This window comes from Pezoporus wallicus, unplaced genomic scaffold (genome assembly GCF_028554395.1).
Source record: "Pezoporus wallicus isolate ANWC-B61680 ecotype Strahan unplaced genomic scaffold, APGP_CSIRO_Pwel_v1 scaffold_6446, whole genome shotgun sequence".
Lineage (NCBI taxonomy): Eukaryota > Metazoa > Chordata > Aves > Psittaciformes > Psittacidae > Pezoporus > Pezoporus wallicus.
Window position 1 is genome coordinate 2052914 of NW_026636264.1, and position 72089 is coordinate 2125002.

The following is a 72089-nucleotide window of genomic DNA, read 5'->3' on the forward strand; positions in this document are numbered from 1 at the left end:
GCCAGAACCAAATACCTATGTGATTTATTTTCCTGGAATTTGGGTTGATATTTTCTATTTACCTAAGAATTTCTGATAGAAAAGTTCTAATGATGCTTAAATTTCATTTTAAATTTAATGGTTTAGTTCATTGTTTGTAGTTGCATTATGCCACAACCAAAACATTCTGTTTAGAATGATCACTACCTTGAGATTAAAGCAATCATGTTTCTTATTCCCAGTAATCTAGTATACATGCTTTTAACTCAGTTGTGTCAGATTGACACAGATGACTGCTAAATTCTGTCAGACTGATGCCAAATGAAACAAAGTGCAAGTTCAAAAGATGTTAAAAAAGATATTTTTGAGATAGATCACCTGCAAATCTCCTGATTCAACTGTCTTATTTCAGCAAGTCACCTCTTTGTTTACTGCATAAGAATAATCACTCTAATGTACAAATTTATCTCTAATTTGGGAACTGATGAAGACATTAAAATTAAAACATCAAGAAAGATATGCAGTGCTATCCTACATATAAATGAATTCAGGAAACCTTGCAGATTCAGAACATACAGAATTCACCTTTCCAATAAGGTTGGAGACAAACTTGCAGTAAAGGCCAAACGATGATTGTTCTGTGTTATCCAACTGTGCTTCAAATGGGCTTCCTTGTCCTCTGACTGCCTTACAACTCAGCTTCCAGAATGCCACCATAACCAAATTCCTATATGAGGAAATCAAGACCAGTACCACATACCAGTAAGAATGTGACCACAAATTTGCCTCCATAAACAAAAACACTTCTATTGATGCATTTCAAAATCTTCCAGAAAAAAAGGAAAAGAAATCCTACACTGTGGTGGGATACAGCACAGAAAGACTTGAATGGATTTTTACACTCTGTCAGAAGCTCATCAGTCTACTGAATATTAGCTTTAATCTATTAGGTGTAGCTATTGTGGTGTAGGCTATATCACAGTCACTTCTCTTCTGCCAAAGCGTGTATGCTCATTTACTGTACCCCACATTTTCTTCCAGCATTGAACATGAATTTAGCAACAATTGAATGCACCAAGCTTACGTCTCTGGTAAATTGCTAGTAAAGCTAGAACTATCCCTGAAAGGATGGTTTATAACCTCAGCCTTCTGCTCCCAAGAGGTTCTGAGCTGGGGATTTCTTTCAATAGGATGGTAGGCTTTGAGTAGTTGTCATTCCTGTTTCAAAATGTTTGAATATGAAGCACTGAAGCAGTAGACAGGCAGGCAAGGCTCTCCTCTACAGTATTCTCTGTGCGTGTGTGTGTATGTGTGATGGTGAAGGTCAGAGGGGACTATCCTCAGGAGAGAAACAAGACTTTCGGCTGCAATTTCTGAAGAGGTGGATAGTGAGTCATGACACCTTCAAAGTCCTGCAGAAACCTGCATCCTTCAGAGCCCATTGACTTCAATAGCAGTATTGCCCAAACATCTCATACTGAATATTTGATGACATGGTGCAACAAGGCAACAACAGTCTCTCCGCTGTGCTTGCTTCATCTCCTCTTTTCCCTAACCACCTCTCTTACATTTTGTATAAGATGCATTTCTTCCCTTACACTTTTTTTCCCTCAAGGCTTATTTATTTTCCTCTCTGTCACCTTACTTCCCTTTGAAACTTTTTCTGATGTCCAGAAGCATTTATTGTTCTTCTATTCCCTTCTCTAATTATTCCTCTCTCCAATTAACTACCAGGAACTTGCGATTATTTCCATTGCATATTTTAAGCTTCTTCCAAATGTAGTGCTATGATGGGATTCCTTACCTCCTGAAAGAGCTCCTCCCAGGTAGCAGCTTGATGACCTGCTATGTTTTTCTTTATACTTTTCCTTCACTAATACGTACATTTTCTTCTTTTTAAATATGGTGTGCCTCACTGAACTTTCTCATGTCTGAACCTGGTTTTCATTATTACAAACACCATTTATTATGGTGTGTTTTTAAATTGTAGGCACGAGGAGTGCAGAACCGGGTCAGCTTCAACTCAACAACCTGGCTCCATTCTGGAGGGAGAGAGGGAAAGCTGTTCTGGTCAGAGTGACTATGCATCTCAAACAGAATAGCTCAAGATGGAAGACACAGCTCTCTCAGCCCTGGTTTGCTGTGTTGAAATAAAGATCCAGACATGAATAAGAAGAAGAATAAAGAAGTTTATTGTATTTGTGTTTTGCCTATGTAAAAAATAACTTACTTTCTGAGGCTCAGGACTCAAGATGTTTATTTTATTTCCAAAATGATCACATGACTGGTTTGGGGAAAAAAAAAACAAACAAAACACCCTTAAATGAAAAATTGCCCTTTGTTGCAAAGTTGTGCAGTGCTGTGGAGATCTTAACAACTGTAGAAATCCTTCATTCCTCATCACACCATCCCAGCAGTGTAAGGGAGCAAGACTCTTTCTCCCAGCTGGCTCCCTCTTTTGTCTCTGTGCTGCCAATTTTGACTGGTGTTACAGCTACATGGACTCAAACCAAGAAACAGTCTCCCCAGCCTTTTATCTCTTAGGCTGGGTTTTGCTGTAATATTCAGGCATAGATCTTACCATTTTGTAATCGTATTTCATGGAACTTCAGCTATTGTTGCCAACCTCTAAATTAATCTTCTTTCACACAAAGAAAGAACAATTTGTGCTGATGATAGTGGTACCAGTGCAAGTCTCAGCACAGCCATGCTTCTCCCCTGTGGACTCTGTCCTTGTGGAAATGATAAGAGGACCCCTTTATTGCTAGTCTGATAGCATGGCATGGCTGCTCCAGTAGTAGGTCCTGAGCAGACCAGCCCTCTCTTCCTCTGGTCCAGCAGCACCTACTGATCCGTATGGACCCCAAACAGCACAGAAGAAGTTCAGCACATGGCCCACAGAGCTGTCTCCTGAAGTAAAGGGTGGTGACCAAGAACTCTTTTATAAATTGAACATAGAAAACATCTGTGCCTCTTTTCTGTCCAGATTTATTTTTCTAATGTTTTACATACCACAAATAGTTCAGTATGACTCCTCCATCAGAGCAGAAGAAAAATAAAAACATGCAATATGTAATTTAAAATAATATTCTTATTGACATGACAAATTTGATCAGTCTTTATTCCCCCCACCTCTCATTCCTTTTCTCTACCTCATCTTTCTGTTTCCCTCTCTTTTTAAACAGCACTTCACTGTCCTGTTGGGCTGCTCAGCCTGTCAGGCTTTTGCTGCTTCTGGGATGTTTGGCTGCCCTCAGAGCATCGTATGACTTCAGTTAGCTTGGGGGGCTCCAGCTGTGCTCTGAAGTGTCATGGACAGAGGTAACAAAAGGGGAGAGGGTTACAAGAATCAAATACATTGTTAGACATTTATTTTAAATCCTCGTGCAGAAGATGTAAATCACATGCTTGGCAGCAGATTTGGGTATGTCACATGGGAGTTTGTTTGGTTTTTCGTTGATTATATCCCCAAACATTTGCTATTTCTTACAGGTTTTTTTTTCCTTTGTTTGTCTTACTCATTCCTCATTTATTTCTATTTAAGTCCAAGGGGTCAGAACCGAGGACAAAATTTTGACAGTTTCTGCAGCTGATACAAGAGCTTTCTCAACCAAGCTATTTGGGAACCTATTTGAGATTGCTTATCATTGAGGTATATCCTGGCCCTTTTCTCTGTTGGCCCATAAAGTACGGTTCCTTGCTCCTGATTGACAGAAACCTCCATTCAGGGCAAATTGCCAGCCTGCAAAGCACCACGGCATGCAATTATGTCAAAATACATTCAGATATCTAACAGAATTTGGAGACAGAATGCCTAAATTAACCTGAACTCAATTTCATTACATTATGGGCAAAGAAATTAAGGCACCATCTCTTGATCATGTTCCTCACTGGTTTGTCTGAGATGGGGGTCCACCACCTAGTAAGTTGAAGAGTACTTACAAACTACTTTTTACATATCTTCCTCAGGTCTTTTTGCTCCCGCAGAGTTGCCTCTGATGGGTTGAAAATTCTCCCAATTTTCAGAAGACGTTAGAAGAAGCTCCTGAGATATAGGGAAGTGAGAAGGACTGGTCAGCAAGTAAATTTTACCAAGATTAAACACCCAAAGAAAAAATAAAAGGTCTTGTACACCTCCTCCCACGGCTTCTCTGGACCTGACACTGCCATCTGGAAAGAAATTACAAACATGTGACCCTTTTCTTGTACAAGTCCCCCATCCCAATCAAAACCCAAGTTAAAAAAGGGCATTTTCTGCACATCTTTCTCCCAAGCTGGAAGAGATGCTGTAGGTGCTGTGTAGGGAGCACTTTACAGGGCTGTAGAGACATCAGCTGTCAAACTCTCATGTTCCCTTGACCTGAGTGCTCTTCACTGTCCACAGGCACTGTGGTCATCTCAGCAGGGAGGATGAGATGACCTTTAGGTCATCTGTTCATCTAGGACTAGATGATCTCCAGAGATCCATTCCAGCCTCAGCCATTCTGTGACCACTGGCCATGGGTCTGAAGTCTCTTCCCTTGCCTGGGACCCTGCATGCTGACAGCCACCATGGCTCTAGGGGTTTGCTATGTTGATGTCTTGCAGATGTCCCAGACCTCCTATGATGTTTCATGGAAGTCATTGATTTTCCTACACTAGACACCCTTGAGGAAAAAAAAAACAAACAACACAACCAACCTCCCCCCCAAAAAAACCCACCACCAACACCACCAAAAAGCGCAAACAACTTTGGTGAACAAAAGTTGATACTTTTTCAGGAAAAGTTCACTTTCTTTTTGAAATTGTGAAGTTCTTGAAGAATGAAAAGCTAAGATAAAGCCAAAGGGAAAAAAATTCGCGAGGATTTACTTTGACAAGTTTGCCATAAAAAGATTTGGCATTTGCCATATGGCTCCAATTATGCTTCAATCAGCCTGTGCTGTAATGGCAAAGACAGGTCTGGGGAAAACTGCATAAGTATCTTTTTGCAAGTTCATGGACAGATGAAAAAACATCTGTGTTTTAATCGAGAAATTAATACAGAGCAGTGCTAATGAAAAATTTCACATCATCTGTGTGTGTGACTGCTGAAATTTTTGGCTAATAATTTTTTATTCTTTAAATACAAATAATTTTCAGCAGTCCATGCTGTAGCTTGTTTGGGAGTACATCATAGCACATTCAGCAGCAGTCAGTAGCTATGGGTGTTTTATCTCAGCTTCTAAGACTAGTTTCCTGGGTGACTGATAGACTCTGCTGCTTCTTTGGTCCTTTCTGGACATGATTTTGCTATAGTAACTGTGTGAAGTGGACCTTCGGATTTGACTTAAGAACGTTCTTATATTTAATTTCATACCTGTGGGCATGTAAGTGTGGTTTGGAGGGTGAGAGTGGACAGGTAGAAGATTATGAATGCACATTCACTATCCTGGAATCATCTGACTGATATTTATTTGAAAATAAACAATCAGGTTCCAATCTCACTGCAGCCATAGAGATGTTTACCATTGACTCCAAAAGAGTAGAATAGGAAATTCCACATGCAGCCATTCCCAAATCACTGCAGCCATTTTCCTGGCATTTCCGGCCTCAAGGGCACTACTGAAAAATTTTCTAATTTTTGAAAGCAGTTTCTCCATTTTTCAGCAAAGTTGCAGAAAGCGATTCCACACCACAAAAAGGAACATGTTAGCTGTCAGTATTGTATTTTCTTTATTCATAAGTGTTGTTTGGTATATATGTAATGAAATTAGAAAGACAGCACATGTGTTCACCACCTGAGCAGATGAAAACATCATTGTGAAAGAGTAGGATGTTGAAGTATGTTCTGCCGCAGTTCCAAGGTGCAGTCCTGCATCTGTTAAATATTTACTTTTATAAAAGTAACTTAGGAGACATTTGAGTGTCTGAGACCAGGAGAGGATCTCTGTAAACAGAAGACTGAAAAACAGATTAGTTTTTCTAAGAAAATAAAATGTTAAATCTTGGGAAACCTCTCTCTTTTTAGCAATTGTTTTTAAAATTGATCTGATTTCATCAGAATAAGGCAGCTTTGTTAAAGTGCATAAAGAGAAACTCGAAAAATGAATGAGAACTTAAATTCAGTGTCTGAAATATTTAATGCCATGTTGCATGTGTCACTGTCTCTCTCCCTGCATTTCTGTGTCTCTTTCCACACCACTTATAAGATGAACCAGAGAGGAGAGAGCAACAAAACATAGAAACAGAAGTACATGAACTTATTTGTTTCCTTCTCATGTGACCTCAAAAGGAATTTGCTTTCCCCTATATCTGAAACATCAGAGAGGCATCAGCTTTCCCCCCTTTCTGTGCTGCTGAGAGCCCTGGCTCATCTCGCACACACACTACCATGTTAAAAAGAAGTATAACTTCATTCTCCCATCTCCACTGATTGCAGCAGTCTGCTGTCTCTGGACAATTTCTGGAAAAGTAGTGTAAGTCTTTGTTGAACAGGGAGCAATCAGAATTCTGACATTTGCAAGAAGCTGCATGTTGTGAAAATAGGGACCAGTGAGTGTTGTGTTCTTCTTTGTGAGCACAAGCCTTTGATGGATCCAGAGCACAGAAACAGTACCTTTTAAACATGCATCCATGTTCTGTGGTGTGGTAAGAAACAGGCAGGTAGATAGGACCAACCTTAAAGATACTGGAGTCCGAGGGGTAGAGGAGGAGCGTCATGCACATTTTAAAGATCAGATGGCCTTGACTATTTCCTATCAGCAGGAACACTTTCCCAGTCAGTCCCTGAGATATAGGACATCACTGTCCTTAGTCAGATGTGATAAGTGCCATCCGTATACTGTGCCTCTCTGCAGCCATCAAGAACAGCTTTGTGAAATGCCACCAGCCCTTCACTCCCCCCACCCCAAGCTCTGTCTGTCAAACTTTCTTTAGACTGGGGAAAACAAAAAATCACCCTTCTGAACTGAGTGGAGGTGAGGTGGGCATCAGACTCTTAACACAGAAACCAGCAGAGCTAGGGAGTTAAACAGGACAAAGAGGCAGACACATAAAATTCTAAGATTCCTAAGACTTTAAGGGGCTGAAGCAAGTCAGGATATCAGTGTCACCTACAAGAGAGGACAACACTGGAATGTATATTCTGCAAATCCCACTATGTCTTTTGCATTGAACTAGACTTCCAAAGCTTCCTGGCAGTATCCTGCCTATCAGAAGAAAGAGATGCCTGTAGGACTGCACATGAGTTTTTAAGACTATCTGCACTGAGTATAGACATCTCCAGAGATGGTGTGTTACAGATTTAGTTCTCATTCCATCCATTTTGTGGAGTTTATGAAGACACAGAAATATCCTCACTTTTCCCCAATCATATTATCAATTATCATAGAATTTGCTCAATGAATGCTAAAAAAGCTGGATTAAGACAATATCACTAATAAATTCAACAGACTTTTTGTAAATACATTCCAAGTAACATAACAAAGGCATTTAATTTTGAAAACTAAATTATTTAATATTAGTTTTAAATTATTTTAACTTGCTGTGCCAAGTAACAGCACTTCAGATGGGAAGACAAGAGCTCTGCAGCCCTTGGGGGGCAATTGAATTTGCTATTTAAAACATAGTTTAAGTTTCTGCTGAAGAAAATTGTCAGCAGGCAAAGGTCACTTGGGTTGTCCAGAATCATATTCAATATTTTATTAACTTGAGAATAAGCACACTTGTTGCTTCTTCAGTGAGCCTCTTCCTGTCTATTTTGTCTTTAGAAGATCTGTTAATAGATTATTTTCTAGGGAAAAGCTACATTTTCAGAAGTACATATCTCTGTGTTCTGTGTCTCACTTTCCCCAGGCTTTGTTTATGATAGTATGCTTGTTTGAATGAATAACTGATGAAAATCAGTTAAGAGTTTATGAACTTCACCTTAATACTCTCATGCAAATTTTCTCCTCCCTTATCCATGACTAGATTTGAGTCCCCTTATGACTCTTTTCTGCTATTGCAGCCACATCTCATCTGGTATTTCCTACATACCAGAGATCTCAGCTGTGCTACACCATCCTAAATCCATGACCTAAAAGCAGCACGTTCCTCCAGCAGGGAACCCTGGGTCATTCCTTAGCCTCAGGGAGACTAAATTCTTCCTCAATTACCATAGATTGCAGCAGAAGTGCACCTACCACTCTTCCAAATTATAACATTATACTGGTCTGTGGGTAAGAGCTTTGACTGTGGCTGTTCTCTGACCCTAGGAACGTGCACCTATAAGATGTATGTATAACGGAAAGATCAGCAGCAATTTCTCCAAGAAGACAGCAGTAGAGGAGAAGTTCACAGTTTAGTAGTTGACAAATCATTCATCAAGATGCATTGGATGGCCCATTTTTATGCATATATAATAACAACACATCATTCCAAGAGAAATTCTGCCTGGCACACAGGGGAATCAGAGCATCCCTGTGATAATGGGCCACCCAGATCCATCTAGCACATGTAGAGCTCTCACACAGAAATGCTCCATTCATTCTGGGCTAACCTGGATTAATTCTATAGGGAAAAGACATCTCCCTCATAATAGGTGATGCTTCATCAAGCAAAGGAAGATATAATAAATTCCTTGAAAGTTCACTGAATCTCAAAAAAATTCAAGAAGAGTACATATAGTGAGTGTAAAAGATGTGCTCAAATTGAGGCAAAGACATTTCCTCACACCACAAACCCACACAGGACATAACTGTCAGGCTTCATAAACAAAGTGAGATGCAAAGGGCTCAAAGCAATATGATGCACTGTCATCCAAGCTGTAAAGGGAAAATGGCCCTTCATTCAGCAGTTTCTCACTCTAACAATTGTAGAAGAAATCAGTCCTGCAGTGTGTCCCTGACGTCTCTGCTCCTCAGATAGTCTTTTCTAAGGGCAGCCTTGTCTTTTTATACCAGGAGCTGCCAGTAGTCTACAGCCAGGTTCCTTCTATCAGGCACTCCTGGAAGTGGTCCCCACTGCCTTGTCCATAGACTCACACCCTACTGATATGAAGACCAGGAGGAGTCATTAAATCATATACTGTGGTATTTCAGGGGCACTTGCAGGAAGTCCAAGAGCTACCAGGGAGGAGCTATCAGTTCAAACCTATCAGTTTGAAAACACCAGTAGATGGAAAATTCACTATTCTCCTTGATAATGTGAACCTGCATTTCATCTTCTTATGCTTTAAAAAAAAATGTGTCTCACTTCTGGTTTAACTAAACTAACTTCAGTATGCCATCTGCCTTTGTTATCCTCTCCGCAATGCATGAAGAGCCCTGCAACACTCTGCATTCACTTCCCATGAAAAAAAACACACTACTGGGCTATCATTTCTTTTGCCCAGTAAAGTTCTACTAGGGTGACACTGGAGTCAGCTAGCAAAGTCTGTCCATCTAACCAGATTATCTGTATGTCTGTCAGCATCAAAATTTAAACCTTTAAATCATATTTTCTATGCTTCTTTAAGTCTTTTGAGGTTTTTTTGGTGGTTGTTTTGTGGTTGTTTTGTTTGGTTTTTTTGTTGTTTTTTTTTTGGCTGGTTGGCTTTTTGTGGGTGTTTTGTGTTTTTGTTTGTTTGTTTTAGTTTGTTTTTTTAATCTCTGACACTATCGTTCAGCTCTTCAGCTGGTCTGAAAACAGAGAAGGTCAGTGGGTGTAAGTAATTTTATACCAGGTGAGGAACTGGGTCACTGATTCTCACTCTCCTCATTTCTCATGCTGTAGTACCTGTGTTCACAAGCTACTAAATGCACCTAAGAGGCCATCAAGCATTACCTTGTATAAATCAGCTGATTAAAAATATTGTCCTTTATACCATTTAACTCTTAAACATTGTCCAACATCCCTTCTTTAGAGGTGCTCTGAACAGTGACAGCATGAAAACAAACAACACATGTTCTTGCTCTGTTGACCTAAATGGAAGTTGATTTATGGCTCAAATGTACAGCTGAGGCACCTCAAAACAATCCTGATGGCTGCAGTGTACTAAAGTCTTGGTCTGACTTGAGTTGCTCATACTCAGCTGGAGGGTTAGGCTGCTTATTCAGATCCTCATGCTGGACTCCCTCCAAACACAGTCAACCTCTCTTTTTAGGGCTGGGTTGCAGCTGCAAACAGAATGTGTATCTGCAGAGCCCTCTCTGAAAATAGTCATCTTTGTTGTGACTAAGATATTTAGATCTTTTTTCAGTAGCACCCTTATTTGATTGACTGATGTGCCTGCAATTTATTTCTGAATCTGGGTTATTTCTATTTCTGATGTAAGATTCTAGATGCTATGGTATTGCTAAGCCCACTTTCTTATTTGATAATACTTTTAAATCTAAAACTGGGAGCAAACTGTTTTGTTGTGTAAAGTCTGTATTTGTGTCAGAAATACTGATGGTCACAACCAGACTAAGGGTGTCTTCCTCATGTATTAAATTACATTGCTTAGAAGTATAAAAAGTCAACATCAGGCCCTCCTTCACTTAGAGATCTTTTTTAAGTCCCTTCCTTTCCTGTTAGAAAAACACAGGGCTGTTTATTAACTCTTTCCATCTCAGGCTCACAAAAGGAAAAAGAGATGATATGAATTTGCCTGTGCTCTTTCACATCGATCGCTTATCAGCTCTGCTAAATTTAGTCAGATGTTTTGCATTCTGATTAGAAATGACATTCAGGAGATTCAAGAGTGAAATTTAAAATTAACTGCAAAGACATGTAAAAATCATTGTGTGTCAGTAAATATGAGAAATTTCAACAGTAATTCACAGAGGTTCCAGAGGAAACCTTGATAATTAAGCGTAAATAATATGGGAAGATAAGTGATACTGTTGGAGAGCTCCTGAAACCATTAAGGACTGTGTGTGGACCTGCATGCATGTGCATGTGTTCACCCATTCATGAAACTTCAAAATGGTTATAAAGCCAGTTTAAACAGCCTTCTTTAATTGGAAAAGAAAAGCTGGAAAGATCAGTCTAAAAAATTACCCTCAACCACATGAGCTGACTAATGAAAATAATGTGCTGCATGAGACTGAAAGTTGAAAAAAGATAAAATAAACCTCTAGGTTTATATACAATTCTTTTCGTCACTCAAAACATAAGTTTGAGAAGCTACCTTTCACTCAAACACAGGTGCTGTGTTAATAATTACTATGCCTTCAAACAGATTATTTGGAACCAAGAGTAACTCAACTTCTAAGGAGTAATTTGTGCTCTCTATATTGAAGCTTTATAGTATATAGTGTTTTTTATATTCCACCTTCTCTATATTCTTGCAAGGATTAGCAAGCATCCTTCTAAAGTAAACATTTTATTTTCTGTATACTTGTTTTACATTCGAATTGTGCTTTCAGCTGTTGCTATAGAAACTGATGCTAAGATGTGTCAAATTTGTAATGCTTTGAAAAATCGGTTTTCCTTCATGAACATCCAGTGAGGAGTTAAGAGTTGAGTATCTAAAGTCTCCAAAGCTCTCATCCGTGCTAGGCACACTCAAGCCACATGGATTGACTGAGGCTCTTGCTGTAACTGTTCATCATGCTCCCTGTGGCCTTTGTGGCACCCCATGCTTGCCCCAAGACCCCAAAGCCAAGGGCAAGGACAGGGCCTGGAAAAGGGGCAATTCCATAAGCTATATTAAGTAGAACCATCAGCATAAGTATTTTTCACATTAAATAGATCATTATCTTTCCTGATTTTTTTTTTAAATAAGTTTTAAGTGTTTAACATTGGAAGATGTATTAAAGTCAGTTTTGACCTCAGTAGTTCTTTTTCTTTTAATTAATGACACAGGATGAACATTCATTCTTTGCTCCCACAAGGAGCAGTGTCTTTGTGAGATATACTGGTTTAATTAATCATAATTTCCTGCAATGTAACAAGATAAAAAAGGAGCAGAATATGGAAAGCCATTAGCATAACAAGAGGCAAATATAAAGTTAGTGCTTTTTCTTACACTCACAGGAAAAAAACACAAGAAAAAAGACAAGACCTAAATACATAGAAATTTCATTTTATGTTGTAAACAAACAGAAAGCTCTAGGCAAAGTTAAAGGTGGTACTACAGCTTTTCTTCATTGTGTCTGCTTCTCAAAACATAAAAGTATACCCGCTGTATCCAGCAACGTCCTCCGACTATTATGGTTGACTCAGTTCTTTTGGGCAAGGCAATGGGATCTGAAGCATTCAGTAAATGACTATACAAGGTTTCTTTCATGAAACAGCAACAAACGCTTTAAGCCTGAGGTACTTCTCCTCGGTTAAGGAAAGCTAGACTTCTTAATACAAACTACATCACAAGCTCCAATATAGCACATAACAGATCAACATGGCACACAGTAATTAGAACCTTGTCTAAATGATGACAAGACATTATAAGATCTATTTCAGTCTCCAGTCCCATAGAGGAAATCATTATAAGATATACTTTTACTGTTACTTTTCCGAAGGCAGTTTTTCCCTAGCAATATCAGATGTTAAAGTTACTTTTTTTTTTTTTTTTTTTTTTGTGGTCTTACTTCACCAATTTTCATACCATTTAATGATCAAACAGAAAACTTGCTTTTATAAACTTATAAATTTAAACATATCCCACATAAAATGCAGACAAGCAACACCAACATAGTAATTATCTAGGGGAAAAAAAAAAAGAAAGAAAAAGAAATAGGACTTTTTAACATTCCTTGCACCCTGCTAGGAACAAAAATAGCTTTCATACAAATCTGTTAGTTAAGTAATAAAATCTGATGGGATGGGGGTGGGGAGCTTGTTCTGCAGCAAGACAGACTCTACTGAATTGGAACATGGTGAAAAACATACTCATCAAGAGCAAAGGAGATTAGAAGCATCTTTCACATTGACCAAGCCTCCCTACATCCAGCCATAATAAATGTTTCAGGAGCAAAGGCTGACCATAATAAGTATTTTTGCAGGCTTAATGCCAAACCTGAAACAGGATTCTGTAGGACTTTGTCCAATTTCTTAATTTAAAAATGCAGTATTCATTTAAAAACATATTTTTAGCTGTACCAGTACAGCTTTGTTGCACTGAACTGTTTTTCTTAACTTTCTTAAATGCTTGATAAACTTCCAGGTTTATTAAAACAACTTTACAGAAGCATGAAGTGACTGTAAATCTCCCTCCAGCTCCTTGCTAGAGGTTGCTTTAGTGTAGGTCTTCTACTTTGTGATGTTCTATTTCAAGAAGTTTGCTGGTTAAAAATGTAAGGTCTGACCATGCCATTAACCTTTCAGCAGAGCTCCCTCTCTTCTGCTTCAGAGCGCAACACAGAGAGAACCTGACAGCACAGTGGCTCCACTTGTGGGAGAACTATTGCCTTCCTTCTCCCCCTCTTTGCTTCCATTCTGAGCTCCTTAAGGAGGGGCTGGAGGAGCTGAGCTTGTTCAGCTTGGAGAAGAGGTGGCTTCAGGGGACATAACAGCAGTCCCCGGTGCCCATAGGGCATGTCCATCAGGGTGATGGAGACAGGTTCTTCACAGCAGTGCCCAGTGGGAAGAAGAGATGCAATGGACATGAGTTGAAACATGAGAGTTTCAGTTGTGACATAAGGAGGAACTTTTCCCTATGAGGATAGTCAGGCACAGGCACAGATCTCCCAGAGTGCTGGTGTAGTCTCCATCCTTGAAGGTCTTCAAGGCCAGGCTAAATGAAGCCCTGAGCAGCCTGGTCTGACCTCAGAGCTGACCTGCTGTGATGAGGTGGTTGTAGCAGGGACCTCTTGAGCTCCTTCCCAGCCTAAGCTGTTCCATGAGCCTGTGAAAATCTCAGTGTAGTCTTGTAGAGAGAACAGTTCCCCTTCCTGGGGACTTTCCATCTTCTGTGTTCTCTGAAAGGGCCTCCACAGATTTTGACAGTCTTATGGATTCATAGCTTCTATGTGAACACTTAGAAGTTATCTACCCTTACATAACGGCTTATTAAACTGAGTGCTATGCAAAAGATTTCATATCCTTCTGTACAAGATGATTCAGCATAAAAGGACATCAAGACTATGGCTTCTCATGAAAGCTATCTTAGAAAAATAAATAAATGCATGACAATAAATAATGCTTAACAGTGAATGAATAACTAGAATTATAAAGTGGAATTTCTGGGTTTCCCATTACAGGTGAATGTGCACGCAATACCGAGCTGCAGAGGCTGGCTCATTGCCACCTCTTCCCCATCCTATCTATAGCTAGTGAAGCACCAGGCACAGGTCCAAAAGTTTTTCTTAAGTCATGGTGCAACAAAAAGTGAAGAGTAGGCCCATGGCATGCAAAGTACTTTGGACTTCTCTGGATCATCACTCTGACTTAATGGGAAGTACCTGTTTTCTGTTAAAACAAAGAACACCTTATGAATATCTGCATTATATTCACTTTTTCTCTTGGTTATTATCTCAGGCTATACTTTGTACCACAGTACCTGAGCATCCTCACAAGCAGGAGGTATTTCATGACTAAATTCCAGCAATGACTTTATGGTATTTCCAAGTACTCACTTGCACTCTATTCTGCTCAGAAAACTTAAAGAAACCATGTTTTGGTTTGGTTTTGTTTGGATTTTAATGTTGATAATCTGGGAGTAGCTGAGATACTGTATTTTCAGATAGGCATTAGCTTTACTGTAAGTTTTTCTGAAGAGGTTTTCTCAACAAGTAAAAGGACACTTACTAGTAAAACGTGTTTTACAATAAGTACATTATTGTCAACCTTTTAAAGTAGTAATATTTTATTTTAAAATGGAAATATACATCCTTCATAACTCTGAGAATACATTTTGTCCAATAATAACTAAAATGGGAGTGGATATTATTGACACATACTGTGGAAGAGTCTTCCGGAAATATTGAAAAATTTCTGTAGAGAAGGGCTCTGTGAATTCTACTTGCAGAGCTGTTGCCTGAAGTAACTGCCTCTGGCATCAAGCATACTCCTTTGTCTATACAGATAATTTAGACTTCTAATGAGTCTAAATTATCTGTAAATTATCCCCTGATGACTTTCATCGGGGATGTAAAATTTCAGGACTAGGTAAGCCATGAAAATCCCTTTGGCACAATGCCATTTCTACAGTGTTTATTGTGATATCATTATGTACTTTAGAGGGTCTAGTTGCCTTGCATCGCTCTGCTAATGCATGATAGGCTGAAGACAAGGACATGATTGAGCTCCCTCAGCCAAATCTGGTCAGGAACTGCTAGGCAGTATGCCACTAAGAAGTGGGCTGGGCCACATCACTGGAGATGCGATCATGTTAGAGGGAGCAGTCTCCAACATCTGAAGGCCCCAGCAATACTGGCTAAAAGAATTTTAAGCTACTATGCAACCACCATTGAGTACCATGTGCCTTAGGTACTTGATTCCCTCATCCAGGTCATCAATAAAGATACTGAACTACACTGGCCTTAATACCAAGCCCTGGGGGACACCACTAGTGACCAGTCACCAACTGAACATGACACAGTTCATCACCACTCTTTGGGTTCTGCCATCCACTCAGTTATTTACCCAGCAAAGAATACCGGGTTTATTCCCCTGGTTTTCCCACATGTGCTGGGTGATCGCACTCAGGACGGTCTGCTCTGTGAGATTCCCCAGCACTGAGGTCAGGCTGACAGGCCTGTAGTTTCCAGGGTCTTCCTTCCTGCCCTTTCTATAGAGAGGCATTGTGTTGGCCAGTCTCCAGTCATAGAATCATAGAATCATAGAATAGTTAGGGTTGGAAAGGACCTTAAGATCATCTAGTTCCAACCCCCCTGCCGTGGGCAGGGACACCTTACGCTAAATCATATCACCCAAGGCCTCGTCCAACCTGGTCTTGAACACTGCCAGGGATGGAGCATTCACAACCCCCCTGGGCAACCCATTCCAGTGCCTCACCACCCTAACAGGAAAGAATTTCCTTCTTATATCCAACCTAAACTTCCCCTGTTTAAGTTTTAACCCATTACCCCTTGTCCTGTCACTACAGTCCCTAATGAAGAGTCCCTCCACAGCATCCCTATAGGCCCCCTTCAGATACTGGAAGGCTGCTATGAGGTCTCCACGCAGCCTTCTCTTCTCCAGGCTGAACAGCCCCAACTTCCTCAGCCTGTCTTCACACAGGAGGTGCTCCAGTCCCCTGATCATCCTCGTGGCCCTTCTCTGGACTTTCCAACAGTTCCATGTCCTTTTTATGTTGAGGATGCCAGAACTGCACACAATACTCCAGGTGAGGTCCCACAAGAGCAGAGTAGAGGGGCAAGAGCAGAGTAGAGGCCCAAGACTGATGATACATAATGAAGAGTGGCTTGGTGAGCTCCTCTGTCAGCTCCTTCAGAACCCTTGGGTAGAACCCATCCAGCCCCATAGACTTGTGTGCTTCTAAATGGAGTCACTAACGCTGGGTTTTCCAACTGGATTATGGAAACTTCAGTCAACTCCAATCTCTATCATCCAGCTCAGGGAACTGAGTACCCTGAGGATGGATGATCTGTCTGTTAAAAACTAAGGCAAAGGACTTGACAAGAACAACGGTTATGTAACACTGTAACATGAGTGTTGTTGTTTCTCCGTGTGGATAGGAACGACTGCATGCATGCCTTTCAGAGGATAAAAAGTACCCCAGTGCTCGCTTTTCCAAGACACTGAACCTATTTATAAGAAACCTGGTAGATTTGGGGTAAGAAAACCAAGACAGGGCATGGTTGTTAGCCAAGTAATGATGTATAAATAACTTCCCGGGGGCTTAATGTAAGCTTTGTTTGTAAGTCTGCATGGCAGTCAGTAAGTGGCAGGAACAGATGAATGCTTAAGAAACACAGATCCTGCTCTCATCCTGATGTCCCTAATAATGAATGCCCAAAGGAAAACAAAAATACATACATGCTGCTAAGGACTTAGACCATGATGATTTTTGGAAACTAAGAAGTTGGGGTATCTTCTTCAGATTTTATTTTAATAAAATATGACCTGTTACATAATACTGCAATAACAGCTAAAACTAAATTTTTCCTTTATCTTAATGCTTGCAAGTCCTTACCTTTATAAGAAGATAAAATATTATTTTAACCTAGTGAAAAAGTAGTAAAAAGGAACCATTCTCATGGGATCAGGAAAATCGATCCATTTGTGTTATCCAGGCACACTAGTGTCATTTAATAGTACTGTTACATTTACATGTCTTCTGTGCCTATGATCTCTAAATAAGGACCTTCCTTTATAGCTTTCACTTGTGAAGGACCTGCCTTTGTCCATAGTTTCAGTTCCTTGTGAGTGAACTGAAATGTCTCAAGAGATGTTTGCCAGAATTTCACCTGGTATAACTGGAGGTAGGCCAGAAACAGCCAGGAAAACAGCTGACCAACCCCTGTAGTCAACAGACCTTATGTACTTCATTAGAATGGAGTCTGAAGAATGTCACCCATAATTCCCAAGAACTGTGTTATCATTCATCTCTCAGTCAAGTGTCAGAGCTGCTGTCATAATAATCTTTTGTAGTACTGGACTCTCTTTTGAGACCAACATAGCCATCTGCTGCGCTAGAGTTCCCGTCCTGTGTATCTCTGTGAAAGCACTACTTATGGTGAGTGGACATTAACACCAACACAGACGCTTGGGTTCTGGGCTAGTCCTATCCATGCAAAGAAATACACAGACCCCTGAAAACCTACAGATGCAAAATCTGTTTGCAGAATAAACTGCTTAAACACAGGTTCATCAGGTAACAAAAGGTCAGATGCTAATGAAACATTACTTGGTCTAAAACACATCTTAGGTTTCCTACTTGGTAATCCAGAAATGTATTTGGTTTTCATACCCTCAAATTCTATGCTTTCAGTCAGAAGAACCCAACAATCAGTGTGGAATGGCTTTTTTGACCTTCGTAACTGAGTTTGTGGGTTTATTAACTTTTTCAGAGTCATCAGGAAAATATTTTCAATGCAAATGTTATATCATGGCTTGAGAAAATAAAATTACAACAATATGACAATTAAAACTAACCATATATTTTGACAAGACAAAAATTACCCTGCATTATATCTGCCGTTTAACATCTCAATATGTTTTCTTCATAAATGTTTTTAAGGTCTCCTAAGTGTTGAAATAGCACTTAATGTATTAGCATGGAACTGCTTAAGCATGCTTATTTTACGATGCACACTAATTTTATATTACCTTAAAAAAGATTGAAAGATGCTGCATGCAGCCACTGAACGAACCACTCTGTGCTTTGTCTGCAAAATGAACATAAGCAAATTTGCCTTTCCTGAAGGTCTGTGAGAAAAAGATGCAGAATACAAGATGTTATTTGCTGATACTATCAGTTATTATTTCTGCTGGCATACTCAGGCTTTTCTCTGTGGTGGAGCAATGCTGAAATGCTGCTGACTGAAGACACAGACACAGCCCAATCCTTAAAGCATTGGTTCTGTAATTTGGCTTTCTCTTTACAAATCCCTTTCCATTAATAGGTCTTGTTGCAATGCAAGGGTGCAGATGTCCCCGTTCCCTTCAGTGACACTCAGTATGCAGCTCCCCAGGGTATGGCTATTCATAGCTCTCCATGCTGTTTGCTGCAGAATCCTGATGATGATGCATTGATTGCTGTGAGGAAAACTGACAATTTAAAGCAAAACCACAGACAGACACAGACACATAGACACATGTGGGTGGCAGTGACATGGACAGAAACAAACTTCTCAGGATTCAAAGTTGGTGACAGACTTCTAAGGCGCAGTCTCTCACTGAATCATCAATAACTCTGCACGCACTAAAGCCTTTATTTAGCTGTTTTGGTGAAAAAAATAGCTCTTGCTTGATAACCATCTAAGATGCTAAACCTGTTCTGCAGTATTTTTGTATTCTAAATAAATTTAAGTGTGTGCGTTTAAATGTATTTCTCTCCAGAATATCTCTTTGGCTGCTGAAAGGTGTCTGCTGGCTCTTAACAGGTTTTGGAAGTGCTGTTAGTCACAGTCCTGAGATGGCAGCACTAATGAATTGTTCCCCTCAAGAGACTATTCCCCAAAGATGAATTCCTCAGGGATGTTCCCAGACACCACAGGAAGTACATATATATCTACGTCATGCTGGGGGACCTATTGTAACTGCCCATGGCCCCAGCCATCTCCGGCAGCAGTACACAGGGAGGAGCTAGGTGCATTTCATGCCATTTGCAGTGCTTTGGAGTGACTCAAAGAGCGAAGACATGCCTTGCTGCAGCTTTCAGGGCCTGTCGCTTGGTATGCACACACATTCTGCAAATGACAGCAGTCCTGCCAAGAATACAGAATTTTGAAAGATTTAATTTGTGGCACTGCCCCTTCCCGTGCAAGAATTCTTTTTCTATCTGTGAAACCTTAATGATTTAGAGATTTCTTTATTTGCATGCTTCCTTTGAGAGGTTTTATATCTTTCTGTCATTGACTAATTAAGTTAAATGCCACGTTGCTATTGTGGAAACCGCTCTCTTCTTTCTAAAAACATCATCCCAGTTTTTACGATTTCCAAAAATTGCAACCTCCACCACAGCATCACTTGACTCTTTTATGCTCTTGAATTGAGATGAGTTTTCTTTTGAACCTGAAATAAGAAAAAAACAAAAGATACTGTTTAGGACTTTCTTATAATATGCTTATACTGTGGTTTCTGGTTTATGGCCTGTGCCAGGGTGCAGGGCTAAATTGTGACCCATGACACATGGGTGTGAAGAACAGCAGGTGTCCTCTGTCTGGCTTCTCTCAGCCTTAGGGTCAGATAAGCAGCACCTAGATAGTGTGTCCTAACGTGTAGGATCACGATGTGACCAGCTGCAGTGAATGGAAGCAACATTGCTGCTACTCACTGTACTGACCCGAAGCATTTACTAGTGGAGTAGGTTGGCAGCAATTTAATTTCCCTCCTTGCCTTGAGAATAGGTAAAAAAAAGTGATTAATTGTTTCTTAGAAATGTGTCATCACATGAATACAGAAAAAATCTGCTCAGTTATTCAGGGAAAGTTCAGTAAAAGTGTTTTGAACATGATTGCCTCCAATCGGCATCTCCTCATACCTGGAATACTTTCCACTCAGCTTTCAAATTCCTGAGAAATAGTGATATGGAAATTAAAATTAAAAACAAATTATAGCAATGAAATGTAATGAATTTCCTTTCGCAACTTTAATTTTACATAACCAAATCTTAAAGTGCTAGAGTTTACATGAACTAGGATTAAGAAGCAAAATTGTGATCTGTCAAACAGATCCAAGGCAATTATCCCTCTCTCTGAGTCGCTCATGGTTCCATGTATACATCAAATCTGTAACAGAGGACAGAATCATAAACCATGGTCATATGGTGGCTTAAAAAACTGAAATGTGAAAGCAGAATTTTGAGACATTGTGAATTTCAGTACAAATGGGTCCAAGTTTTCCTAAAGCAAATTTTCATCTACAGATATGTAATGTGTTCTGAGTGTAAGCGATCTGTTAGATTTTCTTACTGCTCAGAGCAATCAGTCTTGTTAAAGCTGAATTTAGAGTAGATAATTCAGAGGAAATGAGATAAATAATCTTGAGGGAACACCTAAAAATGAACAATAATCAAGTATCTGAATTCTACAGCTCTAGATGTATCGTATCTTCTTTATTAATTAAGAGAAGTCAGAATTACAATGCATTGCTTTTTGCCAAAGTTTTTATCTGCCCAGGGGTTAATGTCTGAAAAGAAAATATTCTGTGAGCATGCAAAAATTCTTGTTTGAGCAATTTCATACCATTCTCATATGTCTTTTCCCTAATGCTGCTGAAGAGCTTGGCTACAAGGGAAGAGCACAGACCCATTTTGTGTTATGGTGGTTTCCCCATTACTTCTTTTTGCCCTTCAGAAGTTTCAGGGCAGAACCGCAATTCCCAGAGTGGCTGAGTAGGTCGTCCCATCTAATTCCTTCCTACCTGACTTCTCTCTAGCTACTGTGGTTTAACATTCCTCTTCACAGGTAAAGGTCGATTAAATGCATTTTATGACCTCCATTTGTCATTTTCAACATTTGGGGTTTTTTTTCTTCTTTTATTTTTTATTCTAAAAAATTCTTAATTTTTTTTTATTCCATTTTGTCTTTGTGTCTAATCTCATCCACCTTGCTAACTCTGATGACATCAGCTGTCTGTGCAAGCTCTTGCTTTGCCAAGGGGGTCTCAGTTACCCACTCTTAGGTGCCTTATTTACTACTCCTTCTTTGTTTACGAAGAAAATATGTGGCTTCCCCTGTGTGTGGCTGTTCTACTCAGCCCGGCTTCAATGCTCTTCATGCTCTGCTTCTTGGTGTTATCTTTGACTTGTCGCTTTTCTTCACAAACACTTATGGATATCTCCAATTTTTCCCCAGTTCTGCTACAATTCTTGTCCATGACTACCCTCTAACCTGTCCTCTGTTTCTTCCAGAAACACTGTATCTTCTGGATCACTGCCTTCCCTCTTGCTATAGCTGTCAGGGCTTCCTTCCTATTCTGCCTTCAGGAACTGCATTTTCTACCTCAGTAATGCTGTACTTCAACCTATCATCTTTCATGTTAACACATATTTATCCTGGATGGATTCTCTGATGTCCAATAACTATAGAGAAAAAAATGGACAGATATTCATGTCATTTTTGTCAAAGCAGCAAGTGTTTTCTGTAACTTGATGCAAAAGCAGTCCAAGGCTCTCACAAAAGTTTATGCCATTACTTCCTTCTCTCAACAGTTCTTAGGAACAGTTTCCCAGGTTGAAGCAGAAAATTTGCAAAGTATGTGCTATATATGCACCTAAGTATACCTAATACACAGGCCTCTGGGAAAGGCAGTTCAAAACCAACTCAGACTACCTCTACAGCCTTCTCCTAGAACTATTGCACAGTGAAATATTTAGAACTATGGCAGATTTTTATTAAGTACAATATCAAAGACTATAAACAAGAGATGGAAACTGGAGATAAAAAGCTCAGCTCAGATAACTTGTGCAATCAAATTTATAAAAAAATAAATGGAGATATTATTTACTTCAGTGCACAAAGTATGAGGAAGAACAAGATAGGCACTTCCTCAAATTATCAGAAATGTTGAAAGACATTTCATCAGCTAAAGAAGAGAAAAATAGAGCTTAGCATTTTGAGAGACCACACAGATAGCTCTGTAGAGTAACCTACTTTTTTCTCAGAAACAACCAGGAATGCCAGAGAAACGTAATGGCTGTATGCTGAAAATGTTGAATAAATATGCTGAAAATGTTGAATAAAACCCCTATGTCATTGAAAGTAATTGGAAATTTTGTCTGTGGGTCTGTTGACAAAATATGTAGTGACACGTAGTCACATACTGAAGTAATTCTGAATTTTCTGACTATGTACCGTTTTAGCCCTTTTTTGCTCTCTGGCCAGAATATGTTATGCTAATGAAGTGTGGTAGAAGTTCATGTTTCATGGCGGGAAATGGAAGTAAGGCTTGGTCATATAGACAACCAACCCTTGAAGAAATTTTACAACATTTTCCTGGTACTGCAAGAAGCACTGGTTAAGCTAGGTTTAAGTTTTTTGAATGAGTTAAAATTCAGACAGTAAACATTTTACCCTAAATGATACTTTCATTCTTACACTACTTCTAAGACAAGTGCAGTCCACTGTATCAAACAATAATGCCATAAGTTGCAAAGTAGTGTCGTGGTTTAAACCCTAGGCAGACAGCTTGTTCACTCACTCCCAGTGCGTGGTGCCAGGCTGGAAGCAGTCGAGGCCTGCGCCCCTCCCCCCTTCCCTGCTGCCGTTGAGGGATGGGGAGGAGAATCGAAAGGGTGCAACACCCACGGGTTGAGACAAGAACAGTCCAGCAACCAATGTACAACACAAATCACCACCGCTACCACTAATGACAACAATGGTAAGGGAAAATAACAAGGGAAGAGAATACAATACCACTCGCCAAGAAACGAGTCCGACCACAAAGCCCCATGTCCTTCCGGGTAACTCCCAGTTATCCCCCACCCCGGGCATGACGTGCTGGGGTATGGAATACCTCTTTGGCTAGCCTGGGTCAGGTGTCTCATCTCTGCTTCCTCCCAGCTTCCCCTCCTCCCTGGCAGAGCATGAGCCTCACAAAGTCCTTGGTCAGGGTAAACATCACTTAGCAACAACCGAAAACATCGGTATCACCAGCACTGTTCCCAGGCTGAAAGTCAAAAACACAGCACTGCACCGGCTACCAAGAAGGAGAAAAATTGACTGCTACTGCTAAACCCAGGACAGTAGCCATGTTTATTACCCTCTTCTCCATGTCCCCATGTACCTCTGATATGACCAGTGTGACCAGTGTCTTCCAGCTTCCTGGTTGCCACTAGAAAGACATTTTGTCTTCTGACAGTTCTATGTAAGGTCCACTATTTGCTGAAGGTGCTTGTTACATGTGTCCACTGTGTCAGGTAAAACCAAGTTATTGCTTTGACAACTTTACTGTTAGTCAGAAAGACAATGCTGTTGAAGAAATACTTTCAAGACATTCACAGAGGGAGGGAAAAAAATAGTCTCAGATTGCCATAAATAACAGCATTTTGGATAGAAGGGAAAGAGATGTGAATATTTCAGTAGCAAGGTAGGACTAATTCAATCCACATTACTAAAGTCTTGGAAGGGTTCATGTTTAAGTTACTTATAGCTAAGGAGGTGAAACAAAAGGTCAGATATCTCTTTTGTATTGACCTGGGACAGCTGGTTTGTATGTGCCCATGGCTGGGAAGGAGGAGAAGACAAGAAGCTTGAGTTCAAGAAGAATAGCAAGAGATCAAGGGGTAAATGATATAGCCATGCACTTAGCCAACATTGTTAGAGACCACCGAGACCCAGTGTATTGGGATTGACTGTTTCAGGTTGGTGAGTATTTAGCAAGAAAGAGTTCCACCAGATATGTGATGGCATGGCTTTAAATTTCAGTCAACATAACTCAAGCATGTGTTTAACTACTTTACCAAATGGGGTTTAAAAAATAATTTTTAAAATAAATGTAGAATTTACTAAATGCACCCACTCTTCTGAAAAATACACTCTATGTTTCAATATTTTATTTTGACAACAGAAATAACTGAGGGGTTTCAAGAAAAGATGGATCAACATCTGTGTATGTTCACTTTGTGTATTACTAAGAATCAGTCAGATCAATGTTGCACTGCTGTACTAATGTCTGGAATTCACATTAAAGTGGTGTCAGGAAGCCTGGAGTTGGAGCAGTATTGATGGTAAATGGATATAGGTCATTTGGACCAGAAGTCTCAAATTTGCTACACTCGTAAAACTAATGGAAATCAATAAGGGAGCAATTACAAAAACTAAAACTAAAAAAAAAAAAAAAAAAAGAAAGAGAAGAGATGTGTAAACTGAAGTATGGATACTAAAAGGAAGTTCCATTTTTCTTACCACCACTTCCAATAACTTGGATGGATTTTTTTAAGGTTTCACAAAAAGGAAAGTATTTACAAACATCAGTTTTGATCTCAGTCTAGCATTGACTACAGCGGATGTCAGCCTTGTTTGAAAACAACCCACAGAATAAGATTCCCATTTTGTCTCAGAACCAATCACTTTCATCCTCCTGATCATTTAATTCTTTTGGAAATGCCTTCCAATCTGAACATTACTTTTTGATAAAATGTGCTCATAGAGGACGCAGCAGCGCAGAAGGCCTTGTAGAGGGACACAGTGTCTACCTAGATGATATGATAGCTCTGTACTGATTTTAAAAAAGCAGGTACTGGGGAGGTGGTGTTCTGGTTTAATTTCACCCAAAACAGTTCAGGACTGCTCAGCAAAACATGGTGAAAGGGAACAAACGAAACAGTAATGGGGTTTGTCAGAAGGGTGAATTCAACAGCTCACTTTTAGTCTGAATTGAACCAACAACATAGATGTACCATTATGCACAGTAACACATTAATACAAAGGAATTAGTTCAGTGTGAGAACTCTCCTCTTGCTGGGCAGGTCTTTGAGCTGCAAGCCACGGGGCTGTCCGTGAGGGACAGAGCCAGAGGCTGCTCAAACAAAGCAATCAAGAGAGTGGAAGTTGTACCTGTGGCTAATGCAAAATTCATTAGTTTTATGTGCATCTTACTCTGACTTCAGTTCTCTGGCTTTATTGTACAATTTACATTAACTTATTGTGTGTATGTTATAATCAAAACGCCGAAAGATTTTGGTCAAAACAAAGACTGCTATATACTGTCTCTACAGCTCTACCAGTGTTGTTGAGTATAAGAATAAAGGCACCATCTGGTTGTCCTGGGACAAGGGAAGAGACAGGTATCTGTAAATTAGTAAATAATAACAATTTAACTGTGTGAAGGGGTGCTTACTTCTAATATTTCAACTATTCTTATAGGCTTTAAGGTAGACGTGAAAGAGGGATGTGATAGTATAGAAAGATCTTAAATGTTGTTAACATAAACACAAGCTCTATCCTACAAAACAAAGATCTATCAGAATTGTCAAGGTTACTTGAGTAGCTGCATATGCTCCAATGAAAAACAAAGGGCTTAAATGATTCATGGGAGGGCCAAAATAGATCAAGACTGAAGGGGTGTCTTAGTTTACACATAGAAATTATTTTCCATCCAGCACACAGACACATCTGGGCAGCCTTTTGTAGCCATCTTAGTAAAAGATATTTTATGAAACAGCACATGCCAAAAGCTAAGTTTGTCCACTTATCTGCATGTACCAGCTGATTCAAAGACAAGTGGACAAACTCTTTGCTATGCAAAAGGCAAGTTATCACTGGTATTACTGAAGAAAACATCTGCTAAACATTAACCAGGACTTTCAGAAACAGGCTGTATTTAACATCTCACAAGCTAATATGGATCGTATAGAGGCCAATATATCATCAAAGATTCTAATCCAAATAGATGTACACCTTACCTAAGAAGACTTTTTCTGATTTTATTATCACAACAGAACCAATGATTCAAGAGCAGAGAAAAATAACTAATTCACGTTGTGTTCTGCATACTGTCTTAACCTGCCACTGCATGAACTTCCTTGAGAATGATGCTATTGTTGATATTTAGAACTAATATTATTAAGTGTCTTGGCAGAGGCTTACACAATTTGCTTTTATTTCAGTCACTCAATAGAGGCTTGTAAGAAAGTTGCAAGAGGAAGTAATTAAGCTATTCATTTTATTTAACATATTAAAATTGAAAGGGCCAGCTTAATGTATTTTGACATTTTTCAGACAGAAAAGTCTGGTAGAGCAGCAGAGAGCACCAATCTGAACACAGTGAAATCAGGGACACATCTCCCAGTCACAGCCTTTCTGAAGGCCACACCCATTATCACTAATAAATTTTGCTGACCGGTGTTTAAAAAAAAGGGCATTTTTAGTAGCAAGGTGTGCCTTCCACTTGCTTGGTTCATCTCTCTCCTAAGGAGTAAGCAAAGTTGCTGATTATTTCCTAGAGGACACTGAGATTCAGGTAACAGTGAGATATAGGCGAGCAAAAGCAGATATGAACTAGCATTTTTCTGCAGGTAAATCCATGATACCCATGCTCAGCTGCCGACCTACCGCAGCCCTCTGGGTGACTATGGAGAAATCACTTAGTATGGTATTCATCTTATCCAAATTTAGACTCCTGCAGTATAAACATCTACATAGGAGCAAGTTACCCAGTGCTCCCTTTGTAGTCAACAGAGAGAAAAAGATACTTCTGAGCTGCAATTAATCTCATCTTAAAGAAGACATCTTCCAGATGATTTATGCCTTAACAGTACCTGTTTTTCCCTGACTATAAAGGGAGTCTGAGGTGATTTTTGCCATATGGACACCTCAGACATGGACAAATAATACATCTAGCAGAGCCATAAAGCCATTGATATTCCACACAGCCTGCAGTTAGTATAAATGTTTGGTCAATAATAACTCAAGCTGAACTCAGACGGGTGACCTAGAGGTGAATGGCTCTGTATTCCATTACTAAGCCTCTGAATCATCCAGTGTCTCTTTTCTTTTTAAGTAAAGTCTCTCCCTGGGTTTTAGATGTCACTTAATGGAATGTGGATATTAAATGTATGTAAATCCATAACATTTTTGGATAGAGCTGCATTCCACTGTGTCCCATTATAAACACTATCCCATCCTCCTCTTTGGAGCTGTCAATCTGTCAGGCAAAGGAGCCTGTGGACTTCCAAAACAAATCCTTGTACTTTCAAGGGGACTTCTGCTGCCAAAAAAAAAAAGGTTCCCAATGAAAATAGTTCTTGTGTGGAGACTGTCAGAGAGACCCTCTTAAGCCATGTTTTTTATATCCTGAGATGATAGGAATTCCTTTACCAAAGTAATGCAGCTTGTTATTTTCCCAGGATGTTCTTTTCCATTTTATTCGTATTTCTGTCCTCAGATCAATCATTCCTTTTCAGGGAAGTATCTTCTACCATCTTCACTTTTGCTTCTCATTATTTTTCTGCACATTTTTTGTACAATTTTTATTGGAATTTCCACTTCAGTTATAAAGTATGTTCAGTTGTTTGCAAAACAATTCTTGTTGCACTTTTGCCTTCAGCCTAGCAGTAAACTGTCAGGAGAGAATATCATTATTATTTATTTCTTTTTAAAGAGATTAATGCAGCTATATGTTCACTCAAACTCCAAACAGGCACTATGTTACTTCACAGGTGTCATTTAATGTAATGTGGGTAATAAACGCTTGCAAATCCACACCACCTGAGTGCTTTGCACTTTAAATGTCATCCCACTGTAATACACAGCCCCTGTTTGTGTGACATGAGCTAGATAATCATAATCAATGCCTGACAAACAGATACAGAATTCCATCTTCCTAGATGGCTGGTTCTGTGGTCCACTTCAGATGAAGTATTTTGCCACATCCAAGACACCTTGTCTCAAGCACAGTTGTGGTTTTTTAAGGATGCGCATGACACACTGCCTTTTTTGAGGTCATTTCTACAGTCCTACAGAGAAGGTCATGTAGACTAGACTGTGCCTTGAACATGAAGACCAAGTGTTTTGGAAAGATTACCCAAATAAATGTTTATGTATTTAGTCTTCTCTTCATACTGTGAATTCCTGTATAGATCTTTAGCAGACTAAATGTTGTCAGTGACAGCCATTCTTCAAATGCCCCCAAACCCCACCTCCAAGGTCTTCAGTGATTATGTGAATTAAACAGAAACCAGCATCTCAAGGAGGTGATTCCTGGAAACCTGAGATAAGAGTACAATGGAGAGAGGAAAAATTGTGCTCTCTGAAGGGTAGTGTGCCTAGAAAGTAATTTCAGATTAGACAATCATCTTCTACAAACCTCAAGTCATGTGAGAACTGTCACTTTACTGCTAAAATGCATCTTTTGATCTTAACAAATACAGACTAATTCTTGGTTTCTCTCCACTTGTTTCCATGGGAGATTCATTCAGGCCTACATCAAGTTTGAAATTCATTCTCCATCTTTTCAATGCAGAACTGACATTCATGCAATGCAAAGCTTGGAGACTGGAACAACAGTTTTTTTTTTCTCTTGCATTTGTATTTTAAGCATATTACCGTTGCTGAGTGGATCAGCTACACATCCTGTTCAGTGAAGTTTAAGATCTTGACTTTGACCATAAGTCTCCAAATGCAGACCCTATCCATCAAACTTGTTTTTCTACCCCTCTGACATAGACACCTAAAGCATTTTTACATAGGCGGCCAATTCCAGTCAAATTTGAGAGATAATTCAAAACTATTAAATCCTTACACACTCCCCACAAATAGAGGTTCCAATTAGAGGAGAGAGACTATCTTATTGCCTTTACAGGATGAAAAGCAGTAGAAAAAACACACCTTATTAAACTTCTAAAGGTCTTTAGACCAGATCCACTTGCTGGACCACATTGGCATAAGCTGGGGTCCTGTTAACTTGCCCATCCAGTTGAGGGAATTAATGGAGTAAAACCCTCACTCAGACCTCACATTCTGGCTCCCTTTCTGGGGAAAGCTGTGGAGCAACTGGCTGGTCCATGCTCTTGTCATCAGGATGTGGAAGTCAGAGTGCCACCATGCTGTGCAGCTCAGCCCAGAAACACAACAGCCTTTGCACATCCAGTAGGATGGCTGCTGTCTCTGACAGAAAACCATCTGTCAGAAATCAAGTTGTCTTGGTTCTCTGCTCACAGAACTGCTTCTTTTTTTTTTCATATTATGGACATACACAGTTTCTGTACTTATATTCAAACACGTAAATACAGGCCAATGATTCAAACTATTGCATTCATCATACTAGCCACAAAAATGCAAGTAAAATGCATATCAAAATCTTTATGAGACATAAATGACATTTTTGAGAATGGATAAGTGTTTGACATTGATCTCAGATACAAATGCAAGAATGAGCCAATTCCTTTCTTCTGTCACACATGCCCGATTCATGACATGCCTGCTTATATGCTCCAACATAATTTATTTTATGAGCATGTACTATAAATCCTAAAGACTGATAGCTAATGTGGGCTAGATCCTCACTAACTTTAGCTGAGCTATGCTGGTTTACCTCAATGAAGGACGCTTGAAAATACTAAACTTCCATCAACCTTTCAAGCCAGTGCTTTCTTCTGGAATCATTGTCACACTTCTATTTGATCTGAGTATAACTCATTTCCTATTTGCCTCTGAGCATTTCTGGAATGCTATAACATGACAGTTGACTATATTATCACCTTTTATTTTCCTCCATTTTTTCAATCTCTTGATGCTGCTCAGAAGAAGAATCAGAAACTGTAGAGGTGAAGCTTTGCAATGGAACAGCTCAAACCCATTTTATCCTCTTTTTCCCCTCCGTTCTTCCCTCTAGCTTTGCTCCGTGCCTTCCTTCCTTCTAGATACTCATCCAGGAAGAGAAATCTTTTATAATAGATCTGCTACTGTACTTTGAAAATATAGTAAAGTGAACACTACTTAAGTTGTCTGATCTATTATAACAGGCAGGGTGCCAGTTAAGTCTATAGAGAGTGGAAAAGCTGAACATAAAAATAAATTTTGGTCTTAGTTATGTTTATTCTCTGTTACTCATGAGTGAGTGAAAGGCAATGAGTTTCTAGGAAAAACCAATAAGTCTAGGGTTTTTAATCTGAAAACCATGAGGGAAGAAAATAATATATATATAGCATTCATAACTGAAACCAGAATTGATAGAAACGACTGTGCAACAAAGCTAGATGCAAACAAAGACTGCTCCAGAAAAACTTGAAAAACTATGGGGAAACTAAATTTATCTATGCTTTTCAGTGGGTGTCGTGTATATGTCTTGCTTATCTGCCTTCTAAGACATGCACAGAAGTCAAGCTCTTAGTGCTCTGTTAGATCTCATGCCTTATCTTCATGCATATCTTGTGGAGGATTCTTCCTTGGAGATATTAAAAAGTTGTCGTAGCATTGTCCAGGCAAGCGACTCTAGGTGGCCCTGCTTGAGCAAGGAAGTTGGAACAGATGACCTCCACAGCTGTCTCAATAACTCTGTGATAAATATGTGGAAGCGATTTTTTTCTAGGAATACTATGTATATAGCAGAAAACAACCCAGAGAGCTGGGCGTCAGGATAAACACTGGTTTCAGCATTTGTGACTATTATTACAGGCTAAACCAGCCTTTTATATAGGTATAAAAGTAAATATACGTGCATACATGGGGAAGGATACATGTATATGTTTATAAATCAACTGTTCATGTCTAGGAATCACTAAGGAAATTTTTGCATTTGGCTTTTATAAATAGTTAAGGTTAATTTTGCTGTTCTCAATGGCTTGATTTGCTTTTATAAATAGTTAAGGTTAATTTTGCTGTTCTCAATGGCTTGATTTTTTTTCAGCTCCAGTAGAGACACTTACCTGAATCAATGTAATTCAACATATACGTCAGCTATTACTAGGGAATGTTTGCAGAAAACAATACAAGATTCTTCAATACAGTGAAATATCCCTCATTGCCAAAAATCTTATCTCTAGATTTCATGACACAAAAAAGAAAAAAAAAAGAAACAGAAAAATATAAAGTGGACTTTGAACATTTTTTGTTTGTCTTGTTGGGGTTTTTTGGTTTGTTTTTTTTTTATGTGAAAGCTCTGCACACTCAATAGCTGCTTCTCACAGCAGATTCTATACTGATCTTGAATTGCCACATTAGGGGGCAGACATGTCTCCCACTCCTTTTCCTTGTCAGACATGTCCAGAAAGAGATCGTGGCCTAGGAAAAGTATAACATTCATTCACTCTGGAGTGAATTCACTTCTATTCAGGTTTTCAGTTTTGGCCTTCTTTTCTCAGAGCAGTTTGCAATAGGTGAAGTGTCTATATATCCACTCAGAAGGACTGATGTCTATCTTCATGCTGACAGTGGAAGATGAAGATTGAATGGACAGAAATTTACAGGCTAAGATTGCAGTTCCCTTAAGCAACTTTTTATAGCTCTATTTTTATTTTTTTTTTAGATCCTGAATAAGACATAAGAAATTAAAATATGTTATCCAGCTGATAAATTAACCTCAGCAATCTCTTACCATGGGCAAGAGAAATGACATTGGTTTAAGTGTTCATTGACAGTTTTATTGGACATTTGAATGTCTAGAACACAGCCTCTGGCTTGCACTGCATATTAGCTGGGGCATTATGTTATATCCTGTGACATGCAGCTACTGATTTTTTAAAGGCTCCAGAAATTTGTTTTTCTATCTTGGTGTTTCTGTATGTGTACACTTTCAAAGAAAGACTTTGATAAATCAGTTCAAAATACAATAAAAATTCCAAGAAAGATCAGAAAGCAAATTAGGTGCTTTTGAAATTTAGCAGTTCTCATTACCAATCACTTAAGGGAAAAAATAAATTAAACCCATCCAAATCTCACAGATCCAGAACATCTGAAATGTACCTAAATAACATTGGTGTTTCTGACATTTTGTTTAGCGACTTCAAATTATTAATGTTTCACATTTCATTGTGATTAAATTATAGACACTATGTCATAGTTACATCTCGTTTTACTGAATACCAGTTGACATCATTGCCAGACAGCAAAGCAGGAAAGCAATGAATTTGTGAATGGAAAATCCTCCAATGTGGAGAAAGGTCTAGTTTTGCTCAGCAGTTTGGACATGGCTTCTTCCTCAATGGATTCAAAGTAAAAGCAAAAAAGAGACCAATGAATTCTGAATGTCCCCAATCCTATTTACTAATGTCACATATTTTTCCCTCACATCCAGTGAAATTTGGTGACTGGAAAAGGGAAACTTGCATATGCACTATTTTTAACCAAGCAGAGTGCAGCCAGTTCAACTCAAAATTCATGAGATAAAGAACTGAAACACTAGTTTTCACTGGAGCTTAAGCATTGATATAACAGCCAGAAGCTTTCTGTGAAATTAAGACATGTCATAAAGGACCTATTCTGTTATATTACACTGAGTGGACTTGACCATATGATTGGCAAAATAGAAGAAACAGCAGCATATTTGTCATGAATTTGGGAAAACAGTGTTTCTTTCTGGATTTTTTTGTTTTGGTTGTTTGGTGGGTTTTTTGGAAGGGTAGTGGTACCAAACTACTGCATTTTTTCCTCTTGAAGGCAATATTCGTTTTCACAGGTGAGGGTTTCACAGGATGCTGGATGCTAAAAGAATGACAGAAAAGTCATTCTCATCCTTGTTGATCTCTTCCAGATTCTCTTCAATTAGTCCAAGTCATTCCCAAAATGTAATTACTTCACTGTACTGGGACAGATCCCAAGCATCCACCAGAGCCTCACTGAACAGAGTAGCTGCCTCTTGCATCTTCTTCACAGCAGCCCAATAATGTTTTCCAGAACAAGATTTGCTGTTTCTGCTTCATCTTCACGTTGCTGACTTACGCCATATGACATGCATTCTCCTTTTCTCCTTTTTGGTTGTATTGCTGCCCCATAGCCTTTATATTTCCCCTTCAGAACACTAATTGTAATATTCAGGTCTTAACTGCATTGGTCATCCCACTGATTTTGGGTCATATACCTAATTTATTAACGTCACTTTAAATTCTTATCATGTCCTTCAAATGTCTTAATTTGCAGATGTAGACTTGCAAATGCCTTCAACAAATGTATCAGTTCCTTCTTTGTACTGTAACCTAAGATATTAGCAAAAATACTCTCCGCTTTCCCATTCCTATAAGACTACACTTGCAACCACTTCTAACCAGCAAGCTACTGATGCCTTTGAAAGCCTCTGAAGTTTTTGAAAGCAGCATTTCAAACAGCTGCTCCATTAGTTTAGGCTGACAATTCTAAGCTTATTTCCTCAGCTTTGCAGGAGAACTGTGTGGGATAAGTGTCTAGAGTAGAGACATATCCCATATACTACTTTCCTCTGATTCAGTAAATCATATTCTCTCAAAGAAGGAATTGAAGTTGATTTGACACAGCATATTCTTGGTATACTTATGTTGGCTATTTTAACTCCTTAGGATCCTCTTGCAACTTACCTTTTATGTATTAAATAAATACATCCATCATTTATTTAATAAATAAGTTCATAAACTCTCCAGGCGTTGATAGAAGTAATTGATTATAACTTCCTGATTTTTTCAGGAGAAGAACCATATTGCATCATTTCATGTTACTGCAGAGAATCACCAACAGTTCAGAGATTATACAGGAATATTTATGAGGCACTGCCAGTTTGAATACATCTGTCTTCTATCTAATGCATTATGTTCCTATACTTGTCCTGACTCGCATCTCCTCACTGAAGTTAAGCAGAATAAAACACCAAGTATTTCTGACTTCTTTACGCCGTGTCTGTCTTGTTCTCCTTTCCTGTTACACAAGATTTGTACTGGTCTTTTTCCTCTAGGTTATTTCTAGAAACTCTTCTTCCTGCTTTTTCTTCCCATGTGCTAGCTGAAATTCATCTTGGCATGTTAGACTTCTTGCTTTTAAATCCACCTACCTGTGCTTTTCCTTATATTTATTCTAAATTATGTGCCTCCTTTTTTGCCCACAGAAGTATAAGCATGGAAAGGTCACATTTCTTCTGACTCTTGAGTGGGTAATAACGAATTTTACTGATTGGGATATGCACATTATTGACTGTGATATGCCCCTAAAATCTTTCCAGCAGTTAATTCTGGACTGCCCAAGTGAGTCATTTTGTGTGATAAACACTTCTCTACGATTTTGTTATTGCTACTCACCTTGTAAGCATAAAGTGTGACTTTATATAACAGCATGATAGAAAAGAACACTGTATGTCCAGGGCACTGTGTAACAGCAGAGTGCCCCAGAACAGGATCTGGTCACATTTGGAGGTTCTAACTGGTGCTTGCTCAAAGGCTCCTCCTTCCTGGAACTCTTGAGGCCACTGCTCTGTCATCAGAGATGGGACTTTTCAGAGTTCCTATCTCAGCAGCTACTTAAACAGCAACTGCCCTTTTCGGTAATTTAAATGCATGTTAAGACTTTGTTCATGACTTTTTCTTTATATAAGGTAAAAGAAGAAGGGCAGCCTCAACTACCATTCCTTGTTTCCCTCATGAAGTTACCAAACTGAGCCCATCCCTGGCTGCCCTGCCTTTTCTTACATCTGACGTATGGTGTCACTCTGGATAAGAAATTCTTCTTGGCTAGTCATAAGGAAGAGGAACAATTTAGTCCAGTCACGAAAAAAATGGCAGTGCAAAAAAAGACCTGACAACATAAAAACATCTTACACTGGGACTTTTTGCAGCCCTTTAGCATTCATTATCTGAAATAAAACAGACCACCCAGAAAACATTACTCCAAACAAAAGAATAAGAAGATTTACAAGTGTCAACGGAAGTTTATCTCACCTGATTATCCTGTAAATACTCAAGAGAAATCTTTAGCAAACAGCTTTACCCATGCTGCAGCTGGTACCAGTGATGCGGAGAAGTAGAAGAACATGGCCTTCAGCTGAGGCAATATATGACTTGTGAGGACTTTTCAAACAGAGGTCTCAGTTTCTGATCCTGCCAGCAAAATGAGTGATTCTCTGTGGGATCAAGGAAGAGCAGCTCAGCATTTGATGACACTCATTAGCTGATGCTTCTGAACAATTTCTCCAAGGATGGCAGAGTTTTGAAGAACACCAAAAAGGGATTTTTTTGCTTTTGTTTATTGCAAGAGATAAGGGGATACACAGATGTGCTGAGGAGGACAACAGATATTTAACAGGGACTTTAAAACACTTTCAATTAATAGGAACTTTTACCTGTTATAATTACTTTTTTTTTTTTTTTTTACACTCCATTCATCTTTTTGTTTCCTCTTATACTTCACAAGCCTAATCAAATCATCAAAGGAAGGGGAAGTGCCTCAGTCACTCTACACCAGGAAAGAGGCTACATCCACCATGCCAAAGGAGCCTGCAGGTCCCCACAGTGCTGTGCCCATGCCAGCACAGAGCTGCTCCCCAGGTGCAGGGATGCCCTGCTGTATCCTGCTCTTCCTTCAGCTGGCATGCATCTCTGCACACATACATCCTTGCATAAACAGCATCTTCTCCCAGGGTTTACTCTGCCCACCTCCTCTGCATCTACCGAAGACCCTTCATCGTTCCCGCTAGCAAGCCTTGCCAAGCACTGCACGGACAAGGATATTTCTCCCCCACACAAAGACCAGACATAATGCTCAGGGCTGGCACATGGCATCCCCACAGGACCATACCCTTCTAGTGACCAGCTTTGGCAAGGCCCATAGCCAGTTGCAGGAAGGTGCATTGCTTTTCTTCAGAGGAGAAATAAAGTGCTTCTGGCAGCAGATCCTCCATGGCGACCAGTCCTGTTACCCTAGTGTTTGGCAGGCAGATGGTGGCCATGCAGGCATCCAGCCAGCACTACTCGGCCCCCATGATCCCAGCCCCATATGCCCACTCAGCTGCTGGCATCACTTGTAGAACTAGGAATAATTTTTCAAGTACAACTAACACGGTTGAAGCAAATACATCAAAGGGCAAAATGTTTTCTTCAGCATTAGTGGCTACCAGACCCAGAAGCTCCTGAAGTCTAGAAGGTGGATGAGTTTGACTTGCTGCCTGGTGAAAACACTGGTAGAAATAAGCAGCAACAGTGTCAGTGGCATGGCTTACTTCAAAGCTAAAATGGTCCAACAGAGCTGTGCTGGGAGAAACAGAAAAAAGGTTTAGAGTTTTCTTTTAGAGTTTTCTTTGAGTGCATGTCACCTTAATGACAAGTTTTCCTACAAACCTGCAAAATTCAAACACACCAAACTGTAACTTTATACTAAAATGTGAGAAGAAGCTGCTCTGCCAGCTTGACACCTGCACCCTTTCTACCGCTGCTGCTGAAGCCTAGAGTTACACAGTGCTGAGGTCTGGCATGGGAAAAGGACACTTTGACAGTTACTATGGTGATTTATGCATAAGGAGGTACTCAAACAAGGCAAAGTGGGACAGTAAGTCTTTACCCGCTGTGCTTACAATCTAAAGCCAAAATAAAGATGGTCAGGCAAAGACCACCTTGAGGTCTATAACATCCCCACAGCAACTCCATTACAAGGCTGGAGCCCCGGGGAAAAGGTTGGCAGCCCCAGCAAACAGCTTGCCTCTTTTCTCTCCATGCTTGTAAGAAAACAGGCACTATGCTGTTTTGCAAGAAAACAGGCACCACAAGGCTATAGCTTCATCTTCCAGGACCGACCACAAGCAACTTCTCAGGCAGCAGAGGCTCTGCTGGGGAAGGATCTTTGGCTCGCACATGGCATACCTGCTAAGACTGAGCAAAGCCATTGCCACTGCATGGGCATGGGGGAACAGAGCTCACTATTTCAAAGTCTGAATGTGAGCTGGAGCAAGTCAGAGGTGAGCAGAGACTAGGGCAGGACAAGACTGGCTGCTGTGGATCATTTAGGCTACAGGGTGCAAGGGCACATGCAGAGATTGGAATTACAATTGTGCTAGAGTTGCTTAGAAAAGGTGCATTTTGGGTCTTCTGGAAATTAAGAAAAAAGTGTTGAAGAACATTTATTCCAGCGCATATTATCTCTTATGCTTGTAGACAACTATTCTGGATAGGAAAAAAGTGCTCAGAGTTTACAGGAGTCACCCCACCAGTTCTGCCAGCCATTCTACCTACAGCAAGGTAGCCAGAATGGAGAGGCAAGATGTTTTCCTGGGAGACTTTCATTGGCTCAGATGCACTTTTCCCAGTGTTTTGAGCAAAGGCTGCTGTAATATTATTCAGGCATAAACTTCCCTCTTACCCTGAGGGCTCTTTGCCAAAATGAGGCCGCATTGGTCCACAGCATTAAGGATTGCGTAAAATAATGCCAGAGAAGGGAGCTGTGACTTTTTTCACATGTTCATTTCACCATTTTTAGCATTAGGAATTTTAAAATATAGCTACAAAAATCACTATTTATGTTTTAGTCAGTTACCCAGCTTTTGTGTCCCAGTGATTGGGAGAGCTTGTCCATATAAGTTTTGTTTTGACCTGAAGTTGTCCTAGCTACATCTAATACAATTTTAGCACAGTTAGAATAACGATAATGTAAATTCTCTTGAAAAAGGGCTCATTTTTAAGTTCCAGGAAAATATCAGCATGCTAAATTAAAAAGCATATCAAATTGCACTGTGACTTTCTCTCACACATTTTCTTTCAAGGCTGTAATATAAAGAAAATGTACAATTAGTTATTTGTAATCTTAGGTTTAGAAGTCACTTTTGAAGACTTCAAGAGACATGTAAATCAGTGAGCTTTCATTTCTAACTGTGAAAAATGGTTTTCACAGATCATTTGTTTTACAGTAAAGGTTTAAACTGCAAGGCAGATGAACAGGATGTTTGACCTACCACATTCACCTCTAAATTTGGCTGGAGTCTGCCATTATTTGTGATGTTAGGGCACTGCGTATATGCTGATGCTGCCTGTTAGTCACTGTGATATCATTCTCGGAAGCGCCTTTGCTTGGCATGTCAAACAAGCTGATTGGTTATGTATTTCTTTGTCTTATTAGAGGTGGTTTTCCAGTCAAAGTAGAAGAAAGCTGTATATTTTTGAAACCAAGATAATGGGTTGTATACCATTTACTGTAGAACTTGGTAATATCAGCACATGTATACTAAAAAATATATAGATCATTACTTCCTGTACTTAATATATCTCTGGAAACATTCTGAAGCTTCTTGGCTGATAAGTAGGACCTGCATTTTCTGCTGAGGAAAATAAGATACCTTTTCCTTACATGTGCATTCATTTAATAGTCAGATAGAAAAACCTAGTCACAGTTCAAAACTTCCTATGCTCTCTTACATAGCTACAGAGTCTCTTCTGAACTGTTTTTTCCATGTTTGTCTATGGCAAAACCAAAATTGAAGTTATTTTGGACTGACCCTCTTCGATGGAAATAGATGGTTTAGATCTGGCAAAATATAGCAGCTACAAAAACAGATCTGGGGCTCCTGAACAAAATCTGGCTTTATTGGTATGTGCAAACTCATTCATGCCAGCAATCTTGGAGATTATGGATTTTATTTCTTAATATCCTTGGGATGCAAAGGCCAGGGATGGAAAGGCACTGTACTAAATTATTTTCAAGCTTAACAACATCAGGAAGACTCACAAAAGCCATTTAAACTTTTTTTTTTTTTTAACCTCTAAATGCTCATTGAGCAATTTTCATGACCAGCACACACAGAAGGAACAAAAAGATTATTCCTGCTCATAAAGCTTGAAGTGTGCAATCAGGAAACAGAAATACTATACCATTAAGCTGACCAACCATGTGTCACAAGCTGTTATCAACACAGAGTGAATAGTCGGAGAAGCCATTGTTTCAATAGCCCACCGGCCAAAAAAAACACTACTGCAGTATCTAGAGATTTGGAAAAGTCAGTTACTTTACAGACAATTTAGAAACATGAAAATGGAACATGCTGACTAAATTTATCAACTAAATTGTTAGCTTGAAACAACGTCACCTAGCTATTTGCTTAGCCTCTCATGCCTTTGAAGCAAAGACTGTTGGTAATGTGCCCCTTCCCAGGTCCTCATTTTCAGAGTAAAGCAAGCTGTGGACACCTGAGACCACAAAATAGCCACTGTTCTGTCTGTCTGTAGGTGGCATGATCTGTTACTGCTTAGAGGCCTCCTGAATTCCTGCCTTGCCAAGGCAGCACAAAATCTAACAATGCTCTTTAGATTTGAAGAATCTGATCCTCAAGCACATGGTACAGCACCTAACCCACCCATAAAACTCCTGTCTGTAAATGTCTCCCTTCATGTGGCCGCTAATGCCCTTCTTGTTTAGGAACGCTTATGTGAGTTTTACAAAGTGGCTTGTGATCATGGATGGAAGAGACTGTGTAAGACAGGCTGTCTTTCAAATTTTTACTAGTGGGCATCATAATGCAGAATTCATCACCACTGGAATAGATTTTTATCTGGAAATCCTGGAACACAAGAAAGAATCAGTTTAATTATAATGAAGGTGACTGATGTTTAACTGGGTTAGTATTAGAATAAATTCTGTATAATAGAGATGCACTTGACCTTTTCTAATTTATAAAGTATAAAATTTAGATATTAAAATAGAGGTGAAGTTTCAAACTTCAGTTCATTAAAAAGGATTTCACTAAATGAATGTTTAAAGCTATGAATACCATTTTCATTTAAAAGATATTTTTGATGCTGAATTTAGATACATTTACAGATTTGGTTTGCCTTTAATAAAGCTTCCATTCTGATCAGAAATTCCTGGAGAATTTAAGATGGTAGTCTATTTACTTTGATGTCAGAAGTAAGGTTGAGTCTTCTAATCACTTAGGCATGTGCTTAACTTGACATCAGCAAGACCACCCCTGTGTATGAAGTTAACCATGTGTAAAGATATTTGTAGGACTGGCATCTGGCAGTCTCTTGTAAACTCCAGTCCTGTCCTTCAGAAAGGTTTTCAGTTCAAGTGAAAAAAGGAGTTGAAGGTAGAAAACAGTAATGTGAAAGGACAGAATAATGTTATACTTTCATAATTTGAAGTGAACACAAATAAAGCAATTTTTAGGTTTTATCTTTACATCTGGATGAGCTACCAACTGTTGTTCTGGAGCTTACCTTGGAATCCTCTTATGACCTTGGCCCATATCTGCAGCAGAGATTGGATAGGCAAAGATTTCCATGCGATCTAAAGACACTGAGGAACTGGGTCATCTTTCCATAGGTAATCAGGGATTTTCACTGAAATTAACTGCACTCAAAGAGCTGATAGTAAAGTTGGGGAGGGGGTGGGGGGTGAGGGCATGGGGGGGGGATGGTTAATCAGATCTACACATCCTGTATGAAAGACTCGCAGAAACTTCTAGGCACAAGTTAAGTGAAAGAACTACGGTGTGCCACATAGGCTCAGTAACACTCACAAATTGAAATCTATGCTGTAGAGAATGGTGAACTGGAAATGGTATTCAGAGCTTTTCCCTAATGTGTGGCAGCTTAAAAAGTTGTCATAACAAGCTTATTTCTCATTTGAAAGTACTTAACAACCCTGAAGTGAAATGACAGTGATTTCATGTACTTCCTCCATGGAAAATCTTATCACAACAATTGTAAATTCAATGACTTCCCCTTTACCACTCCTGTTAAGTTTTGGTTTCTTCCTTTCACATTCAGGACCCTGCAGAATTTCACATGTCTGTTAGCATGTTTCCATTCTCCCCAGTTATTCTGTCAAAGATGTCAGCCTTTGGGAAGCTCCATTTCCTCCCCAAAATTCTGTGCAGGAAAAACCTAGCAACCTGAATTTCAATTTTACAGCAGTACACATATCATCATCAAACACAATAATGGCACAGAGTAAAGCAAAATACATTTATACATGCACATATGCACAGAGCAGAGATATAGATACAACTTTTAGGCAAATCATTTCAACCCTAGGTACCACCAGCTCACTTCAGCTCCTCTGAATTTCAAATTGTGTTTTTTAAGTCAATCTGTCACAACTATAGTTGCAAAGAAAACTTCCAGAACCTAAGAAGAGTGGGGAGAGGCACTGGAAGAGGTTGCCCAAAGAAGTGGCAAGTGATCCATCCCTGGCACTGTTCAAGGTCAGGCTGGACAGAGCCTTGAGCCATGTGGTCTTAGGGTGAGGTTCCCTGGCCATGGCAGCGGGGGCGGAACATGATGATCTTAAGGTCCTTTCCAACCCAAACCATTCTATGATTCTATAATTTCACCTGCCCAGGTTTGCACAGAGCCTGAAATAATAGTTCTGAGAAGTGGGAATGGCTGCATTCAGCAAATTATGTGTGGTGCTACCTCAGTGGTGATGCTTTTAATGTCGTAACTTTGATGTTTTCAAGTTGTTGTCAGGTTAGTTTGATGAGCTGAATGTGTGACCCTGGAAAAAATCCTATCCCACCTTCAAGAAGCCTAACATATAGTACAGTATATTCTTTCAAAGGTGTACCCTGTCATTAGTCAATGAATGTACACTCCAAGGAAAGGAGCATCTTTCTGTGGTGTCCAGAGTGTGCAGAGCACATATGTGTACCAGCACCCCCCGTCCTTCCCATTCCATCTTCAGTTTTTCCTTTCATCACATAGTCTTGCACAGAAACCCACCATACACTCATACAGACCTACTCACCAAGGCCACACCTGAGTCACCTCACTTTTCTCAGCCATAACCTCCTGCTCCCTCCTCTCCTGTTCTTGAACTACTAATACTAAATGCCAGCAGGTGCTGCTTGGAAAATCTGATCCAGGGACACTTATGAATTCTATCATTTCTGACAATGTGCTACATCATTTTGTTGGATGTCTCAGGGTTTGGGAAATCTGCTATGTGAAGTCAGAGTGGTATCAGAATGGCACACAAAAAAAAAAACAAAACAAAACCAGTCTTACTGTAACAGCAATGTATAAAATCTGGTTTCTTAAATTTGCATTGTTTTTGCCACACACCATCATTAACAGCCAAATTAAGACTTCAGCCTCCGTCTCCATGTTTGGTTTATACTGAGTTTAAATGATTTGTTTCAGACACCTTAAATCACTTAGTAGGTAGATATTTGTAAGCCTTATGAGTCACTGTTGATATTTTGTGGGGGGTGTAGTTTGTTTGTTCTGTTGCTGTTGACACCTCCAGTGTATTCTGCTCATTCAGTGTTCAGAAGGAGCAAATACTTGGAAATTAAATGCTTCTGATTTCTCAGCACTGCTTAGAGAATATAGTAGTTAATGTCAGTTCAGAACCACTAGAAAATAAAGCTCAAAAATACAAAGACAGCTCAAGCTACAGAAGGCATTATAAGCTCAGTCCTGGAGGAATGCAGCCCTCCTTTGGGCTTCATAGATCTAGATACAAACTGGAACCCATGCTGGCTGGATTTGGGAGACAAGAATTGCTATAAGAGTCAGAACTATTAATGCTCTAAATAATAACTACTAAAAGGAAAAAGCACAGAAAACTGCAGCATTGGGGCATTAACACTAACCTCAGCGCAGCCAGATTCTCATTTGATGTCAACTGGAAATGCTGCAGTGTGGCTAAGCTGGCTTATCCTCACCGAATATCTCTTGCTTTACTGCTTTGGGCTACCCTGGTAGCTACAGCTATATGCTTATACATATAAGAGGATTTGTTCTACACAAGAGTTATTGACAAATAGTTCATTAACATAAGAAAGAAAGGTATATTGATGTATTGAATGTAACCACTAAAACCTGGCTCAGAGGAGTTACTGAGATTCCTGGGGTTTTTTACTCTTCTTATCTGCTCTACTTACAGGTGTTATTACCCTTGCAGAGGAAAAGAGACTTCCATAGCAGAGAAGTCAGGAAGGAGACCTTGTACTTCTACAGAGACTCTTGCCAGAGTTGTCGTATCTGGTTATCTTCTTCAAGAACTATTTTCCTGCATCTGAAAGTCAGTCACAGTGCTTATGACCTCACCCTGTCCAGACTAACTCAGCACACAAAGCTTTGAGTGGGAGTCTTACAGGTATAAATGCTTGAGAAAATTCCCTCCAGTAACTGTGTGGCAATTTGTGTTACAGGAAAGTTCAGATGAGTGCTGGGCTTCTCAACCTGTGAAATGTGAACTACTCACATACCACAGGCCAATTCTAAAAAGTAAGAAAAATTTGCTTGGGTTGTCTTTTCCTTTCTGTGAAAAGGAGAAGCCTCATTTTATCAGCTGCATCCCTGTTAGAAGATGTGGCGAAATGTGAGGAACACTTCTACCTATATGAGCCCAGTCCCTGACAGAAAGCCAGGAGATACTGCTGCCACCACTGTGGGACAGTACACTTCCCTCTCTACACTGGTGGTGTCCCAGTAATGTTAGGCCACCACTGGCCTTGAGGATGTGATGATGGTCCTCTCTGCTTTTCAGATGTATCTGTGAGTCTAAGACAGAACCTCTGAATATAGAAGTCATTGACGAAAAGGAGTGAGCTTTTGTTATTCACAGCAAAGTTTTCCTCTATCCAAATCAAGTGTATGTCAGATCAGTCAGACATTCTTCCTAGTTGTCCCTGCTCAGCTATTCAGCCACCCTGATTGCTGGAGCTGGTTGTCAGATGTGCAGGTGAGCCTGTATTTGTATTTCATACACGGAAATGCTGTATGAAAACAATTTACATATTCATAGGTAAAGAAACACCAAACTAACTCTCCGCAGCCTACAAAAAAGTTGGACACAATACTTTTATTGATACAAGAATGGAAGAGCAATGTCATACCAGAAATACCTACCACTACTCCTGTATGAACAGTGGTAGGTATTCCTGGCAGGGCAGAAGGTATTTCTGAGGGCAGCAGCTCACATGAATAGTGAGGCAGGATTTGCACTAGCAAGGGTGAATAGGGTATATATGCCTATGTGAGTCTGCAGGTTAGACTGCAAATGAAGAAAATAGCATCGAATGTAGATATTTATGATTTGTATTAGTGACTTCTTTTCAATCAAGGCCAGCTTTCTTGATAAATTGGATATTGCTTAAATTCTAATCTTTAATTCTTGGTTTGTGGGTTTTTTAACGGGAAAAAGAAAATGCTTCATTAAATGAAACAGAAAATGAATGTGTTTATGTTTTTTAAATAAGTTGAAGTGAAGATGTAACTGCAAGATTTGGTATGGAAAGATTCTCTTCAATGAGCTGAGTCCAAACACTGTAGCTCCGTGAAGCTGCACGAGCTCTCTAGCATGATATGGTGAGGTTCAGTGTTTAAACTGAGCATAGAGGAGTGCATAAGCTAAATCTTAACTACAGTGAAAATAAAATCCAATTTTTACTACCAGTCCCCCTTAAAAGCCCACTGTGATAGAAATGCAAATAGAAAGATTTAGGAAGGTAAGTAAGATTTTTATCCAGAAAAATCTTAATATCCAACAGAAAAACCTAATTTGGATTTGCCTAGTATCACTATTAAAATCTTTGTGCAAAGTGTACTGTATTTCATTATTCTGTCTTTATAATTTTGAAGAGCATAAGCCAGTTCTCTGTATACTATCTTTCCTTACTTTCTTGGGTTCATTAGCTACTATTCAAGATATGCATCAAGGGTTTTTAAATGACCTGTCTGAGACAAGTAATCTTGTTTTCAAGACCATCGGGTGTCAAGGTGAGGTTTGAATGCTTCTGTGTTGCCTGCATACCACAGTCCTCAAGAAGCAAGGGGGAATACTCTTTAAGGCTTTATTAATAACAATAGCATAAATGTCTGTTAGTTAAGCACTAAGACTCTGAAAAAGTAAAAAAGGTGGAGGTGGGGGCAAAATCAGCTTCCTGGTCAGATGCAACATTCCCTTATTCTTGAAACTCCCTCCCTAGGGAATAGCTAGTCCAGCCACCCATATACCTTGATTATATATCTTTCAATTATTAACATTATTTGCTATAGCTTTTATTGATATGACTCTGTATTTGCAGGCTCTCTTTCTGAAGAGAGTTTTCAGCAGGGAACATGCAGGACATCTTCACTATAGCTCAGCATTTGTCAAGGAACAGTCTTGACCATGTAGTAAAAACAGTTGATTAAGTAGTACAGTAAAGTCCACCACACATTAACATCAATAGATGTCAACACTTGCTTTCAGGAAGTGTTTACCCCAGTGGACTCTCCAAGGAAATAAAATAATGATCTCACATTCACTCACTGAGACAGAGGCGCCCAGCTGGGACAGCTCACTTCTCCTGAATCCCACCCCACTTCTCCACTGATTAACTTATTTCTTGTCTTGAAGGGGAAACACAATCTGAATGGTGTGAGGCATTGTAAAAGCTCCACTAGATTATTTTTGTAGAGTCTTGTTTTCTGGTAGGAGGTTGTGTTTCAGGCTGGCAACTCCCTCAGGCAGGAGCCAGGGTCAGTACACACAATTTTCGATTGCCTGCCCCTGACCTCATCACAGAAAAAGAGTTGGTCTCCACAGAGCAGCATTATACTGCCTTTGCAACACCACCTATTTAATATTTCTATCTATTAAGTGAATAAAACAGGGTTATTTTATGTGCTTAAATGCCAATAATAAATTCAGATGAGGTTTTTCTGTTCAGCTTGAGGAAGATGTGTGCTCCTCCCCTCTAGCAGATTTTTCCAGCTGCTGAGGTTTGCAGCTGGTGGTGGTGGGGGGGAGCTGTCTAAGGTTTGTGGTTGTTAGGAAGTGGTTTGATGCTAATTCAGCCAGTCTGGGTTCTTCCTCTGAGGGCAGCTGGTGGTACACTCAAGTGTACAGGTGCAAGAAGAGCCTGTAGCCCTGTGCCGGTGTCCTCAAGCTCTCCAAGTGCATCACAGCAATGGGAAATCTGGGGCCAATCAAACTCCCTTCACGCCTCCCTTCTTCTAAGATTAGCAGATCTCTTCGGAATGAAGGGAATTTGGAATATCCAAGTAGCACCTTCTATGGTATAAATGTGAGAGTGCCTTCTGCATTTGAAAACTGAGGTATTTGTGAGGACACATTATTGTGTCTTGCTATGTCAGAGAAAAATGCTTTGATCAAAAGAGGTCCTTTTTTCATTTTTTAAAGTAAAATAAAACAGTATATAAAAAGGGCAAAAATACATGCTGAAAGTGGTCTTTCTGTTAAATTTCAGATATAGAAACTACCATGGGATATGGGAAAATATATAAGCAGAGGTGGCTCACTGAGATACTAACAATGCAAAAGACAGACAAAAATGCAGAACTGTTTTTTTTCAGGTCCTTTACCAGAACAGCTCACTCTTCCCAGGGCTGTACAGAATACAGCTGCTCAGCACTGAAGATTTCAGGTGCATTTTGACTTTTTTAATCTTACAAGACACCAGTGGCCACATGAGGACTGCGCACACATGTTGCTTCAAAAATCACGCACTTAAATTCTCTGCTTCCTGGAAAAAGCTGTAACAAAGGTGCCCTTGGTTGGGACTCAATGGGGGTACCAAATTCAAGCAGAGCCAGAGACTTCTTCCTTAATTTGAGACCAAACACTTCTTAAATCTCCTCTTCGATTTACCCATTTAGTTACTGATGGATACCAAATTCTTGCTCACCAATGGGCACTGCAGGAGTAATTTTGGTTTTACTTGTGATCCACACAGAGATTTAGGATGGTGGGATCATATAAGTACAGAGAGAAGAGCTGGCATAGACGTATGCTACAGCATGTGATTCAAAACTGTTTCATATGTGAAACTACAAAAACAGCTTCCATAAGAGCGCAGATAGGAATTCCACATCCTTCAAGGAAAACCCAGACACTGTGAAAAATAAAGATGGTTCTAGTTCCAGGCTATGAATTTACTATTCCTCAGTACTCATTTAAGACATATATATGTAATTCAAATATTTTTAAGACACTATGTCTTTCCTTTTCTACTTCTTTAACATGACAAATTAAAAACTTCCAGTCACTTACATTCCAGCCACTGAAAGCAATTTATTTTCTTGCCTGTCCTCATGGCACAAGAGCTCCTTCCACACCAAAGAAGGATAAAAAATGTAAAATAAAAATATTACCCATTGCTGTAAGTCTTCAGCATGATGGCCTTGGATACATTGTGAGGAATTTTTTATTCACCTTATGAAATTTATGCTAGCATTTCCTTATGTAAGCTCTGGCATTTATGCTCCATGAACATTGTGGCTTTTTTTTTCATGCATCAGGTAATGTTTTTTTTATATTTGCCCATTTAAATGGTTGAGGAGTTTTGTTTGGGTTTTTTTTGCTTTGCAGGTGTGTGTCACCTTACTGCAGTTAAAAGAAAAAAAAATATGCCAATTTATTATTCAAAAAAGTCATGATGGAAGTTTAGAATAATCTTGAGACTTCAGGGTGGAGGTGTCAATGAGAACATCTGCATGAGCCTTGCTCATGAAGCAGTGGGGCAGACCAGACCACAATATTGGCAGTGTTCAAAATGTATGGTATATGCCAATATGACATAATATTTGTTTTACAGTACTCTGTAGTACTGACTGTAAGAGACTTATGGCTCTCACTGGAACCAAAGAATCATGAAGCATTTAACAGTTTAAACAGTTGAACAAACTTCCTGAGAGCCCTTGACATATCCATATTGGGCTGGAAGCTAACAGCAAGAAATCAACAGTAGCAAAACTTCAGGAAAAGGAAAAGATCAGAAGTCACTCTGTTATGACAGAGACCATTAACTCACATTTATCATCATTATAATGTTATAACAATATTCTTTCACCCTGTTGAAAATACCATATCCATTACACTGGGGTAAAACTAATCTACCTTCAACAACTTTACCCATTGTGACAGACATCAGGCTGTGACTATTTCTTGGCTTTTCTGAAAGAATACATACATTTCCCACTTTGCTAATTGATCTCCATGAAAAAAATAAAAAGGTGGTCAGGGAATACTCATTTTGAATATAAAGGAAAGTCTACTCATGAGTTACTATCTAAAACACGAAACAAACACATAGCAGGTATATCTGAGTTGGGAATGAGGCACCAGGTGCTTGCAGAAGGACAAGACTGGATTTAGCATGGAAAGATGGCTAAAGTAACTTATTTGAGTTTGGGGAGTATTGACTTACCTATAACTAGAGGTGCCAGCTACTAATTAAAACCAGAGTTGCACAGAATTTCTCTATGAAAATGAAGAAGATTTGCAAAGAGAGTGTCAAAAAAAAAAAAATATTTTTCTAAGCTTGGGAGCAATAGAAGCTCCTCTTTACAATGGAAAATGAGCGTAGGATATGAAAGCCAGCTTCAGCTGCCAGCCAGGCAACAGAAGGATATGAACACCATTCTTACCACAGGATTTGCATTTCTGAGTCCTCATTTCTGCTAGTGCTATAGATGTAACTGGAAAGACAGAGGGACATTCAGAGGGAATTTTTATTTTCCAAATCTGGAGAATGTAGGGGGAAAGGGTCTCTTTTTTTTCCCTACCTGCTGGTGATCTAAAAGGAAACGTGAGACTGAGAGGTCTCGCTCTGGCCTGTGTGTGCTCCTAGCAAGTCTTGGGCATCCAAGGGCAGGAGTCTGCCTCAGTGCCTGAGTCACTGACATTTGGATGGGACAAAATACTGTTTTTCCTCTCCTTTTTCCTTAGTTACATGTTTTTAACCTTTTTCCTCCTTCTCCAAATCCTTTCTTTCCTCCAGTTTTAGCCTTTCTACCCTGTCTTTGGCTTCTTCACATAAAAATCATGGTTGTTGCATGATAAGCATTTGCTATACAGATGTCCAGTCATTTAAGTGGTATATCAAGATTCTGCACAAAAAGACTGAAGGTACAGACTGCATCCACAGATCTTTCCTGCAAACTCCATATGCAGGTATCTGTGCTAACTACCACTTTGTTTCGAAGAATACCTTCCCTTTAAAATTTTGCTGGTAAAGAAGTATTTCCAGAAAACAGCCTAGGATGTCACCTGGAAGGAAAGAGGCTGATGATATCGGGAACTTGGGCTTCATTCGATCTGAGCGACAATGCAGCAGGATTTTCAACCCTGGCTTGTCTCCATGTTTAATCTCCTTCAGAAGTGAATGTTCATTTTGCAGAAAGATATACGACAACTTATTAACACTTCAGTCCTTGATGAGAGCTCAAGTTATGAGTTTCTGAGACAGCCATTCTTCAACAGTTTAATTAAGTGGCTTCTTCCAAGACTGGCAATTTCATGCTCTTTGCACACTCTCCATACCAGTATACCCATCTTGTTAAATTCCACTTTGCTTTTTCTGGCACACTGGTAGCAGTGGTTTCTGAAAGGCTTGGGACTGAAGGGTTTTCCTTGAAAGGGAATCAGACCAGGTCAAGCCTAATAACCTTAAATCCTGGCCCACAGACCATCAGAAGAGGTGCACTTGTAATAGCAAGTCTAGTAATAACCAGATGCAATTGCATTCTCAGTACTGGAGTACTGAGAAGAAAGCAAAGTGTATAAATCTTCCTGATGAAACAGTAGGCTTACAATAGGTGTTACATGCTTTAATCAAATTAAAAATTTTATTACTCTTTAATTAAGACCAGCAATTTATGACTGGCAAGCAAAACCATTGACATTTCCTTTTTGTTCCAATCCATACTAGTAGTACAGCCTACACTTTTTAAATCTAATTTGACATTTGATCATGGGGTACTAATTATTCAGTAAGACTCATGGTTTTGCTTTCCTGGAAGGAGATAAGACTAGTTGTCTTTAGACTTATTTCATGAAGCCTAACTGTAAATGTTAGGCTTCATGAGCCAGGACAGTGTAATAGATGTGTTAAAAAGGTTTTTATCAGATCGGACTATCATCACTACACAGTTCTGTCCCCAACATCTATGAGAGAAAAGAAAAGAGCTATTTCATGAAATAAAAGAAGTCTATGGAACTCACAGAACTGGAAACATGCCAGGAAATAAATTACATATTTAGCCACCCTTGAGAAGTTATTTCAAGTGGTTTATGTGTTTCTGAAGAAAAAATAACTCAAAAAAGACAGTTTTAAGAAAGCGTTAACTGGAGCGAACTAATTAGAAACAGATCACATGATGATAAATGAGGTAATTTAATCTGTGGGCTGGACTGCTAGCCTGTAAGTATGTAGAGTGACCCTGCAGATAATTATATCAGTACCTGTACTAATAAGGGTTTATGAGATCAAAGCTGCACAATATTCACAGGCCCTTAAATCCCTGCATTGTACTAAGATTAAGTTAGTAAATACATATCATCTAATTTAAAGCAGTGCTATTACAATGTTGCAGTATGAAATAAAGAGGTCTTGAAAGCTTTGAAATTTGGCGACCAGCCTTAACTCTGACCCGGTCCTGCTGTTCTCATTCTATCGCGAACATGATGAAGTGACAGTGATAGAGGAAGGAAGGGGTAGGCCAGCACTTGAAAGTTTTGGTGTTAATTGTCTGGAAGTGACCTTCCAAGCCTTACACAAAGATACGTCGGACCACTTTAGAGATCACACCATAATGACTTCTGTGGATGACCTTGCAAAGAACTTAAAATTTAGAACATCCAGCATTCATTCCTCTTAACTCTCTTTCTGGCATTTTGGCACAGCAGCTCCACAATAGGATGGGTGAAGACTGGTACTGTCCCACCAGCAGCAATACAGAGAGGAAAGAAGAGGAGAGGAAGGGAGTATTACCTCCCTCGACCTTCTGGCAATGCTTTTATTAATGAAGCCCAGGATACCATTGTCCTTCTTGCCGCAAGGGCACATTGCTGGCTCATGTCCACCAGGACCCCCAGGTTCCTCTCCACAGAGCTACTTTTCAACAGATCAGCCCCCTGCCTGTACTGGTGCAGGATGTTATTCCTGCCCAGCTGAAGGACCCTGCCCTTGCCTTTGTTGAATTCCAGAAGGTCCTTCTCTGCCCATCTCTCCAACCTGACAGTGTCTTTTTGTCTGTTGGGAACTTTGTAATACTTCTGTCATGATTTTATTACTTTATTCTCCTATGCACCTATGTAAAACAATGTTCTGAAGAAGTGTAACAGGAGCTTCCCCCCCTTGTGATGGCTGGTACTGTTAATATCTCCTCCTCAAGTCACTGTTAAAGAAGAAAATGAGCTACCAGGCAAGGACCTGAGACAAATTCATTCTAAAATGAGATATTGCTTCTACTTACTTCTCAGTTTATGTTGACATAAAAGATTTTTATGAAGTGTGTTATGAAACACAAAGACCCGAAAGGAAGGCCACAACAGAGATATTCAGCATGCAGGAATACAAACTAGCTCAAGCACAACCAATAAGCTGTCTTCCCCACCATATATGGGCCAGAGAGGATCAGTGATGTTCACATCAATTCATGTGAAGCAGCTGCCTCCAATTAGTACAATAAAGTCATCTGAAGAGGAAGGTAGGAGAGTGGCACAATTACAGCTATGCAAATCTCTAGTACTGCCAGCTCAACACATTATGAAAATTCCTCTGAAAACTGCAGCAGCTGACAAAGACATACAGCAAACACAGGCAAAGTTATTTCTTCTAGGCTGACCGGCACTGTATTTACATATTCTGTTATTTGCAATGGTCATTGTCCAGTATTACCTTTATCTTTCTTTTTAATATGAAGATACATTGTATTTAAACTTCTTCAGTTGCTGATGAGGAGATCACAGCTTTCTCAGTTTTCCTTTTCTGTCCCCCCAAGATTTTCACCTTAGAAAATGAGTAACACTGTCAAGATGTTGTATTGCATGCATTGTTGCCAAAAAAACCCTAAGGTGTCTCCGGTATATGAAGTTGTCTTTTTTTAATCTTTCTTTCAAACATCAATGATAATTTTGTTAGGAAAATACCTGTAAAGCAAAGGTCCCCAGTCCTCTGGACCATCTGTAAGTGGCAGGGAGAGACCACTCATCATACTACCTTCTTTCTCAAATGACAGGACCATCTGCTCAGACTCATCTCTGATATTCTATATGCAAACACAGATTGACAGACTCCCTTCAGTGACAGATTCACTGCTCATGCACTGATCACCATAGAGGGATATCTTAGAAACTTGTGTTTGAATAGCTTAAGCTGTCAAAGCAATAGTTGCAACCCTAAACTGACATCAGGTAAGCTCCTGAGAAACATAATCACTGGAGCAGACTCTTGACCAGGTGACTTGTTCTAGGAGACCATACATGGCTCCATAGGACATAATTTGATCCCCTTTATTCTAAAGGATGCAAAATCAGGTAGTACTGGAAGAGCTGCTAAACAACGTTAAAGGTATTATTGCAAGAAAATTTCTCTGAACAATAGAACTCTTCAGAGCAGATATGGAAATTCACAATAAAATTCTCAGAGCACAGTGGAAATTCAGATAGTAATATCCCCAAATATTTTCATCTTTTATTTGGATGCAAAGCCTTGTACTACCTGGTCTGAATATTCTGGAATGTCACAACTGCAATACTGTGAGACTTCCTAACATGACTTCTTTTCCTAGGCATTTCCGGAGCTCCACCAAATAGGGTGGCTGCATGGAAGCTATTATTTTTTGCAGAAATTAACTGTGCTGAACATTAATGCAGACTTTCTTCCAGAAAATATTTGGAAACATATTTGGAAACGTGTATTTGAAAAATTTCCTCCCTGCTTTTAAAAAACATAATTTGATTGAAGGTTAAAAAGCACATGTCTTATTCAAAGCCACACAGAGGCATCAAAGCAGATGGCAGCTCTCAAAGTGATTCAGACAACTGTAGCAGGCATCACTGGAAACAATAACATTACACAGAACTCTCTTATGATTCAGTTAATAGTAACAGCATAACAGTTACTATTGAGAACAAAAATCAGAAATCCCACAAAGCATCCATTCTGAAAGATTAGAAGATGTAGGTCCACTGTTGCCAGCCTCCAGTATAAACCATTCCACGTTATTTAAAAGAAGAATTCTAACAGTAGATAAGGAAAGCATCTTTCTCTTTTATCACAGAATAATTTTGTATATGAACTGGTGCTGGAGAATGAAGTATTCATGAGCCAGTGACCGTATCTCTTGGTGCTGGTTCTATATCTTAACTCTCCTCCTCTTAAAAATTGCACTGCGTTTACAGCTGGAATTTCTTCTACTTTAACACCCAGCCATTGGGTCTTGGCAAGGGAAGGCAAAACAAACAAACGAGAAAAGGGTGTTAGCAATTCAGAATACTGTATTCTTAATCAGGTTTGCTCATTGTAATGGACTGCATCAATGCCTCAGGGAACGCATAAGTGTCTATACAGTGCACGGTTTTATTATTCAAAGGGAAAATTATGTTAACCTTTGGGTCTCCTTGCATTTTGGGAAATTATTGTCCATGTAAGTAAAAAACAGACATGGAGGCCAAGTCACAACAAAGTCCTGAAACGCCCTACAGGCATGATATTAATTTGTCCATGATGGGGATGAAGGCTTACCTTTCTATCCACTGTCTCTGTGGGAGGCACAATCCTGCTCTGAGCTCTGATGCCCACATTCTTCACAGATATAATGACAGGTTTTAACACATCTGTTACAATGTCGGTATATAAATATGCACAACTGTCTATTGCTAAATTGCTGTACTGAAAGACGGTATCACATTTATTCCCTCTGCTCCCTGTTCTTCCAGCACAAGAGCAGTATGTACATCTGGGATTTTCTTTGACAAGTATTCTTGCTTTCTGCACATCGGTGACACATATGGACCCTTTCCCTTGAATGACTTGGAAGTATAGTCTTCTCTTCAACCCAGTCTGGGTTTACACAATGTGCCTAATCCTGGTCAGGGATTAGACCCAGCACACCAAAAACCGGGTAATGTCTAATGCAGGATGCCCAGGCCTGCAGGTGGAAATTCTGCTACCCATCAGCTCTTCATATCACTGTGTGGATAAAACCCACAATTAACTATTTGCACATCTGCACTTTTCCTTTCCTCAGAACATATCCTGCATAAGCTGCAAAGTACAAATAAAGTCTACTTTATGATTACAGGAGGGATTTGTTTGCAAAAAAAATGTTTTTTACAAAAGTAAATATTCTAGTTGTCTGTGCATATTGGATAGGACATTTCCAAAGAAAACAATCAGAGCAATAGAAGAGGCATACTATCAAGAGCACCTGTACCAGAAACTTTAAAATCAGATCATATGCCACTATGATGAACATAGTTTGTTTTCTATTATTGCTTAAATATGATGATAACCAATTAGGGATTGACATAAACCCCATATTGTATTATTCTGAGGCTTTGTTAAGAGCAAAGAATGTGTGACCGAATCAAAGGCTTCACTAAAGCTAATAAACACAGCTTCAGTCATATATGTGGCCTTTATCCACAGCTTGATTAATATCACATTTAACCTAGAATACGGCTGAGGTTATGGAGTGCTTAAAACAAAAGCCAGATTTGAAGTAGGGTAGGGTGAGGGGACTAGTATTTTAAATTAATAAAGCCATGGGTCTATCCACACACCAAACATTTTGAAATGTTAGCTAATGGCATTAAACCAGCTGAAAGACTACAATTATTTAAATCCAAAAAAATACCACCTTTCTGGTACACGAAAAGTCTTCCAAATTGTTCGGAGATTCAGCAAACACCGAGACATGCTGAAAGAATCATGAAACGAAATGATTGCAGATTTGAGCTGCAAAAGGGGGATTTAATCCACCCGTCTCTTCAAAGGGTAATTAATTGTTTTCAGTACTTCATTAAAATGTATAGATTCAAAAGGGGAAAAGTTGATTATTGGTTTAAAAAACAAACAACAAGACAAATTAGATTAACTTGAATTCTCAAAGCTCAGAAGGTTTCTAAATCTGTTAACAGACCCAGTAATGATTATTTAATGCCTTAACTATTTGTTATGTCTGTTACAATTTAACCCAAATCTTTAATTCATTAAAATGAGTTGTTCTAGCACTGCTAAGAAGTCCTTTCATTCCTTTCCAAATGCTCTCAGATTCCTCAGTCTTTTTTAACATGATAATCTAAATAAAAAGCAGTTTTTTCTTTAAATTCATCTTTATTTCCATTTCAAAGTTGAGTGTAGTACCTGAATCAGCAATACATATTATATGTCTGTTATTTTTGCCATTTCTTATCTTCCTGCTGAGATACTTCAATTTGCCATGGGTCATTTAAGGATAACATTTGAGGATAAAGCTCCCAGCTTTAACCTGACTAGCTGTTACAAATCTGAACTGACTAGGAATGACCACCACCTCGAAGTTTAGTGGTTATATCCATAACTACCTATTAATATGTCCACTTTTCCAATAGCTTTCAGGCTAAGGGTGGGTATGTAATAGGAGAGCAATGATTTTCCTGATAAAACAACATCTCCCAGAACTGCTGTTAGAAAAGTTGCTTCTGCTAGAAAATATCTGTCCTTCAGTCAGTGGTGAAGTTAACAGAAGACTTCAGAATAAGTTAATCAAAGGAATTTGTAATAAACAGCCAGGGGTGGATGGCATTTGCCTAAAGGTTTTACTATGATATTGCTGGACAAGTAAGAAAAAACAAACTGCTGGGAGACATCATGGGCCAAAGGGAGAATGCACAGACAAGACAGGAAGAGCATGCCTTGCATCAGCTCCAAAGAAGGCGGAAAACTACAGCTTTTGGAAGGTCAAAGCAGGTAAGTTTATCCCCAAAGTGTCCTCTTCGTTTACAGGTGACTGAAGACACTCAAGAAGAAATAAGCTTACTCTTGTGTGCAATGCATTTACTGCACACAGCCACGGCACACTTTTATATAACCTTCATGGATTTTTAATTCCAGGCATTTGTATGTAAAGCCCACTGACCAGGTCTGTGAAAAGTTGATTAAAATTATAACTCATGTGCAATGAAATGGGTAAAAAAAATCAAAGCATTTACATGGGACCTACACATACAGTATAACATCTGTTTAAATTTAGCGGGCTGTATAATTTGGGGCCTTTTTTTATTTCTAGTGTCCTTTTCCTGCTAACCACTCACCTATTTGGTGCACAAGGAATGAGTAACTGAAAAAAAGACAACATTCTATGCTTTCAGACAAATCTAAACATCACTGGAGAGATTTCATTACTAATGGGAGCCAGCATCCATAATGCTCAGATAAAATATTAAAAATTTATTAAAAGCATCTCCTTAGTGTTGAAAGCAGAAAATGTTTAATCAATCCTGACAATCAAAGCATGATCTAGTAGAAACATACACAAGATTCATTCCGGCAAAGAAAAGATGCGTGGGCTAATCTTCTTAACTTGCGCAGATATATTTTGCGTGTTCTGCTCTGTGCACAGCTCCATTCCCAGGTCTTTAACTGTACCTGTAGACAGATCATCCCAAATGATTCTCTTTATTCTCCTTTTTGAGAAGTTCTGATTAAAAAGCAAACTCAGGATATTCTGTTCAAATGGAGATGCCAGTATTTCACACATGCCTTGGTCCCAGATTTGATAAGGTGAAATAGGACGGTTCTGGGGGAGGGGAAGGGAGAATGAAAGCAAACAACAAAAGTCAGTATGAGAACGTTGGAATCTTTAATTTGAACATTTCAGTGTAAATTACTCTTCCACATTTCCAAGCCTCTCACACCAAGCATGAGAGTACTTCAGGAATTCCCTGGGGCTTCACAGATCCCACTCCCACATCATCCAGTACTTCATATATTGTACCCAGCAGGTTACATTACACCCAAGTTGGTAAGGGAGATGCTACAGACCTTTTTATGAGTTCTTCCAAACCTTTACCAAACACTCAAAATGTGCTTCTCTGATCATCTAATAATTTACCTAATACCTGTCTGTGTTCACACATTTTCTCCCAGGTTATCTTTTCCTAGGAATCTTTTACTCTGTCGCTCCCTGACCAACTTGGCCTACCTCTCCCAGTCTTACTCCTCCCAGTGTATCCCGTTCAGCACCCAAACAGGTGAACCTATAGCTGTCATGATTTAAACCCAGACAGTAACTCAGAACCACTCAGCCTCTTGCTCACTTCCCTGCTTCTTGCTCCCCCAGCTCCTGGAGGGATGGGGAGGAGAATCGTAAAAATGCAACTCCTATGGGTCGAGATAAGAACAGTCCAGTAACTAAGGTATAACTCAAACCTACTACAGCTACCACCAATAATAATAATTATAAGGGAAATAACAAGGGAATAGAATACAACTGCTCACCACCCACCGACCAATACCCAGCCTGACCCCAACAGCGATCTAGTCCTTTCTGGTAACTGCCCCCAGTTTATATAGTGGTCATGACATGCTGTGGTATGGAATACCATTTTGGCTGGTTTGGGTCAGTCTCTGCTTCCTCCTGGCTTCCCCTCCTCCCTGGCAGAGCATGAGACTCAGCAAGTTCTTGGTTGAAGTAAACATTACTTAGCAACAACTGAAAACATCGGTGTTATCAGCGTTGTTCCTAGGCTGAAAGTCAAAACCACAGCACTGCACCAGCTACTAAGGAGAAAAATGACTGCTACTGCTGAACCCAGGACAACAGCAAACCTGTGAAGTGGATGTTGTAAAGCCAAAGTAAATGGCAGTGTTGGGATGAGCTAGGTCTACAGGACATTATTGTGGCTCACATCATGTCCTTCCTTTTGGTTGTTGCACTTGGAGAGCTGCACAAGACAGCTCTGATCACATCAGTTCCCACTGCCATTCTTGATCCAGCCACCCCATACAGACACTGGCAGCTTAATGGCTTTTCTCTTAAGCCTTCAGATCCCGCATGATCCACCAAACACTATCAATCTCAAAGACTGCTTATCAAGAAGCCTTATTAAACTAGGATCAATTATGTTTAGTGTCCCTGCAAGCATATTCATATATTGCAGTATTAGCCAGGCTGCTGCTGATTTATAACTTTCTGTAGTACAGGAGCCTGTCCCATCTACAATTTTTACTCCTGAAAGATGTTTGAGTCACTTTCACTGCCATTGATGTTAAAATGTTAAAATAATGATAATACATTTCATACAAACAAAATTGTCATTTAAAAATATGTAATGTATATGTGTGGATCTTCAATTGATCTGATTAAAATTAGCAGTGCAAATCTCCTTCACTTTCCAAGACAGTTTGATTCCTGAGAATATAATTTCAAAATCATTAACCTCAAATACATTTGTGCTATGAACTTCAATGAAAACAGGATTAAGTCTTAAACAGAAAAAAAAATCCTATTTCGTACATTGCTTATAGAGATATGCATATAATTTACTCCAAGAAATAGCTTTAAGGTACAGCTATAAAAATGTTGGAGGTTCTGAATGTTCATGTGTCTCTAAAAAAGAAAAACAATCAAATTAATTATTTATTGGAGGAAACAATTAAGATGTTATGATGAAAAGCACTAAAAATGCTGCACATGGGAATAATTGTGGTCACAGGGAAAGTTGGAGGGTATTCTTTAAGAAATAATATGCTAATGGGTAATTAAAGACCCATTGAAGACATGATACATCAAATAATACACTAAAGTTTTTCTGTTAAACCACCATGCCTCAAATTTGTTATTCCCTGGCTTATGAATGACTGAATAGGCAAGTTTAATGCCTTATAAACTGCTCTATGGCTGTTTTCAAAGAGTATCCATAATAGACTTGGCTCTGCCTTGCAATAATTTATTCATATTGTGTGCTGGCCTGTTTACGGAGATGTTTGCTGTATGACTACACTGGCCTAACTCACTAAGCCTCAGCCTGGAAAAACACCCTAATACTTTAAAATCTTTATGAGGCTTAGCCAGAACTGATAGCTTTGATGATGGTTCCACCTCTGGCTCTTCTGAGACCAATCAAGGACCCACAGACATCCAAAGACAAAAGAACAAAGGATGCTGGTAACATTTCATGCTAACGCATGCAGAGACAGTGAGCTGTTGCTTGGGAGAAACAATGGAGGAGCAGAAACTCTTTGGCACATCTTGGAGGTTTGCCTGCTAACCTAACTAGCATGGCAGGACTGTGGGGCTGTAGGTAAATTTGTAAGTAAAATCCACTGTTTCATTTTAGTTCTATTTGGCTAATATCTTTATGCTTGCTGCTAAACAATTTAATAGTGAGGTTTTTTATTAAACTGGTTCTGGGTAAAAAAATCCTGGTGCAGAATGGCAACCTGCTCCACCATCCCAGCTGCCACAGCAGCAGGTCAGAGCCACAACTGTAGGAATGCTGTGTTTAAGAGAAGACTAATACTATTACATTGTAAAAGCAAAGAGTCACATAAACACTGAGTAAGTTACAAAGTACCTGCTATATATTTTATTTTTTCCTACTTCTGACCCACATGCTCTCACCTTATTGAGATAAACTTGTGCAGTGGGATGCACTTGTGAAAGAGCGATTTCTAGTCAGAAAATCTGCATCTGCTCTTCATTGCTGAAACCTGAGTGTTGAGGTTCACATGTATAACTCATTTTGCGGCTACAAAAAATGTGGGCAGATATTTGGCAGGTGCAAATTGACAGACTCTAAAACCAGTGGGCCTTTTTATTTATGAGTTTCCATGCCATGCATGGGCTGGATGTGAGCTGGCTTCTACCCAGCCCACTTGCAGCTCAGCTGAGGTGTGTTACATCTTTCATCTCCCCTCAGCATGAGACACAGGATTACAGCCCCTTAGCAGAAAGCTGGGGCTGACCTTTCTGAAAACAGACTCCCCAGATGCAGTCCTGTTTTTCAGAAAATGTCTTCCTTTTCTATTCCTCTTTCACACAGGCAACTATAGGTAAGTAATGAAAAAGCCTGGGCAGGACACACAGATAATTAAATATTTCATCATTCTTTTGATTTCAAAGCTTGAAACAAGAGGTTACAGAGGGTTTCATGTAAAATACTTCAGATGGAGTCTAGCTGTATAAGAAAATACTGGGATGGATCCAGATACAGATGTGTTATCTACCCAGAAACTATTTGGCAAGTCAGTGAACTGTGATATTGCAAGAAAGTCTGGGCTTCAGTACAAGTTTTCAAAAAAGTGCCTGTTGGCTGAGCTACGATAGTAAAGCTGTTTATTGGCAGAGAGGTTATATGGGAAGCTGAAATGAAGACCCTGCTTCTTTTCCCACTGTGATTTTTTTCTCACCACAATTAATTTATTATAGGTAGTTCAGTCCAGACTTTCTGCATAGTGGTTGAGGGACAAAGTCTAGACATAATTTATTGGCCAGTGCCTGGTGAAAACAGAATTGCAGCATGCACATTTTCCCTCTGTTTCTCTTTTTTCTTCCGCCAGACACATCAAGTACACTATATGCTAAGTATCTGGTATGTGAGACCGAGCTGACCGAGGAAGGGTTTCCCTTACTAGAGCTGTCCCGTCATATTTTGATACTTTTCCATAATGCTAACCAGTAAATATCAAACTAAACAATAACAGCAATAAGATTTTGATTACTTGGCATGTTTTTTCTGTCTTTCACATGAGTCCATAAAAACATGCAGAAATGTTCACCAGGTCCCTCCATTTCACAATTCCTGTTAGCTGGCTGGGTGCTTTTATAACCACTGTACACATTGACAAAGTAAAGCACAGAGCAGTTAAATTTCATGAGCACAAGATATCAATGGCAAATTCAGGAGCAGAAACCCCAAAACCTACTTGTGTTGTGCAGGGGAGTACCCTGGTGTTGCAGAGAAATATCAGAGTAGCAAACAGTGTGGTATGGAAAGATGCCAAGAACAGCAGAAGCTTGGCACTTGAAGGGTTCACTTCCCATCTTCAGAATGCTTTACAAACATTAATTTGACAATTCACTAAATAATGTTTAAAAGAAGGCCTAGCATAGATTTCTGCTAAGTGGGAAAACAGCTGGGAATGAGAGTCTGCTCCAGGTTTGCCAGTAAAATCAGCTGCACTGATGAAAATAGAATTAAGTTTTTCTGAATCCCAGGGCCACAGTGTAGCAGATTAAACAGCCTCACTTGCTGTGCAGACAGAAAAGACCCCTCTTTTCCATGCAGTCATGCAGCTGGGGCTCTGAAGCCTTTTCTCCCCACTGCCACCAGCATGGAGGTCCATGGCAGATGCCCACTCACTCGAAGCCTCAGTAGAATACCAGGGACTGAGGGGAAGGTCCCACAGCCTGAATCCAGTCTAGAAGAGAATTCAAACTCATTCCCTTGATCATATTTGCCTGGTACTCCAAAGGCAGTGCAGCTTCAAGACAGGGCAGTGGTCTTTGTTGCTTTTACCCATAGCCTGAGCAGACATGCAGGGGAGCACAGGCATTATCCTGCTTCACCAAACCTCCACTGCTGGTGATGGTCCCTGGTGTAGAAATGGCCCCATTAGACCTCCAGACTATGGTACGGTTGCACAGCTGCCACGCAAGGAAAACCTTTCCTTTGCAAAATGGGTGTATGAACTAATGGAAAGTGTTAAAAATTTCTGTGTGGTTCATGGGATGGGAAAACAATATGGATGTAAATAAGAGTGAGGAGTATCCAGGCTGTTCAGCTCTTGACAGGAACACCTTCAAAGGCTCTCCCAAAACACTACTGCTCCCATCTCAGCATTTTCCCAGAGCTGACACTGGCGCAGGGTCCCCCTATCAACCTGCCTTCTACACCTTCTCCCAAATGCTCTCACCTGCTCAGCAGCCTTGCAATGTGTCCAAGCTCTTCTTCAATACCTCCTACCCACCCCCTAGAGGGAAGCCATCCTTCTGTTCTTCTTGGATTCTTGTTCTCACTTCTAATGGAATCCCACTGGAAGAAAATTACAATGAGGTCACTTTCAGCTGCTCCTAATTCTCTCCCAGGCAGAAAGTCAGCATTAATTTCATGGAAGAGTCATTTGAGCAATGACTTATGAAGCAATAATCTAGGTGTTTTGACAAAGCTGATGCTGACCTGTAATTAGCATGTTTGTGAATAAAAATGGGGTGAATTTGAAAAAAAAAAAACAACCAACCAAACTACTGTATACCTCTGGGAGAAAAATAATAGAGACCATTATATAAATATGCATTCAAGTCTAAATGGTGATAGCAAAACCAGTAAAAGTATCTATTCAAAATAAAACAAAACCATACAACGAATTAGCAACCTTTCCCAAATACATATAATATTAGTTTATAGTGGCTGCAGTAAAAGATGACCTGAATGAAATAAGAGTCAATTTTCAACTAATAACAAATTTACAGAACAGATGATATTCCGCAAATACCCAAGAGTTCATTTACAGTATTAACCTTTTACAACTGCTTGAGCACCTCAAGCCTAACTCTTACACAGAATTCAGAGAAGCAGCGTGGGCTGCAAAAAAACATGAGAAAGAAAAGCCCTAGACATTAAGGTGATCCAGAAGTAAAGCAGTAAATTTTTAAGAAGATAGCTCATGAAGTTTACTGAATCACTCAGAATAACTGAAGACAAAGGCAGGTTGTGGATAATTGGGGAAAAAAAACAAAAACAAAACCAAAAACCCCGACTTGATTAACCAGAAATGGTACCTGAAATTCAGTGTAGACAATATAAATTAATGCAAATCTAAAAAGAAATAATTATTACAGTAAAAAAGAAGGGCCTTACTGTCAACATAGATGGCTCATGATCAGTTGTCACTGCCAGTCAAAAAAACTCAGACTATCAGGAGACAGAAACAAAAATCGTAGAAGTTCCCGTAGTCACCCAAAATCTAGATCCTGAGGGCAGTCCTTGCTCCTGAACCACACAGTTTGGTGTCATCAGCAAACTTGCTGAGGGCGCACTCAATCCCACTGTCCACATCGCCAACAAAGATGTTGAACAGGATTGGTCCCAACACCCATCTCTGAGGAACACCACTTGTTACTGGTCTCCAGCCAGACATTGAGCCATTGACCACAACTCTTTGCATGCAGCTATCAATCCAGTTCTTTATCCACTGAGTGGTCCATCCATCAAATTGATGTCTCTCCAATTTAGAGACAAGGATGTCATGTGAGACAGTGTCGAACACTTTACACAAGTCCAGGTAGATGATATCAACTGCTCTTCCCCTCTCCATCAGTTCCATAGCCCCATCAAGAAGGCCACCGAATTGGTCAGGCAGGATTTCCCCTTAGTGAAGCCATGCTGGCTGTTACCAAGCACCTTGTTGTTTTTCATGTGCCTTAGCATGCCTTCCAGGAGAATCTATTCCAAGATTTTGCCAGGCACAGAGGTGAGACTGACTGGTCTGCAATTCCCTGGGTCATCCATTTTCCCTTTCTTGAAAATGGGGGTTATATTTCCCTTTTTCCAGTCATTGGGAACTTCACCTGATTGCCATGATTTTTCAAATATGACGGCCAGTGGCTTAGCAACTTCATTTGCCAGCTCCTTCAGGACCTGTGGATGGATTTCATCAGGTCCCATGGACTTGTGCACATTCAGGTTCTTAAGATGGTCTTGAACCAAATCTTCTCCACTCAGTGGCCCAGAAGTCTTCATTCTTTCAGTCCCTGCATCTGCTTTCCAAGACTTGAGTGGCATGATTAGAGCCCTTGCCAGTGAAGAATGAGGCAAGAAGTCATTAAGAACCTCAGCCTTCTCCAAATCCAGGATAGCCAGTTCTCCTTTTTTCTTCTGGAGAGGACCCACAAGATAAGAGGTTCCCCCTCTCCTCTATGGCTTTATCCCACGGAACCTTAATAAGCAGGTTCCTGAATAGGCCAAAGTCTGCTCTCTTGAAGTCCAGGGCAGTGAGCTTGCTGTGTGCCCTTCTTCCTGCCCTGAGGATCTCGAACTCGACCATCTCGTGATCTCTTCAGCCAAGGCTGACCTGAAGCGTCTCATTCCCAAACAGTCCCTCCCTGTCGGTGAGCACGAGGTCAAGTGCTCTCCTTGTCAGGTCCTCTATCCCTTGCAGTGCTGAAAATGAAAAATTTTAAAAGTACAAGTTTTTCACACAGATGATAATAGACCTCCGGTGATCTTGTGGCTCTTTGTAGTTTACATAAGTTGAAGAGGAGAAGAGAAAAGCGCATGAAAAAGCAACCCACTGAGGCTTAATAATACAAAACCACATCCACTTTAGAAAGCTTCCTGTGCTGGAAATAGTCAGAGGCTCAGAAAATATTCATACATGATTGTACAGACATTACTGAAGAGAAGATACTGAACTAGACAGACCTTTGGGCTGGACAAGTGTTCCTGTGGTTATGATAAGATAGGATATCTCACAAGTCTTTATAAGATTTTAGGGGAAAATGAAGAGGCAGGCTTTCAGTGATAAAAGTGTTTCACCACATTTAAGAAAAAAATTGATCCTAAACAATGAAGCCCCAAATCTCTATTTTTTTCTCCTAAAAAAATTCAGTCTGAAGTCAGAATAAAACAGTAACATGACCCAGTGTAAAAAAGTGACCCACAATGCAAGTGAAAGAAAATATTTTGCATCCCAAACGAGTACTGAGATTTTTTTGTTAGCTGCCGTGTTTCTCACACATTGGCCATGCTGTGCATATTCCTACAGAGTGTTTTTACAGAAAGGTGACATCTTTTAGCACAAATAGGGAAAGACATCTCTTCTTATGGAAGGCACTGTTCATGTCCTGCCCTCAGTAATAAATATCCACTCAGTTAATTACAGTAGCAAACACAAAAAACTAATTTTGCTCTTCCCTGGACATATAAATATGTGCTTGCTTATCTGATCACAGCCTGTAGGTGGGTGTTCAAATGTGACCTTCCAATAATTGAAGGAAAATATTCTCTTTGTAAATTAATATTTGACCTGTATTTTATTGTTTATTCTTTGCTTACATTTGAAATTATTATTTGGGTAACATGACCACGACGGTAACACCCTTACCAACATTATCATAATTTGTCTAATCATACCCTCTTTGTTCTGCAAGTAACACGTAAGCTCCATAATGATCTTCCACGTACCCTTGTCCTTGGCTTTTAGCTAATTTCACACTAATCAGCACAGTCTCGTAGCACAATACTCCATACTTCATTCAGAGGGCTTCTCTGCTCATGTATTGCTTGACATTCCCCACTGAGCTCCTGAAACATGAAAATCCTGTCCAGTTTCCTCAAAGTTTAACAAACCTATTCTTTTTTAAAACTAAGCTCAACAAATTTATTCTGTCTGTGTCTTTGTTTTCTATTTCACCCAATAAATCTCTGAAAGCTGACAAGAATTTAGATTTTTGTACAAGCTTTCAGACCTTTCTTGTTTCATCATTTTATCCACCATAGTCATATGTACTTCACATTTCTGTGGAAGAAATGAAGTGTTATCGTTTGTAGTATTTTTTATTATTGTTATTGTTATATCTCTTGTCAGGACACTTAGAGTTACTTCTGATTTTCAGTTTCTAGATTTGATATCTTCAACATTGCTACCAAACACCACAAACTGTCCTAGAATTAATAAGTTGCTTTGGTATTTTTCCTAGTCACACATACTCTGCATCAGATGATGAAGTATCACTTGTGATTTCAGCCTTTTGCATTCTGTGTAAATCACCTGCCCAGTCACCGGGTTCAAAAGAAACTTCAATTAATTTTTTTTTTTCTTATTACTTGGTCTCCAGTGATCTAATACATTATCACCAAATGCTTTCATACTACTCCTTAGAAAAAATGGATTTCCTTGAGAAGCTCCAATAGGAGTCCTCCAGCTCAGAAAAGCCTGGCCTTACCCAGCCTGAGGGAAACCTGAGAGATGTATACTTGTGTTTCCAGTTCTGCTGAGACCTCTCCAGAATTCCTAAATGGACCTTCTGTGGTCTTAAAGCAGAATCATCTGATTGTCATGAACAACTGTAACTAAGGCGCCATGAAAAATTTTACCAGAAAGTTTTGGAAAAACAGAGTCTTTGGCAATTTACCACACACATACTAAAGGGACTTCATTACATGATTTTACAATTAAGGAGAAAACATCAAAACATATTGTCACATTCAAGTTAAAAACAATGGCTCATATTGAAAAGCATCTGTTTCAAGTTAACTACATATGTGAACTGTTAATAGAAACCATGAATATTATCATTGGTATTTTTGTTTTAGCTCACTTTGTATCACAAAAACTTAACTGATTCAGGCATCTTTTAATAAAGTTGATCTTAATCTAATTAGGCAGAAAAATTCTGATATTATAAAAAAATGGGTATTGTTTGGAGCCCTTTAAGTTAAAAATTTTCTCTAATGTCATTTGAAATACAAGGCATTTCTCTTCGCAGTATGTGAGCTGTATGACTGCTGTAGACAATTTGGGTTGATTCAGCTGTCAGATACCTATTATATAGCTTTCTTACTTTTGGAGCTATTTCACATGCAAACCAGCACAAGAACTGTAGCAGAGCATTTGATATTCCCCTATCATCAATTTACAAGAAATAGAAAAAGAGCAAAAACACTCTACTCCTTAGCTAATGCCAAAGTGCGCAGTAACTGGGAAGGAGAGAAAACTCATGCAACTCGCAATGTTGGTCACAAGTGAGCACATGGACAAGCTTATGAGTGCACAGAGAATACAGCAAAAGGGCAAAATGCAGCTGACCAGACCCTTTAAGGAGCCTGTGGCAAACCTGCAACACAACTTGAGAAAAATTAAGGAGAAAATATCTTTTAATTGATCAATCCTACTGCATGCAGTAATGCATGCTTGTGGAAAAGTGTCGATCTGGGGCACTGGGTTTTTTCACGTGTGGCATTACTAAAACAGTACTGTTGCACATACTCCAAAGTCCTGAAAAAATGTCCTCATAAGAATTAAAGACCATTAAAAGGTATTCAGCTGCAAGAGATGAATCATATATATGCAAGGTAGGTTTTCTCTTAATAGCTGTAAATCATTATTCAATAAGAAAATGAAAAAACTGGAGAAAGACTGAGAATTTTGGAAGCAAGGCATGCATCTGGCAAACCTTTTCATTAATTCTTAAAAGGCGATGAACAGAATATTCTAAGAAAATAGCAGTATTTTTAACTACTGTTTTGAATGGACACTTAATTAAAAGGAAGTGTTTCTCCATTTGATTTTTTTTCTAAATCAAATCAGATTCAAGTGGGTTTCTTTCCTTCTAGCAGATCAGTAAATATTCATTTCTTTTGAAAGAGTTCATAATGTTTAAAAGGTGTCATCATTTATATCATCATCATTTATATCATTGTTTATCATCATCATGTTTAGTTTGTAGGAATTTCCAAGTTATTTCACTTCTGTTGAAGGCAGCATAGATAAAATGTAAGCAAAAGACAACCCAATTACCTCTGTCACAAACCACTGTGTACTGACACAGTTATTAACTGAAGCATTTTTAACACCTGGTAAACAACAATTCCTATTAATTCATTCCTGGTTGAGGTGCTAGCCTGTAAAATGCTTAAACTTATGCAATAGCTGACAAGGTTTCATAAATTCTGATGCTTCGTATGTTGGTAGAATGGATTGTTTGGTTTATCATCAATGGTGTTGGTTACCCTGTACACTTTCAATGGCAGGACAGAGATGCAAACAAAATTTTTGTTTGTCTGAAGCTCCCAAGAGCTTACTTTGAGGACCTCTGTAAGTATTATACAGTGAAATAGTTTCTGCTGATCTCTGCATTTTTAAACTTCATATCATTACATTGTCTGCAGCCAACATAAAAAGCCTGAGATGCATTTCTTAAGGACCATGATAAAAATGTTAATGTTTTTGAGCAGTTTTTTCCCCACAAAAATGCTGAAACCAAAAATTAATGACTGGATTCAGAAAGTTCCCTTTAGGCCACAGAAAATTACTTTAATCTGTGAATGTGATTTGCATTCATCAGAAGACAAAACTTCTCTGCAAAAATATAGTTAAGACTAAAATGTGGCTTTATATTTCTTCTGCTTTAATGATGCTTCTCTCTGTCCTGCAAGGAAAAATTAATGCCTCACTCTCTGCTGAAAGAGATGACTGGCTGAAAGAAGTTTATTAGCAGAACATCCATTCATCTAACAATATCTTAAACCAGCTGCACTGAATCCCTGATGAAAGATCAGTCTGAAAACAATATTATGCAAAAACACAAATTAAGCTCTGTTTTACCAATATGACCTGAAATGCTTGTTGTGGGAAAGGAGATGCACATTCAAAAGGAGTTTAAAAATAAAGTTTAATAATCCTCTATCTGTTTTAACAGTATGGTACAGGGGGGAAAGGTTTTTGAGGCCAAATGAGGCCAAATGTCTTTCAGGGATGTAGTAATCAGTACAAACTCAGAAGGTCTGATGTTCCAGGATAAGTGTCAAGGTTTGAATAAACCCAAGGTACTTAGCATGGTTATTTAAAACTATGTCACAGACATTCTCAAACATTTCAGCATCTGGCCCAAATAACTTGTCATTAATTTATCTTGTTTAAAATCGGCATTGACCAAGCAGAAGGCAGAATGAGTTAATGAGCTTTTTAACTTACAAGACTTGTTCCAAGCAATTCTTTTATTTATTTTTATGTCAGTATGCTAACAAATGTATGTTTAGGCAGCACTGTGGCTTTAAAACTTCCTACTGTCACATAGAAAGATTACAGGTTTGCAAGTTTGTTAATATTATAAACATAACTAAACATAACCAGAAGGAAAAAAAACCAAACAACAACAACAACAAAAAACACACAAAAAAAACCAAACAAAAACAACAAGCAAAGGAGGATATTTCTTTCCACCCTTTTCCTCTACATGTGGGGTTTCCACTCCCTTCAGCTGTGCCAAATGCTGAACCAGTTGGTTGTGTAGTTGAGGAAGAGGCTGAAGGAGAAATGTGGCTCTGAAGAAAGGGAGAAATAATTTCTTGAAGTGAAGATAAGGAGGCACTTGACCATAGATGTTCCTATGGAGAAGTCCCTACCTCACAGGACACTTCAAGAACTAGATGGCAACTATGTGCAGTGTTTCAGCTGAGGTATTCATTTGTCAGAATAAATATGAGGATAAAAGAATGGGAAGAAAACTACTTTCTTTGAATGCTCTGTTCTTTTCATGCTAATAATGGATTATATTAAGCAAATAGAACTTGGCTTTGTTTTGCCCTTGAAGTGGAGTTTACAGTATAAGACAAACCCACCACCAGTGGGAAAGCCTTCATGAAAGTAAAACTCATTGATATTAGTGAACTGCACTTTAATTGGTCCTACACAGGAAAGCATGTGTATTCATGACCAGGGTTAAGCTAATACTTAAGTACCCTCCCAGACTGAAATGGAAATACTCGGTAGCAAGTACCACAGTTTTTGTTATAATGTCATTGACAAAGGAGCTTCAAAACAGCAAAGCAAACACTTTGAAGTTCACATATGCTAAATAAAGTACACAAAGTAGGACAGGTGACACAAAAATCTTCAGTAAAGTCACCTGTTCACAGTTCATGAAAAGTCATCTTACCTGATAGATTAAACCAGGAAGCCACTGTGAAGTTTTCACACATGTCAGACCTCTTAATCTTAATATATGTGTTCCTAATTTTGGAAAGACAGCAGCATCAAGCCTAACACCTTGGCCAGGATTTACAAAGGAAAATGAAAGTTTTTTCCACTTAAAGGTCCTGTCATCTGCACTAGCAATAAATTCCTCATCATGGAGAGAATCCTATAATCCTACATAATAAATCTTTTGCAGAGTTTAATCTCCATCATGAAAACTATTCATATGCAAGGACTGACCTGCCAGTGTTTAAAGAAATCAAAGTTGTGTACTGTAAAATCAAGCGACCTCAAGCTAACACTGGTATTAATGCTCTAGCTCTTATTGTTTGCTTCTGAAAGCACAGTAATTATTGTGTGATGTGTCCTTTTGCTATTGTCAACTTAGTTTTCTCATTCATCTAGAAGTCCTTACAATGAACTAAAGCAAAACATCAGGTTGAAGGAGTTTATTTTTCAGCTGTTTGTCTATTCTCTGTTACCACATATGTGCTTCATTTGCAGCAGAGCTTTAATGACGAAAATGTAAGGTTTTCCTAATGCAGAAATGAGAGATTCCTATATTAAAATGGTTGAAGGGTAAACTATGGATCCTATAACCTCTCCTCTGGTGTCATCCACAGTTCAGGTAAGAAGTTAAAAAGCTCTCAGTTTGGCATATGGCTGCTCCCAATGCAAGTGTCAGTTGAGTTAGCAAATAACAAAAGCTGAAAGTATAACCAACTCTTTTCCCATTTTCTTATTTATTATAAGACTGCAGAAAAAGACTTGAAACCCTCATCTTCACCACCATGCCTCCTCCAGGGAGTGCCATGAAGCAAAACCATTGAAATGCATTAATTTATTTTCTTCTCTTGGTTTGTGCTTCCCATTTTGCTCATTTGATCTATGTTACAATCTGCAAAGTATGATCTTCATAGTAAAGGACTAAGAGACAATTTATAGCACCAGCATTACAAAATGAAACTTGCATGAAGAAATCATTGCTAGATATTAATTAAAATTACCTCATTACATCTAGTATGGTTGCTTTACTGCTACAGAAGTCTTAATTCCTTTTTGATAACACAGTGATGACCCAAGAATGCCCAACACCTTGTAGAAACATTAGTGCCTATCTAATGTCTTTTAGTTACTTCCTTTGAACTTGTATGTATTGTACTTATGACCAAAAATTATTTCTGTTTCCAAAGAGGCAGTCACATGGCTGGGCATTAATCAAGCAGCTCTTCAGTGATTCCTAAAATGTTACGTCACCATCCAGCTGCCACCTATCAAATTTTTCTGTGGCTGCTTTCAACCCAATGACTGAAATGTGAATTATAGAGCATAGATGACTCACAAGGCTTACAAGCTCCTTACAAGCTCTTACATGCTATGGGAAAGTTAGAATGCAAAGAGACAAAAATTTCATCATCATACTGATCTTTTGTTCCAGATTAGGTCCATTCTCTTACCTGTGATGCCTTCTAATAAATGTTGATTATTCAATACCTCAATAAATATGAAGAATAAAAGTGTATAGAATGTTTGGGGTTTTTTTATCAAAATAGCACTACATCCTAAGTATTCATCATTTTCTCATCACACTCTCATTCCTGTATTCATCACACTAAAACATACTCAAGTGATGACAGCTTTGGGACCTCAGTTTTTCTAAGTACCAACTGCATTAAATACATCATCCTTACTGAACCAACAGGTCAGCTATATCTATGATCAAATACACAACTTTTGAACAGCATCTGTTACCCTAGAGTGGGAATATTTGTACTGGTTTTAGCATTGCAGTTATTTCTAATATTAACACTAGAGCCAGATTTATTATGCAGTGCAAACATTTGGTAGTCTGTTACTCCAGGATTGTTTCTCATAGCATCTCTGATCACTCCTGTGATGTGAGAGTGAAGAATAGTAAGGCATATAGAAAAAAAGAAAGCAAGATAGGCTCAATGCAGTCAAGTCTGCTTTCAAAGGAAGTATGATGAAAGTGTTTTGCAAAGGTCCTAGCAACTGACATACCCTGTACTGTACGGTTCACTTGTGAATTTGAGCATTTCCACATGTGCTGGGCAGCTGGCACATGTGTCACTTTGTGCCTGCTCAGAATTACTGGACTGGGGAAATTTATCCTCTGAGAAGGGAGCAAAACATAAGCAGAACTCTCTCAACAAATGTAGCCATCACTGATTAAGCTTAACGTTACTAGGGAACCATAATAAGATAACATTAAATAATCATTGACTCATTTCCCCATGAGCAATGAAAACTGAAAGGCTTACCATATGCCATTAATTTAAATGATATCAGAGGGGCCACATAAGAATGAGAAATGAATACTATGGGTAATTTGTACATATATTAAAACAGGTTATTTTTGAATCTTGCAGCTTTTGCACACAAGAAGAAAAAGTATTTTAGAAATTCTCTTTTGTTACTAAAAAGTTATTTTATTGAATTGAACTCTAAGAGCAGAGGAGAAATAATTTTTTTGTCACTCCAGGTAGATAATTACTGGATTGAGACCATAAATATCAATATATCAGCACTTAAGGGAACTAATATTGACTTTGATTTACATATATGCAGACCAAATTCTTGGCTGGCATAATAATCAGCATATCTCTGTCCAAGTCAGTGCTATCAAGGTGCATTTATTTACAGCCATTGGAGACTGAGATTATGAAGACAAGAGCTATTTTTAGAAAGCATTTTTTGGAAGAAACCATCATGATGAGGCCAAATTTTACACCACTTACTCAGATGCACAGTCCAAATAGGATTAAGAGTAAGAAGAGAAAAATGCAACCCATCTTCTGAAGGTTATGTCTGAGAGTTGA